At 38.3% G+C, this 69243-nt stretch overlaps 5 protein-coding genes across 8 annotated transcripts in view; 1 reads left to right on the forward strand and 4 right to left on the reverse strand.

Moving 5' to 3' along the window:
- LOC103701364 (protein kinase STUNTED-like) overlaps positions 1-1087 on the forward strand; it is a 4448-nt gene extending 3361 nt beyond the window's left edge. The window contains exons 10-11 of the mRNA XM_039133513.3: positions 152-301; positions 513-1087. Of these exons, the coding sequence (XP_038989441.3) occupies positions 152-301; positions 513-773 (411 nt within the window). The 3' untranslated portion in view covers positions 774-1087. The remainder of the gene's footprint in view (positions 1-151; positions 302-512) is intronic.
- A 2715-nt stretch (positions 1088-3802) lies between these two features.
- EFS (histone-lysine N-methyltransferase) lies at positions 3803-30615 on the reverse strand. Of its 2 annotated transcripts, none has more exons than XM_008783397.5 (18): positions 30350-30615; positions 26637-29951; positions 26094-26307; positions 25460-25626; positions 25239-25318; positions 22869-23000; positions 22670-22786; positions 22310-22402; positions 20445-20522; positions 18504-18560; positions 13877-14639; positions 13739-13794; positions 12797-12876; positions 12620-12702; positions 12434-12513; positions 11500-11579; positions 6949-6994; positions 3803-5188 (listed from the first exon to the last, which is right to left on the reverse strand). In XM_008783397.5, exons 2-18 carry the CDS (start codon positions 29947-29949, stop codon positions 3917-3919), a joined length of 6711 nt encoding a protein of 2236 aa, XP_008781619.4. In that variant the 5' UTR covers positions 29950-29951; positions 30350-30615; the 3' UTR covers positions 3803-3916. The 2 variants fall into 2 exon arrangements, with proteins under 2 accessions (XP_008781619.4, XP_088576548.2); XM_088720422.2 differs by having other exon boundaries at positions 26637-29960.
- Positions 30616-34492: 3877 nt separating this feature from the next.
- LOC103701362 (amino-acid permease BAT1 homolog) lies at positions 34493-41365 on the reverse strand. Of its 3 annotated transcripts, none has more exons than XM_008783401.6 (7): positions 41104-41365; positions 40843-41025; positions 39614-39733; positions 37602-37793; positions 36323-36628; positions 36062-36244; positions 34493-35369 (listed from the first exon to the last, which is right to left on the reverse strand). In XM_008783401.6, the coding sequence occupies exons 1-7, from the start codon at positions 41176-41178 to the stop codon at positions 34878-34880; spliced, it is 1551 nt and encodes a 516-aa protein (XP_008781623.2). In that variant the 5' UTR covers positions 41179-41365; the 3' UTR covers positions 34493-34877. The 3 variants fall into 3 exon arrangements, with proteins under 3 accessions (XP_008781623.2, XP_088576549.2, XP_008781624.3); XM_088720423.2 differs by having other exon boundaries at positions 39614-39693; positions 41104-41244; XM_008783402.6 differs by having other exon boundaries at positions 34739-35369; positions 36159-36244; positions 41104-41318.
- A 2171-nt stretch (positions 41366-43536) lies between these two features.
- On the reverse strand, positions 43537-48705 carry LOC103701363 (Photosystem II reaction center PsbP family protein). The gene is made up of 5 exons (XM_008783403.6): positions 48574-48705; positions 47175-47772; positions 46901-47053; positions 44849-45124; positions 43537-43957 (listed from the first exon to the last, which is right to left on the reverse strand). The coding sequence occupies exons 2-4, from the start codon at positions 47523-47525 to the stop codon at positions 44873-44875; spliced, it is 756 nt and encodes a 251-aa protein (XP_008781625.4). The 5' UTR covers positions 47526-47772; positions 48574-48705; the 3' UTR covers positions 43537-43957; positions 44849-44872.
- Position 48706: 1 nt separating this feature from the next.
- On the reverse strand, positions 48707-66470 carry LOC103701360 (RNA polymerase II transcriptional coactivator KIWI-like). The gene is made up of 4 exons (XM_008783396.5): positions 66207-66470; positions 66005-66110; positions 49229-49251; positions 48707-49020 (listed from the first exon to the last, which is right to left on the reverse strand). Exons 1-4 carry the CDS (start codon positions 66327-66329, stop codon positions 48961-48963), a joined length of 312 nt encoding a protein of 103 aa, XP_008781618.4. The 5' UTR covers positions 66330-66470; the 3' UTR covers positions 48707-48960.
- Between the last annotated feature and the right edge of the window lie 2773 nt (positions 66471-69243).

A 69243-nucleotide genomic window follows, 5' to 3' on the forward strand; every position in this document is an offset into this window, starting at 1 on the left:
CTAGGACTTGAACCCATACCATTGCACATTTGCACTTGTCAGCCCAAGCATTTACTACTGCACCAAGCAATGGCTCCTTTTATCGATAAAATAGCATAAAACCATAATAAACAAGAAGATACGAGAACTTACCATGATATCCTGATGGCAGGCAAAGAAAATTCTACAAGATGGAAAAGTTAAGCAGCTGGTCGATCCATGTCTGGGCACTAATTACAGTGATGATCAGTTGGAGAGGATGATTCTGGCTGCTTCCCTCTGCATCAGAAGAGCTCCTCGGTGTCGTCCCAGAATAGCAACTGTAAGATATTTATTACCATGCAGTTCTCATGATTCAGCTTTATTGATCTATTTTGCAATATTTTACCTCCGGGAAGCTCTTGGGCATGCTGTTGTTTATTATGAAGTGAATTCTGAGGTGCAAACATGATATAATTATACATATACTGCTCCTGACTGCAGGTGCTGAAGCTAACATGATATAATTATACATATACTGCTCCTGACTGCAGGTGCTGAAGCTCCTAGGAGGAGATGATGACATTCTCAAGTGGGCAAAATCACAAGTCAGTGCTTCCAAAGAGTTTGATGGGTTGGATGATGAGGCACCACTTCAAGATTCTAACATCCAGTCTTACATAAACCTTGCACTGCTTGATGATGATTCACTCTCAGTCAGCAGCGTAGATCCGGCTGTCGATTTTATAGCAGCAAACACTTCCTTAGAGGAGTACTTGCGAGGGAGATGGAGCCGTTCATCGAGCTTTAATTGATGAGTACTCATTTGGTCTCCTGATGTTTGTATAGGGGGTGTTCCTATGTTGTCTCACTTATTGCATCTGTTTGTTTAATTACAAGAGGAATTGAGATGAGAGGCGGTATGCTATGCCCTCCTCCTTTCCTCATTTTATGCCATGTCCCTTTATGGGATTGTTTTTGGCCGGAGGGACCATCCATCTCTCCCCAGGTGTTCTCAACCAAAGGGTGAGAAAAATAATGGAGGGAGTGGATGGCTTGTTATATTTGCGAAGAGCTGTAATACCCATAGCTTTCGTTAATAAAGGGTTTCATCACATGTTTCCTTTTAGCGGTGCTGTCTAAATTTTGCCGGTGCTTTTCAATCAACTTGGTGGTTCCGTGGTGCAAGATGATTTTTGTAAATGCAGAGGGGAAGATGATATTCTGAAACTTTTCAGCATTTTGCTGGGCAAGACAAGGTCCGCGAGCCAATCGCAGAGTAGAGAAAAAAGCCTCACGGTAATGGTGATGCTATCAGGCAGCCACCTTGCCTTGGCTGGTTCGGGTTCTTTGAAACTTTCCATGCTTCTTCTGGAAGCATTTTGGTGAACAAAAGCTTTATGACATTTTGATCCTAGCGATAAAGATGTATATAGTTCTAATGGTTTAAGATGGAGGCATGAAGCATTTTGAGTATAAATCATAACAACAGTTGTATTGTAAATAACATATGCTGGACTATCATGTTCATTTGCATCAAGCACAAATAGGTTTCGACATACCATACGAAATGGAATCTAACAAAATAGAGGACGTAAGTTGATAATAGAAAAGCTAAGTAATGCCAATAGATCAGAGAGAGCTAAGAGTGACAGCAAAAGATGACGAACTAATGATACCAGCTGAGCTGAGATAGGAGGATCACGCCTCAAGTAAAAAAAGCTGCGAACAGTTGAAATGTTTTTCTCCAGCAGAATAATGAGATCCATATACGAGGAAAGGACTTGGAACACAGAATCGATTAAATGGAATTTAAGCTTCTATGGTGATTCTCATGTCGTTTGAATCACCACTCATTAGAACATAAATTCCGCAAGCCATCCATGAATGAGGAAAGGACTCAAAACACAAAATCAGCACCACTCAACAAGGGTATCCTTACCCAATGCTCATCCAGTGGTCCATCACTCTTAAAACTGCAGATTTCAGCTCAAACGGATCCAAGCATAAACAACTTCTAGACCACTGCTCATCCAAATTTTAGTTGTGAATGAAACGATAGGGAGCCGTGCACACTGACAGCAACCCATTTGTGACCTTGGAAGAACCTGTGGTCCACTCAAGAGGGCAAATTTGGTTTCAGCTCTCGACCTAAAAAGTAGTAGGATCTGGGCTGATAGGAGATCAGCATTACCAAATTCACATGCACTTGGGAAAGGAGAGAAAAGGAGGGAAAAAACTCAAGAAACCTTCTATTTAATTATTTTTGCTCCTTTTGCAGCTCTGAATCGTCTGATTTTCTCTTCTCCATGCAGAAGTCCACATGCATGAAAGAGTAGAATTCATCAGTGGTCCTTTCAATGCTTAAATGTAATGAATAATCTAATATGGGCAAATTTAAATGAAAGATGATAGCCCTCGGCAGTACCTAGCTTATATCACATCCATTTATTCATTAACAGCAAGCAGAATTAATAAAAATTCTAAACGAAATAAATATTAATATATCAGAGATGGAATACAGGGTTCTGCCGGGGCTAAATCAGATTATCACTGAAAAGAGCAAATTTGAAACTAATAGGTCATTTTGCTTCTTACCTACTGTTTTAATGATAAATTAGAAACTAAACTTCTGAGGAAAAAAATAAAAAGAAAAAAATTAGCTAACTCATAGAAACAAGTCCAAAGAATTAGTGGTTTCACAATTGTCAAATGGTGCTCTCCTCTCATCAGAACTTTGTGTAGCATCCTAGCCTTTTTTTTTCTGGAAGAAAATCCTGCAAGACATTCAGCGACTACAAATACCCTCTCCACAGGAGGAATCTAAGTGAAATCATTATGAGATTACTTCCAACAATGAACCATAATTTAGACAATTATTGTGAGATAGGAGATCACAGCCCACTTTAGGAATTAACTGCATACACAGAAGCAGAGTGGACCTCAATGAAGGATGGACTATAGCTATAAGTATATGATTGATGACTTTTATTGCAACAATGATTTGAACTGGGTCATTTTACATAGGGTTCTCATTTACACATGACAAAAGAGAGAGCGAGAGAGAGAGAATCAGAATATTCCCAATCTTTAAAGACACAAACAGGGTTTCAGTTGATCAAGGCAACTTTCAGTTGATTCCTGAACATTTGTTGGACTTGCCTCTTTACTCAAAGGATGTATTATACACATGATTAATGCACCAAGGAGGTGTAGATAAAGAATAAATCATTTTTCGCAATCTTGGATTAATGTCTTTGATTGTGTTAACCAGCAAACTTAGTGCAAGCACCACTCAGATATTCTGAATGTATTTAGCAGGCAGTTAGTGAAGTAATCAAGCATTATTAGCAAATGGAATATGTTACACGATATATATAAGCCTGAGAAGCTTATGTGGTTTTAAAGAATTCCTGGCAACTCAGAATTAATGCCACTAAGTTCAGCATGGATCTACAACTTTAATGATAGAAAGAGCAACCAAATAAAAGAATCGAGAACATACCCAGACGAAAGGAGCAAAGAAGAAACTATTACATTTAGAATGCTACCACAAGATGATGCTCTGAGACCACATATGACTTACCAGAAGACAAAAAACCGAAGAAACCGTTTTTAGCTCAACACCAGACCAGAACCTGAATTTTGAAAGGCTCAGATAGATTAAGAGGGTTGAAATGGTGAATCTGCTTGCTGTACATATTAAATAACTTAAACCAGGGACAGTCATCCCTATAGCTGAATTCATCAAGACAGCTCACAAAAGGAACAAATGAAATAAGACTTCATTCAACAGATATGGTACCCATAAAACCTACAAACTGAATCAACTGCCCTTAGTGAGTTAAAAAAATAGAAATTGCATCTGATAGATATTAGCATGTAAAAGAATTATAAATACATCGAGAAGCGCCTATTGCTGCCCCTGCTCCTTTTTCAATCAATCAAATGACCACAATCAATTATTTTGTGGTGGCTGATGACAATTAGAGCTAATAACATTGTTGCTTACACTCTCCAAGGAACATAAATCACTACCATCCCTTGGATATCCTACACCTACACCAGAATCCCCATTTTTTTCACTCCAACTGCAACCACGACCGCTGCCTTCCCGGGGCCAAGGAGGCCAACATCTCTGAAACCTCTGGTTGTTCCATTTCTGGGGTCGGAAAAACCTCCTTCCAGAGCTATTGGAAGGCCATCTTGCTCTTCCATTAATGAACGAGCTCCTGGGCCTTGATTCAACTATATCTGCTGGCCCTTCCCCTGATGTGCTTTGAACAGTCAGATCTGTTGTCTGAGTCTCTTCAACTCGTCGTTTGGTTAGATGTGTTTCTTTTGCAGCCTGAGTCATATTGTGGTTAGATGTCTCTGTTGGACTTGTAGGATTTGGTGTTCCCCATGGGTATGGGGGAAGAGGTGGAAAAGGATGGAAAGGCATGCCGGGTGCAATCGACCAGTTTGGATGACTCTGGTTGCCTCCAGCTTCAGTGGATCCCAGCTGCTGCATCAGGGTCAAAGGAATGCCATATGACACACTTAGGTGAGAAAGGAATCTCTCCTGTATACACCCCATTACTACTTCCCCTGTAGTTACCGAAGTTTCAAAAGAAACCTGAGGATAGCGATCCTTCTGAGGAGACCCAAATCCAGGCGGTGCTTCATCATCAAGGTTCTGCGGCATTGGACTCTTCACACTTGCGACTTCATCAAATGAGCTGTTCTCCTCTCTCTGGGTCCCAAAATCCTTCTTTAATTCCTCAAGTTGAGAACCAAGTTCTGATTGTGAATTAGTAGCTTTTATAAACTTCAAACCTGCCTCGACAGTATGATCTTCAGTTGACCACAAGGTTTTCGGATCTAGGACTATGATATCCGATGGCTGATCCCACCTGCTTTTACGTTTGCGTGTTCTTGTCCCACTTGCTGTATTGTTATGAATCACGGGTGCAGAACTGGATACCAGTTGGCCAGGACGTGAAGAAGTTCCTCCAGGGATATCAACCAAGAATGAAGATGTCGGCTTTTGTACAGCTTCACTAACACAGACTATGGCATCAGTATGTCTTGCCACATGATCATGCCGACGTCTATACACTGATGACTCAAACCAACTGCAGTAGGAATGTTGTGAATCTAGTTGGCCATCATCCCTGTCTGATGGCTCAACTCTTCTGATAGTACGAGGAATCCATTTATCTCGAAAGTTACGAGCAATTTGATGAACCTGTTTATCATAATTAAGGCAACTACTGATACATCTTCAATCTATAATAATATATACACAGACGATCGACATGACAACAGTCAGAAGTGCATCAAGACAATGCTAAAAGTGGCACAAACAATAACCGGAAAAAATATTGAAAGCTAAAAACACAAATTGTTCAGTTGCAAGAAAAGAAAGCAAAATGAATGCTACTCAAGCAATAACTGTGATAGGAAGCTGTACACACTAGATTTTGCAATGTCATCAGGTGAAGGTTGAACATGTAGGTTCTGTTCAGCTTAAATGAGGAGTCCTAAAAACAACTTCTATATACTACTATAAAATTTTTGAAACATTTCTATATTTCTAACAAAAACTTAAAAAAAAAAGAATTGCCAATACAAAATCAAGGTCTGTCAAACGTGAGCCCTAAATAGTGTCAGAAGTTCTTTAGCTCAAATCTATAAATGCTGAAGTATTTTTTGAAATATATATAAATCAATTTCTTTTTTGTAAAAATAAAGGAAAAATCATGAAATGAATTAAAATGTCTGTGGCACTGCCTATAGTGTTTCACAGTTACTCTTCTCAATCATATGATATTGATCATGCATCAATGCATTTTTCAACTCATTTACATCTAAATGAAGTACCATTAGTTTATCACTATCACAGGATAATTAAACTAATCCAAAATTTTCTGATACTTCTTCATTTTCTGCATTTTTTACTATTTAAATAATCTTGTAGAATTATTAGAATGAATTGACTCATAACTAAACCTGCCAACACCAGCACAATTAACAACATTACAGCATTGGCTATGTTCGGAAAACCTCGGCCAAGAACAAGCTTAGTTTAATAAAAATCTCCCTTCAAATTCCACATTAATAAACAATACATTATGAATACTGGGTTGTATTAATAACTGAATTTTATTTTAAATTGGTGAATATCCAAAAAAAGGGCATTGGATATAGATCACATATAATTTTCTTAAAGCCAGTAATTGGCTGATGTAAGGTCTCATGCCTTACAGCTTGGTGATAATTGGGCATTAACTGGTTGGTTAATTTTAAATAAAAACTCTTAACTACATAAATTGCTAAGTTTCAATTACAGTGAGATAATCCAATAAAATAAAACAGCTCCTACTATTTCAGAAACCATCATGTTGAGAATGGTTCAAGATCAAGGAAGTTGTTAGCAGTCTTTTATACATTAGGCAGTCAGCTTAAGTTAGTTTTTTTTCCCTCTGGACAAGTTACACCAAAAGCCCTCAACAGTTCCCAGTATGGAGATTCGTCATCAAAACAACAGTGTTCTGGATAAATTAGCTGTATGGAACCATGATGGCTACAATTGCAGTCAGATGTTACTAACAATTGCATGTATTTTTATCAAAAATACAGGCCAACATGCTTCACCAGGACCAAACAAAGTAGTTGTTTATAATGAAATTTCTATTTAACTTTGGGTTGACAACATAAATATCTTATATAAAAACTTACTCACAAAATATTTTTGATATTGGAGCTTAATAAGTCCTTAAAAATTTTATTTCTTCAATTAAAACAAGGAAAAGCATCATTTCAATTCAAGCAGAAATTATAGTCAAAGAAATACAGGGACAACTTATTAGGCAACTTTAAAAGATCATTAAAGATCACATGCACCAATATGAATTTTAACATGTGATAGTTAAACAAATGCACGATTAGAAATGGTAGACAAATATACTTCAGGAAAGTAATTAAGATAGTGACATCATTTATTACCTGCATATCATTATGCTTGGTCAAACTCAATATTGAGTCCCTAAAGCTGCATTGAGAAATCACATGGAATAATTCATAAAATGATGTGATAACACAGTAAGTTCTATAATAGGATTAACAAAGGTAAAAAGGAAATAATAATAACACACAAATTAAATGAGTTGTATCTACAAGAAAAGAAACAATTTTTTGATCCACATATCATATATATCATTGAATTAAATAAGCTACATAAATAGCAAGTATGCTAGGAATTATAGCAAGAGCGATTTATTATTACAAGAGTGGAAATAAGTTGGACTGCTTGGAAAGTACAAATTCAAGATAAAATAATATTTAAGGTTAAAAAAATGGGCACTCTATCAATCACAGAGCTGAAGTGGTGGTCTCAAACCTTGCATGGTTCCCCGTGATAAATAATTTACAAAAGAAAAGGAGACAATATATCCAAGGCTTTGGCATGCAAGCAATAAATGATCTTGGAAGAGAACTCGGGAAAAATCTTTTTCAAAGAGAGAAACTCACACATACACAAGAAGGCTCAAGATATATAACGATGGTAGAAGTTTGACATCAGTAGGCAGTTAATGAAGAAAAGAGCCTAATCTAGGACAAGTTCAAGGGGTCATACAAGACAATCTACAGTTGAGGCATTCAAACAAGAAATTGTCTAGAAATAGCAGTTGGGGAAAAAACTTCAAAGGATCAAAGAGAACTAAAACAGTAGGAAGGGCACCAGAATGGAACGAAAGAGATGAGGAGGTAAAACAAGCACAATGTGGGGTAAACAGTCACTCCCATAAAAAATCGACCCTGAAAGGAAAAAACAGGAAACAAGAACTCTTTCTCAAGATAAACTTATATTCAACCAAAAATAACTACTTTTCATTGCATAGATTGGTTCCATATATATAGGATATGTCCCCTTCAAACATTAATGATGGACAACACCTAAAATAGTTATAATAATAATTACCAAGGAATCATCCCAAATTTCCATGGCATTCACAAGTAGCCAAAAGTCCTACTATCGACCTCATCTTCCACGTTTCCAAGGGCCACTTTCACAAATATCCATAGAACCAACTACCCACTAAAGTACATTAATGTTAAGTCAAATAAGGATGGATCTCTCTTGTGGGCTTCTTCATGGGCCTAGTCCATGGACGCTCCGGTGTCAAGGAACATTAATATCAGTTAAGCAACCAATTTAGAGAAAGATAAATTTATGACGAGTTCTAATTTATTTATTTTTTACTACTGTAAAGACATTTGTCCGTGATCTCCATTATCATTAACATTAAATGAAAAACAAAAATTAAAGATGAATATTGCCAAATATAATTGTGTTCAAATCTTCACCCAATGTATTCAAAACCCCCCTCTTAATGAAGGAAGGAAGCTGTTTGAATCATTAAGCAGCCTAGTCTTAAACCGGTAGACGTTACACCATTAGGTTCTGACTAGAACTAGCACAGGCTGTAGCACAATCAGCTTTTCATGATTCAGGGACAATATATATAAACACAACAGAATGCATGTGTCAGAATGAAGCAGGATGTCAAGTGTTGCATACACTAGAGAGTTCTATTGCACTCATTCATATTAAGCTGAAGTTGACCAAACTCTTGCCTTAATCAGAACTAACCAAGTTGAATTTTTTATATAATCCAATTTAAAGCAGGTTTGAGATTCTCACTAGGTTAATCAAATTTATATCCCGTCCAAAAGTCAATATTGACTTGAATGATAGTTTGATTCATGGAAATCTCAAGGATCTGCTATCATGAATTCTTATTAAAAAGTAATGATCATGTACGCTCACTTGTAAAAAATCAATATCACCCCCAAAAACTTTGATTCAGACCAAACCTATAGTTGTCCTATTAATTTTTAAGTAATAAAATCAATCATACATTAGTTTTAATTATCAAATTTTTTGTACATGTGCAACTCATGGATTTACTTATTGAGATTAATAATAAAATAAAATGTTACCGCCTTATGATATGTTTAGGTACCAGTCAGCATCACTGTTTCAGTTGTTTTTCTCTCTTTCTTTGGAGAAGGGTTGGCAAGAATCCATCTCCTGCTCTGGATTTGTCCAAATTTAATAATATATCCATGGACATAAATACATAGGTTTGCAAGTCATTAAAAAATTTGTGTGACTTTTGTTATGAAATGTAAAATGAAATTGAATATCAAAATATTTTTTATATAAACATTTCAAAACAAATTTGATTCTTGACTCAGTTTATTTTGCTTAGAATCGAGTCGTATTAATCCCTATATGTAACATAAGGATTGCACTTTTTGTAAGGGTAAAATGTGGTCATCCGAAACTATTTCAAACGAAATGAATTCTAGCAACTGCGCTTAGATGTAAAATCCTAGAGCACTACTCATATAAAAAACTACGTACTGTAGATAGATGTTGTTTCCATACAGGTCGATGTAGGCTGAGACAAGGACCTCGAGGGGACTGTGACACAAGATACATAATACGATATGATACAGTATCTGACAGAATTTTGAACCATGTGTCCTCATCAATATGGTCATCCCACATAAGCCAACAATATCAATCTAATTATAGTTTCCATATGCCTGTCTATGATCAATCCAAGTCATTCATCTTTGTAACCCATATCTCACCCTAATAAACCTAGCGGACATGTTGATACAACTAAAACATGAGGGTGGAAGACCTTAACCCCAATTACTTTTAAGCCCATGATTACCACAAAAAGTCTGTTAGAACACTTAACCAAAGAGCCAATCATAGCAAGATGGTGGGATAGGCAAACACAGGGAGTACAAGCTTAAACATTGGCATTCAAATTGCCACTCTCTGTTCCTTCGGTGAAGCTGCCGCTCCATACTAATCAGATGGAACACAGCATCTACACATATTCCACACACAAGGGACTTTCAGCATAATATGGACTAATTATCTTGGGGAAATTGAATCACATCTATGTACATGCTTTTTCCTAGTGACTGGCCATCTCACAAATACCGAAAAGGTGATGACAATGGCACCTGTGCCAAATTCCATCATCCACCACTTTTGAAAAGAATCTAACCAGCCATCCACAAAGCAGAAGCAGCAGCTTCAGTAAGAGCAGGGACAGCAGCAGTTCCACAGTCAACAAGTGAAAGGTCAAAAGATCTCTTTCCAAATCCTTCCTCACAACCATCACTTAGGTCCTCCCTTCCACCCCAAGAAAAAACCTCTTTGGCAAGGATTCATCTCCTCAAGGTACTGGCTTGTCTTGCCAGTACCATTCCAAGAAAATGGTACCCAGGACAGGTGTAGAACACTGGTTCTCTCTTGAACAAGGATGCCACCACTATCTGGTTACCTCCTGACACCTAGGATGCACTGGGATGTCTGGATGAACAAGGACACATTTTTTCAAATCTTTTTTTTTATTTTGTAACTCTTGTTGCTAATGACTGTTTTGGTTTGTCCCATCACAGTTCCTTACTGTCCCAGGAGCAAACCAAGATGGGGCCTATTACCGAGATATAATCCCTTACTCTTGGGTTTTCTTTTATTTATTTATTTTTATTTTGGAGCATAGAAATATTAACAAAAAATGGGTCAAAAAAAGAGAGACACAAGCATCTAATCCACAATAAAATTTTTACCTTTTCATGACAAAAATAACATATCTAACAAGTTCAAATGACACAAGCTTTCAAATTTTATCCACACATACATACATGCAAGCATGCATACATAGATATGTAATATATATACATACATATATATATGTAATATATATACATACATATATATATGTAATATATATACAGACATATATATATATATGTAATATATATACAGACATATATATATATGTAATATATATACAGACATATATATATGTAATATATATACAGACATATATATATGTAATATATACAGACATATATATATGTAATATATATACAGACATATATATATGTAATATATATACATACATATATATTGTAATATATATGCATATATTACATATCTATGTATATATACATACATACACACATGCATATACATATAGGAAATATGTGGACACCAGAAAACAACCCTCACAAGGTCAATTCTGACTGGACGACTGGGGCCTGGACCAATAATCTGAGTCCATTGGATGTGTCCTACTATCTCTAAATTGCTTGCTATCAAAAAATCATGTGATTTGGGGATCCCTAGTCTATGCATCCAATAGTCAAAAAATCATGCACTGTTTTGTGTGATTTAAACTAATTCATTTTTTTATAGGATTAATAAGCTAGGAATCTCCAAATCATATGATTTTTTGACAGTAAGCAGTCTAAAGATAGTAGATCACATCCAAAGGCTTGGACTGTTAGTGCTTGGCCCTTGGTCATCAGGTTAGGAATGACCTTATTAGGGCTATTGCATGGGTGCCCATATATTAGCTGTATTATACCTATATCTATCAATCTATACACACACACACACCCAAGCAAAGAATGATACTAAGAGAGAAGGAAGGATAAATGAACTAAATTAATTCTTACCTTTCCATTCCACTACATGGAGGACCTCGATTCATGTGTTCTGGGGTAAGGATCTCTTTTAGTGCTAGAAATTCTAACACCTGAAAGAAAATATTAGCATCAAACAAATTAATGAAATCTTTTAGACCTAAGTTTATATCAATGAATGATATTACATATTAGAAGTTCTGAAAACTGAAGCAAGCCCACCTATGACTGATCAAATCAATATGCCAGCATAGCTATCTACTGAATCAAAAGACTGGATGAATATGGCATTAGAACTCGTAGTACACCCATGTAATATTCATGTATTGGTGCGGTACAAGACATGTTATGTTCCTATATCTACTCACAATTCATCGAACCGAATGACAAACCCATCATATTGATATTGGTCATTAATTTATGGCACAAGGTACCGGGTCAAGACAGTATGGTAACGTCAAGATTTCAAACCTCAAAATACACTATTCATGTTCCCAAAGTAAATTTATTAAAAAAGAAACCACCAACATAAATTCAAATACCAAACAGGGCATTAGTAAAAGGCAACTGCTATCTTTCTTCAACCAATATGAAAGAAAAAGAAGAGATGCAGGAAACAAAATAAATTGTCATGAGGCTATTTAAGTAATTGTACAAAATCCCAGAGTATGCCGGGAAAAAAGACCATAATGTTCTCATGACATAACCACAAACCCCAGTTCTAACCAACCGCTTGGAAAGCCACAATAGCCACTTCTAATGTGTCCAACTTCCTGCTAGGATGCATCATTATATTACAAAAACCAATAATGTCTAATTTCATTATTAATGTTATAATCCAAAACACTAGTAGCCAGCTTCATTTAGGAGAAGAGACCATATATCCTAGCACTCAAATAAATATCAGAAATAGTTAACATTGCAAAATTACAATATGATTAAATAGTATATATATAAACTTGCTAACCTTGAGAAGCTTTCGGATGATAGGAATTCTGTTGAATTTACTGCGGTTTTGCTTCATTATATTGTGCAGCATCTGCAATCCTACATAACCCAAAAAGAGTCAAGATTGTTGATGCACAACCACAACAACTCGCTTTTCAACAGAATCAAAAATTTGTAAATGATATAATACGATAACTTGAGGTACCATTTTTGTTAATGATATCCACCAAAACTGTCCGTGATTTTGTTTTTAAAAGAGCATCAAGTATCAACGAAAGATCTCGTATACTGAAATAAAAAAGAAGAGATAACATTAGGAAATAAACTTTTCAAAAATCAATAAAAAATGCTGCAGTAATCACACAAGGATGTCTAATACAACCTTTGAGATGCACAGCCGCCGACACTATCCCCTCCTGCTGCAGTGACAAAGAGAAGCTTCAAATAGCCTTTGGTGGCATCCTGCTCAAAGATGAAAGATTTTATAAAATTTCATTGAACCATGCAAGGCAACTAAAAAGGAATGAAATATAACAAAGAATTAAAAAATTGAAAATCAAAATAAAAGAGTACCAAAAACATAATAATCCAAAATTTTCCCAACTATTTGGGGTTGGCTAGAAAGGATATATTCAGAAAAAAGGCAGAACTATTCTAGTATCAGAAGAGGGACCAGTGAAGACCTCTATAAAGCATTTACGATGAAATTTGAATTACAGAGGGAACCAAATAGGAACTAATGGTGAAGTAGATGCCATAAAGCCAACCCCACAATGATGGGCAAAGGCATGATGTTGACACTTATGCAACATCATGAGAGTTTCTACCTATCAGGTCTCCCTTAACATTCTGTAGGCAAAAAGGAGATTGCCATATATAGAATGACACAATCATTTTTGATTAAAAAAATATATGGCCTAACAAACTACAGAAAACTGCAGAAATTCGATAACATGCTTAGGGAACTCTAGTATTTAGTAACAATGGATAAGCATGGCAAAGATTTTATTTCCTAGCTCACATACACAAAAGCAGGACTAATGTATGTGTGGATCTTTAAATAGTAAATAAAACTTGGTCGTTCATCTAACAAGAAAAAACATTCAACAGAGTAGTATGTGTATCAGATGCACATGGGCATGTTTTGTATGTCATAATTACACGCCTATAACAATGAAGAAAATAGTCATTATAGGTTCCCTCTTGTGTCAAAATCAGAATTGCAAGTTTAATTTGCAACAATAATGCTGCTAATAATATATGTTGGAACATTCAAAATCATTTAAGAACAAAGTGAATTATATCATGAATAGGTTATACTTACTTTCCTCTTGCTGATGCCTCCATCCTCATCCAGTAACTCATTAAGTTTTTCTTCAACTGCATTACGGGTGAAAGTATATTAACATAATGATTGTAGCTTATGCAATAAACCAGCCACCACATTAGAGTATGTTATTACCTCCCTCAAAATGCCCACTACTTGCACTTGTTGGCAATTTTTTGGCCTTGGGGGGCACCGAACTTTTTACATTTGACCTGCTCTTTTTTATTGTACTGCTTGAACGAGATGATCTTGCAGGAAAAGTTTTTAATGCGTTTTGCTTATCGTCGACAACATCGGACAGTGAAGTCTTGCGATTCAGGCTGGAATCAGACACCAATTCTTTCATAGTAAAAGAAGTTTGTAAAGAAATCTGTGTTGGTTGAACATCAGATACAGGTCTGGACATGGTCTCTTCAGTTTGTCTATCATCCAAACTCTGTATAGAGTTTTCCAGTGAGTGAGTATCACATAAGGGTCTAGACATCGATTTTTCAGTTTGAATAGGATTCAGAGTTTGAGAAGAAGCATCCAGTGAGTTAACATCAGATAAGGGCCTGCATATAGTTTCACTGGTTTGTTGATAATCATCTGAGTCTGGGATTGTGCGAGCACATTGAATTAGCAAATCTTTATTTTCTATAGAAACATCTTCATGTTTCAAAGTCATAGCATCCATAGCATCAAAAACAGTCTCATCCACATCTAGCTCTCTTTCACCATCTTCTTGGATCATCACGGGTTCAGGATAATCATCATCTGAATCATCTTGAACGATAACCTCAGTATTCAATGGATCGCCGCCAATATAGCCTCGGCATTCAGGAGCACCACATACACATTTCTTTGCAGCAGCACCAAATACCCGCACGTAGTTGTAATCAAATGTTACCTCTTCATCCTGGACGTTAAACAGATGTCATTTATATAACAAATAAGCAGCATCTATGAACAATGGGAATATAAAACATAGGAAAAACGAGAAGTAAGAAATCACCAAATAATGAACTTTTGAAAACTTATGGTAATTTTATTCAAAGATAATTGATAGGAAAATACTCTACTCATCAGAATCCAACAGCAGGATAAGTGTACAACATGAGCAAAAATATAATTAAGCGATTGAAGATACAAACGCAATTCAATGATGTGAGATATATATTATATCTACATACTTCTTAACATATACTAAACTTAGCAACAAAGAAAGGAATAAGTCACTATTTACTTATAACATCAAAGTTTCAGTGGGATGATGACTCATGACTAACTTCAAAATGCATCTACGATATGAAATATGGATTGAAAACATCACAGACAATGAAAATTTTTAACAACTCAACATATTTAATTACGATATTTAAGAGATATAGCAATATCATTTAACACTGTATTTGAGTCTAACTCCAACTTTTGGAGCTCAGTTGAAACGAATGAAAACTTAATCAAAGAGGCTTACAAATCATATCATGTGGGATACGAGATATAGCTGTGAAATTTATACATAAACACCATATGCCAAATGCATTATGTTGGAACTCGAGTTTGAAAGGTGAAGAATAATATATCTAAACATAGTGTTTGCATTCTCATATTCACACCAACACTTGATTCCCATATTTTCTGGTAGCAAAGCATGGGACCACCATCATTAATCTCTCTTCAAAACTTTAAAGCCCAAAACTGCCGTCTGAACATTTATTGGCGATCTTGGCCCATTGAATAATCCTGGACCTCTCGGAGTACAGAGATTTGGCAACTCATTGCTGATCATTCGACAAAATATCATACTGGAGCTCAACCAAGGTCCACCGAACCAATACCGGTAGGCGTACCAGTGGCCTACCGGACCGGTTTGTATCGATGCCGAACTGGTCTGCTGCCTAGCGCGTGGGGGCTCGTGTACCGGTGCGAATTGGTCTAGTTCACACATGTACAAACCGATATCAGTAGGCATACTAGTGCGAACCGGTTATGGTATGCCTCTGTACCGCTCGATTCCTGCCCCAAAGAGGCCGAAACCGTTTTCCACTGCCGGACCGGTCCAGTACGGGCCGGTGCAGCATACAATGAGCTCAATTGAACCATAGGCCCTGTTTCCTTCTAGAGTAATATAGAATCAACATCGGTGATTATGTAAATGTTGCTTTAGTTGACCCAACAGTCTAATCTTTTAGATGCCCAATTTCAACCGTCTATTTTGAAAAAAATCAAGATCTATCACAACTTAAGAAATTCCAGACACTTCTTTTAGGTTATTTCACCCTTATCCATTAGGAAGGGGCTATGGCTTCATACGTTTGATGTCTCTATTTGGAGTAGCAAAAAATGTTTGCCACTTCTTTTCTGTTAGAGTCTAACCAAAACTATTCTCAAATTTTTGGGATCACACTAGTTTTGCCCCCTTTCAAGTCCAAAATCTTCAACAAAATCACTTTCAGGGTTTGTACCCATGGCTCTTCTTTGTTTTCCATTTTTCTCTTATACAATACTTTTACTAGTTTACCAGCAAACTGACTCATATTTGATTTTGACCATTTCCATGAATCTCGATAGGGATTATCAAATATTATATAACCATGTAGCTATCTTTAGTAGCCTTCTTTATGCCCTTTTCTTCAATTTTAGATCTTTCTTCCACCATTATCATTTGGCATGCGAACGTCTCCTTTCAACACAACGCCCTCTTAAGTGTTGTCATGCCCCATGTTATCCTTATGGTAAGCCATGATAAAACTAGATGCAAATCACCAAAAAATTGCATTGTCAATTGTTCCTATCTGAATCGTAAGGGTGATAACATATTGCCACAACTTCATTGCTTATAACCCCCACATCAGTCACCTCCATCACTTCAAACATTATATACACTTCATCCAAACTTCAACCAGCATCAGATTGACTAGAGGATTCGTGCTTTAGACCTGGCCTACATTCGACCCATCATCCGCCATCGAACTTCATACCTCCGCAAAACTCTTATAACTTATATTTCCTCTCAAGGATCAACCCTAGAAGCACCAGTTCATCAATGATTGTCAATCCATTCGGTAGGTCTAATGGATTGTGACCAATGAACACATCTTATGTTGAATCCTGAAATCAACTACACCATATGGAGACGGTGCTTCGCCATTCATTATACCGAATTACAAATGTTTTCAAATCTGTTGAATCTTTGGAACACCAAATTTAAGCCAATTAAAAGCAATTTTTCCTTATAACAACCCTTCTTTTGCCTATGAGGACCTTATTTGAACAACTTGCTGAAATTAGGTATCATACTCTGACCACATAGCATGCCCCCTGTAGAACTTTTAGATCTTATAAAGCTGCAAGCGAACTGGATGAGAGAACGACCATTGAAGTTTCTAACACAAAGTGCTTCAGGAGTGAAGTTCATCCCCTAAAACTCCTTCACAACCTGCTTAATAATCTCTCATCTCTTTCACAAGAACATCATATGTGAATCTTTTCATCATATCTCCCATCATGGTTCCACTAATGCAAGACTCCTGCAAAATTCAGTAGTTGACTAAAACTTTGTTACATGCACCTAGATGTATTTAAAAAATATGATTCCTGCTGGTCAATTAAGCAAATCTAAATTCCCTGACATCATAAGCCTAATCTTATTTCATGCAAGATTCTTGCACAGCTGAAAGAATTGATACAGGTAATAAAAGATCCTACCAGGATCCATTATTTCCATACACCTAAATTTCCTCATATTCAGCCTTTGCATTTGCTTTTCCTTGACATATTCTTAGTCATATACTTGATCTAAATCCTATGAACTATTTTCTTTTGGGAGCTAAAATAATGTATCTTCCGCTCTGTCAAATCAGATGAATTGCACTGTTGATAAACAAGTCTACCAAAAATCCACCATATAAATCTCCCACGGACAATATCTCCTATATGACAAAATCTTAACTCCAAGATTGAAAGGAAGAAAAAAAAAACTTTAGTGAAAATGAATTAAGGAGGAAGGCATATGTTAATGGCTAAAATATAAGTAGAAGAATACATTGAGGAATCATATTCACCAGTAGTTTCATCATGTTTTTGGCTAGGCTTTTTAGAAGGTTAAAAAATATCCACTAGACATAAAATTGATTTAGAGCTAGAAGCTGTGTCTTCATAGGCAACAAGAAAACAACTTCCTTCCTCAAATATCTACTGGTTTCTTCCAAGGTTTTAACTCTTAAGTATCAGTTTCAGTGCCCGCTCCCACTAGTTCAATGTTGGTATGGTACACTTTTTGCTACCGACACTCGGTAAGGGCGCATATTGGGTATAGGATCCCAATTGGTATGGTTTGGTATATCTGGTACAGATTGGTACGATCTGGTATTTGAAACTATGATTTCTTCTAAAGCAATATCCTCAATACTATAGATTACATACTCTAGCTGCTTATTCTTGTCAGAATTCATCATCTATTCTTATATCAGAATCTTCATGCAAAATCCTCCTTTTCCAAATTATTTCTTCAACAAGTTGCTCTTCCAAAATCCAGCCTTCACTACATGTCTTGATGGAGTGCTCAATGATTGTCCATCATATGCAATAATTATAGCCCACTTCTTACATATTGCTTAAAGCTAAATCCCATTATGCATGTTGACTAACTATAAATTTTGAGCAGACAAGAGGGAGCATGATTAACAATGAAACTAGAAATGCTAAATAACCATAATAATTGTCAACTTAATTTCAATCAAAAGAATAACGAATGACACAGGGTATTTTGGATCATTACCTTCTTAATGTCCCTGATCGCAAATAGTCCAATACAAACTTCTCCATTTACCATCCACTGCTTCCACAAAATTAAAAGAAAAAGTTTAAAAGACATTGTGGATTAACAATAAAAGTAAAGCTATTAGTCAAGCTAAGCACCAAAATATAAAAACTAGCACCAGTTATAATTAGCTACATGATGATTTGTGGACATGACAATAGAAGTTTAGCATCTAGTAATAAAAAAAATAGTTGCAAACATAAAAATTCACAATTAGGCATATTACATTCCAAGTATGTGGTTGTTAATAATCAACAATTTCAAAATCATGTTCAGAATATCCCTTCAATGGCTTGAACTTTTTTTAAAAAATAAAAGAGAATTAAGAAAACATAGTTTGTTGATAGATAGAAAAACCTAATACTTGATGGCTTCAATTTGTCTTCTAAAGAAATTTTACATCTTATAGAATAAGAACTCAACCCATTTGTTTCAAGAATTTCTTGAAAGTGGGAGGTGGAGAACTTAAATCAATAGCATTCAAAAGAAGGAAGAAGCAAAGAAAATCAAAGAGCTTTGACCCAAAAAAAGCTTATCTATAACATCTATGAAGTGGCTTTCAGAGTTCTCTTAAAATTGAAAATAAGGTGTTTGCTTGCAAAATTTCCCTTCTTGTGGTACTTTTAACCAAAAAAAATTAAACTAAATTCATTTAAGAACAAATGTGGGTATCATTCAAAGAGTAAAGATTGGAGAAAGTTAAATATTAGATAATTATTCTTCAATGCTTGATTGATAATTTTTTATTAATGAAGGTTTCAAACTAACTTAAGCAATTGATACTGACCTTCTACTTGCTTACCGGTGTTTTGCCTTAAAAATTTATTCCAAAAGCCCTTGAAGCTTGCAATACGAGGTTCCCACATGTGGTACTTTTTTATGATATTGGAAGGACATTTGATTAGATTATATTGAGGACTCCGTTGATTGGCTATTTTCTGATAAGGTGGTTATTAAAGGCCTTACATTCCCAGATTGAGGTACCAAGGTCCAAGGCACTTAAGCCTGGTATCACTGCAGAGTCTACCATGCTGTGTCATTCAATCCCTGGCATGCAACTAGTGCCATGCCACTGGCACATGCCATCAAGGAACTAGCACGAAATGTACTGCTATGTGAAGTGCATGCCAAAATGGTACAGGCAGTCCTAATGCTTGGCAGCCATGCCAGTGCTTGCATGGAATGTGTAATGCCATTGCGAAGACAGCATGCCATTGACACATGACACCTTGATATATGTTTCTTTCAAGCACTTTAATCAGCAATCATATTAATACTATGTAGATGTCAATTTCATCTTATGCAAGGATATGATAAATATATGAAGACCAACAGTCTTGTAGTTCAATATTTTGGAGCACTTTTGGTCTCAAAGTTAAATTAATGACGTTGATAGGAGTTAGGCAAAGGAACTAGCTTTGAAATCATTTTTTTCCTTGTCCTTTCCCTCTCAGGTACTTGGGCCTCAGGCTTGGTACCTCAGAACATTCCTCCCTTTATTTGGGATGCAGTGACTGAGAAATTTGAGTGAAAGTTACGTTTTCAGAGTAGAAGTTAGAGCATATGCAAGATAAGACAATTGTGAACAATTTCATTATCAGTTCCAACAACGAAAAGATGGAAAGAAAACTTGCAAATTGGTCCTCATAGCATTTCCAACACATTTTCTGAAACAATAAAAGCACCTATGCTACTCTGTGGACAAAGTTATCAAACAAGAAAAAGAAGCAGCAAATTTTAAAATGCCCAAATTGGAACATTCAGTTTACTACACATAAAAACCATACAAAATGCAGATATTGATGGACAGAACTTATTCAAACCACAATCAACTAATTCAAAAAAAAAGCATCACCTGCTTGTGCAAATTAAGTGATGCAAGGTAAACAAAATAATCACCTTTTCAGTGCGGCAATTAGGATTACAGCTATGATTGATGAAGCGGCCCAAGTTTCCTTTAGCACACGCATCTATTACCTGAATTAAGTGAGAGTAAAGTTAGTCATCTGAAAGAAAATAGATGGTGGCACATGCAAAGATAAGCTTGATTTCTAAAAGACAAGCATAATTTGCAAACAAAGTAGCACTCAATTTTCTGCAACGATTAAAAAAAAGTTTCAAACAAGCAATATAATGATGAGGAATGTCAAAATATTGCATCATGTATTATGATAAGTCTCAATTATGGAAACTTGATTAGTTCATATCAGATGTCAGTTTCAGTATTTCTGTAATTCCAGCTGCAGTGGTTTTTCATAGGTTAATACATGCAGCCACAAAATGCATGAACCAACACATTTCCAGATCAAAATAAAGACAAATATCAGCATAGAAGTAACTCAACCACAAATTAGAGATACATAAATAGTATTCAACGTGGGAATATGAACACTATCAAATTTCTGACTGGTAGACGGCGTAGCTGGCCAAAGCTTTCTCTCATATTTTTCCAGATTGGAAGTAACCCATGTACATAACTAGTATTTTAAATTGTTAAGACATGCCAGTTATCATACTTCAGTGTTTAGAAGAGACCAAAATAGTGTCAAAATATCTAGTATTGTTGGAGATCTGGAAATGTCTATATTTTCTTCTTTTCAGTGTGTGTAAAGAAAACAGTCTTTGACAAGATGATGGTGGGACAATAAGGTGATATCTTTTAAGGATTAAATAGCAAAAACACTACATGGTTATAGTTAAAAATTCTGAGAAAGGATTGTTTAATGCAAACACTTCTTTGATTGGCTAACAGATTTGACATCCTTAGGTCTTCATTGATTAATATGAAACCGCAAGAAAATGAATTATTGATTTTGACACAATGGCACAAAAAATTTGAAAGGCTAAAAACCAATACTAATTGTACCAAGGTACAATATTCCCTGTACCGAGAAATGTCGAGGACATACCAAGATCATAGCATACCACATACAGAGACACATTAATAAACCATAGTAGATGCCGGGAACTGTTCCGAGAGGTGACTGGTATGCCCCCAAACAACGGTACTTCAATCCTTGATTATCAACCACTTACTTGGAATATGCTACACAGTGTACCAAATATTAGCCTATTTAGTTCTAGCTAATTTGACCTGAAACCTTGATGTCACCTCTATAAGAACTTACAATTTTTAAAGAACAACCAATTATGCACCTGATTTTGCTAAGACATCAAACTAGAGCTAAGGTCACTACAGCCCATGACTTTTGATGGAGCTCATCAAAAAATTACTTGCCTCAAGCAAACTATAGTATATCCTTTTCTTTAGGTAATTAAAGCTGAAGGCAGCAAACTTAATTAACTCCCAAATTTCACTGGAAGTAACATCTACAGGCCTCACCCTATTAATGAATGCACGGTGATGTGCTTCAAGCATTCTAACAAAAGTAAGAATACAAATCTGACTCCAGCGATGTAAACTGACCACATAAGAACAAAAATCTGACTCCAATATTGATAACTGATTGCTTAATCTCAAAATGTTAAGTTGACAGAAATGGATCAACAAAATATAGAAAAAGGTGGAGGGATGACATTAGGTTGACAGCCAGTAATGAAATGAAACCCAATTTCTTGTCATGTGCAAGTATGGGAAAGTAAATCTACTTCGTATAACATAGTATGTGCAACTCCTTTTCTTTTAAAGATGATGAAGTTACTCCTATGCAGAAACAAGTCAAAACATAAGATTCCATAAGAAATGTATAACAATAAGTAGAAAATAGAGTAATGTAAAGCAAAGATAGGATCAGAGGCCAAACCTCACCGCCATTCAACGTCATGAAGTAGAAATGCTTCTGACCTCTGGAAGCATAGTTTCTTTGTCGAGCTTCATATGAACCTAAATCAAGCACCTGAAAAATGGCAAAGTACAATATCCTAATAATAAATTATTAGCTTTTCATTATCAAATCAAGAAAAAAAGGTTAAATAATTTACAGATTTGCAAGCGTCTTGCTTTTAGTTGTGATATCAATGACAATGGAAGAAATAACCCAAAAATTATGTAAAATGGCTTTCCATTAACTCATATAAAGTGCAGGTATATAATTTCCAGATTCACTGGCACTAGAAAACTAAGGGAGTATCAAGTTAAAAATGAAAAGAAATTACAAGTCTACCTCCCCAACATATTCAATAAGAAACTGCCCTTGAGATACATCTTCAAGCAGCTGTAAGCCATAGCCTTTCTTTCCACAACGAAACCAGTTGAATTTGGCATATTTGTGTTGCTGGAACTGTTTACAGAATCCTTTTTTTGTATAAGAGGATAGAGCATAAGAAAGTAAAATGACTGAAAATATAAGAATAGCTTAGAACCTGCTGATTCGAACAAAAATCCCCACATGGGCAGGTTCCCTTGACACACTCTATGTTAAGCAACCGGTTCAAACATGCATCTCCACAACCCAAACTGCCATCTGAAGGAGGTTTGCACTGACAAACCATGATCTGTTTCAGAAAAAATAAAAATAAATGTCAAAGAGCCCAAACCTATCAAGAAAAATTAACAGAAGAAAGAAAAAAAATAATTGAGTAAAAACAGTATGAGGGAATGAACCAAATAGCCAGCAACATGAAGTTACTGGATGGAGCAAATAATGAATTTGATCAATTAATTTGCTTCACCTTCACATGATATTAGGAATAACAATTAACATAAGCAGATGTGGCAGATTGAGCCAATGCAGTCTCCATATGCAGCCAGGCTGCATAATGAGCTACCAGCTGCCTGCATAGGCCCAGGCAACATGTATTGCAGCCTGGTTGCATATGGACTGCAGTAGTGATGGATCATTATCTAACAAGTCACTTCCTAAAGAAGATTGACTTTTACTTACTTTTCAAAATTAGTAATTTAATTGATATTAGTTTTATTTCTTAGTTAGGTAGTTTAATCATGGTTCTGAGCCATGTATTTTTTGGCTTGCATTTTGGTTATTCTTCATCTGATAATTGGTGAATTTATTTGTTGCATTAGCATACTGGAAATTTGAGCATGGTTCGTAAAGGGGTACTGTTATTGTTAACTAACTAAAGTAGTCTCCCATATAAGTTAATGTCCACATTTAATTTTCCTTTTTCCTTATCTATTTGTCATTTTCACTTATTTTTATCTATTTTGATGAATGTTAATTGTTTCTGTTTTTTTTAAATGCCATGTGCACACAAGTTTGCATATATGCCTGTGTGTTACATATGCACTATGCAATGCCCTAGCGGAGTGCAAACCATGGTCTCTTATGAGAACCTTGCCAGTTACCACATGTAAATGATTCCAACATTCATGTCCAAGTTCTCATTCAAGTTGAATGTGCAAAAATGTATATCAAAAGTCAATATCTAAAATATACCTAACAAAAAACAATTGCAATACCAAATATTTGTTCAAGACATTTAGTGATACCAAGTGGCAATAGGGAAATTAATAATCCATCAATCATCACATGTCCACATATGAAGTTGCGAAGACTGATAGACTGACCAATTTATTTTAACATAGACAAATACAACAAATTTAGCTTTTTGCCTTAAAAATCAACAAATGTGTAACACCCACCAAATTTAAGGTCCTCAAACAATTTTGATTGCCAGGGATTTGGAAAGAACAATATGTGAAATTTTCTGAAGTTCTCACTCCCCCCCCCCCCCCCACACACACACCAAATTTTCATCTTCCCTGACCCCCTTCTCCCAAACACCTCGTAATCATCACCACGATGCTAGGATTAATCCTCATCTTCATTACTTTCTCTTCATCGTTTCCTTGATCATCTTCTTATTTCTTTGTTATTCAATGTATCTGGATCCAGACATAGATCAAATCTAGGCAAATCTAATCTTCATAGTCCCCTCTCTCACTCTCTTCCCCCTCCCCCAGCTTCTCTGCTCAACTTACTTTCACCAATCTCGAGTTATTCCCACTTTTAGGGAAGTCCCGTCCAATCACTTACATGGCAAAATCAATTTTTATGTTTACAATCACATTTTCTATATGCAAGAATCATCCCCAACCCATCAGCAAAAGTACTACATTATTTCTCAAAGCATCATAAAAACATATGCTACCTACTTTCATGGTTTTTATTTGTTCCCTTGCAGTGCCAAAGTACAGTTCTAACAACAAGGTATTTATATCAGAATAATTATATTCAACAAGTATATCATAGAAATCTCACCTTTAAGAGCATTATTCTTTTTTAAGCAATTACAAAAAATACAACAATAAGCCTAAATTACAATCTAGATGAAGTGCTAAGTAACATTTAAGCATGACTTCTCCAAAAAATGAAACCGCACCCCACCCCCCAGTTGTACTGACCCAATACTGTGGTACCTTAATCCTTGCTTTGAAGTACCAAGGTGGCACCATCATACTGTATCCACATGGCTCGCTGTTTAAAATAAGCTTTGAGTTGATATAAGGCATTGGTATCATAACAGAAGCACTAGGTGTGCAAGTCAAAAATTTCAAGGTTTGCATTTAGATAGCCAAATCAAAAATCTAAAATGGTAGCACAATCATGTAAATGCCAAGAAGCATTTTTATCGCAAAGCATTCATGAGACAGAATTGTGCTTTCTCTATAGAACCACAGAGAGAAAAATGAAGCAGCAGTAGCAGACAGACAGACAGGCATGTAAGGAATGTCATTGTTCTACATCAAACAAACAATGAGACAAGCCAAACCTCATCAATGGTCTGAGTTTTACGATCACGATGCAGAAACAAGTTGGACTTGATAAGTGTCCAAGAGGATTTCTGTGAGGCTGCAACAACAGCAAAGAGAAGCACAAAGAAAAAGAAATAAAGATCTAAATACAAAAAAAGAACTGCATATTCTTTTGACTTTAAGAAGAGTTTAGACTTGTGTGATCTAAGCATACGGGATGTGATAAAAAATCCTATACCTGTTAACTTTGAAGTTTCAACTCCCTTAGAACTAGGCTGTAAGCAGGAAAAATCTTCATCACAAGAAGCATCTGAAATCTCCAGCTCTGCATTAATCTCTGCATTTGTCTTCTCTTGTGGTATTGAGCAGTCGGCAAATGCCTTGTCTGTGTTGTCCCTACAAGTCCTTTAGAATAGAAGTGGTAGAAATAAGTGAACAAATGAAAAGGTAAAGCTCAAAGTAATCTAAGCCAAGTGCTTTCAATCATAAAACATGTGGGAGAACAATAATCATAATCAAATGCGCCATTCAACAAGATCAAATCAAAACAAAGTCAAGCTTTGATGCAATAATACAAGATACCATATACATACATACATATATATGTGAGTGTGTGTGCCACATGCCAAAAGGCTAACAAATAAAGGACTATTATGCTCCTATCGAGAAAGGAAAGAAAAAAAAAAATATTCAAGGTGATGGTCCATTCCATGCATATTCAACATGCCTAGAAACCTTTTGCATCTCATTTTTTGCATGTACATGCATTAGGATTACAGTTCTTATCAACGAGGATCTGTAACCCAATAAGAGCGAGACGAAAAAGGCGTTAGGAAAATAGTACGAAATTACTGTCACAATAAACTATTTACCATCTGCGATTTGTTTCATCTATGATATCTGCAAGTGCAGCCGATATGCAGCGCCACTTGCGGCAATCATCACAGCACACCCATGCAACCCGTGGTGGTAAAGACTGCCCCTCCAATGCAGAAGCTTTGTTTGATCCCGGTTCCTCAACTACAGGTGCCATACCAGAGTCTGATACATTTTTGGAAACAGCTTTTCTTCCAGCATTAGTTTTAACTATGCAATGGAAAATTTAAATCATAATTACCAAAATGTTCATGATGAAAAAATTGACCCAACAACAAGGCTCCCGCCACTGCAGAGTCTGGGAAGGGTCAGATGTACGCAGCCTTACTCCTGCGTGCGTGCAGAGGGACTGTTTCCGTTTCAAACCCATGACACCCAGATCACAATGGAGCAACCTTACCGTGTTGCGCCAAGACCCACCCTCTACCATGATATTCAGGATGCAAAGTTTAAGAAGGATATGCATATGATCATATATTAGGAATGATAATCATCTTACTGAGAGAAAAGGAAAAGAATTTTTTCCAAGGATGACTCACGGATTAGTTCAGTTGATCCAGTAAGCACCAACTTATTAGCTGCTCCTGAAGAAAAGCTCATGCTCCCACTTGCTTCTAAGCAAGAATCGAGGGTCTGACTTTTCTCTTTGCTTCTGCTCTTATAGCCTGTCTTCCTTACTCTATTTGTCTTCTGCCCATGAGCATCCTTTCTCCTGTGTCTTGCTGAATCAGGTTTACCTGAAGTGCCCTTACTCACCCTGGAACTGGCACTTCTAGGAAGTTTACGCCCTTTCATTTTATCAGGCAGCAGTGAGGCCCCCAACGTTCCACCTTCTGACTGTCTATTTCCCACATCACACCCAGGCAATGCCCACATATCTGAACCAACTTCCTCTTTTGTAGATTCTTCACAGCTCTCAAGTTCAACCATTCCAAACACTGCAGAATCTATATCGGATGTCTTATTTCTTGAAGCTTTTCTAGCAGCCTTTCTGATCGACTTTGAACATACAGGAGTTCCTTCATCCAATCCACCTTGCTTTTTACCTTTATGCCTACTATTAATATTTAAAGGCTCACCAGCCTTCTCCGGGTTTTCTACAACATGCAACTTTTCTTCAATAAAAGGATGTTCTGATATGGTGCATGTTGTAACACCAGCTTCAAGACCTTTCTTTCCTTTCTTCCCCTTCTTTCCTTTCTTAGCATTTTTCTTTGGACATATATCCAAAGATGAAGCAGATACAGGACTTAAACTAGTTTTGAAGGAAGTCAAAGCAGCAGCATGTAGGTCATCTTGAACCACAGGCACAGGAACAAGTGCACCCGTAAACAGTCCGGCATCTGGGATTGTTGAAGTGGCATTCTCACTAGCAATGACACCAACATCCATAACAGGGTTATAAATATCAGAGTCTGGTGATGACCCTGGATCTAACAAGTGTCTGTTGTTCATGGTTTCCACCAAGGCTTCAGACCCTACTCGAGATGAAACCCCAGGGCACTCACCCAGCAAGTTGTCGACAGATGTATCTTGAGTCAAAGTACTTTCCACATCCTTGTCTCCCTGCTGTCCATCTTGTTGAAGCAACTTGACTGCGTCAACATGCCTATCTTCTGCCAGTTTGTGTTCAACCTCAACTTTACTGGAAATGCCAGAATCAGTATGGCAATTTAAATTTGGCAGGCAAACATTATCATTGGTTTGTACAGAAGCCTGTGAATAAACCACAACAGGAAACATAGGCTGCACATCCATCTGATCCTTTATATGCACAGAAGTAGTTGAAACAGCACTTTTAGTTTTTGACAATCTCAAACACCCATCTTTTTGAGTTGTCTGTCGCAGTTTTCTGCCCGCACCATGCCTCCCTTTCTTCGACCTTTTGTTCTGAATCTGAGTTGGATCATAATCAGATATTGCAAGTTCGCCATTTTGCTTGAATATCCTTAAAATGTTTTCAGCTTCCCCCCAGACAGAATGCCGTACCGGTCTGTGGGAGCAGCTTCTTTTCCTTGTTACTTTGTTTGAGATCTTAAATATGCTGCTTGAAACGGATGTCTTTGTGTTCATTGCTTTCCTGCATTTCCTTGCAGTATTTTTAGTTCTACTTAATGGATCCAAGTTCTCTTCACTCAGGTTTTTCCTTGAGGAAGCAGCACGTTTAGGGTTTGTACGCCTGAAGACAATTAAAGGAACAGGTTTTGGATTGACCGTTCCTCCGTCACCCAACTGTCCATAAAAATCTTTTCCATTTTTGCCACAGCAAGCCAACGTTGTGTTACAAGCATCAGAATCGTTCCCCAGGAATTTTTGCCCTAACGAGGAATTAAAAGGGTGATTCTCTGCAGCAGTAAATGGATAAGATGATTGCTGAGAGAATGATCCTTCCACAACAGAGCAAGATCCCACTTCATCAGCTGAACCTTGCATTAAGTTCTGGCAGCTGCCTCCCTCTGGAGTACTAATTCCACCTGAAGGACTGCAAGATCCAGATTCCTGCTGCTCCTTCTGTGCTCCCTTAAACTCCATAGTTGGACAATATACAGTTTGTGAGCTTAATAGCTGATTCTCCTCTCCAGTTCCATCTTTTGAGCAGAGCATAACATTGCAGTTTGTTGAAGCACCCAAGCAACCCCTAGGAAAAGGAGGACAGCAAAACCTGTCTATATGTTTAGTGGTGCCCTCACTTGTTTTTCTCAAGGGGAAATCTGCTGCCAGTTCAGATGAAACAAGAAGGGCATTATCACATCCACTGCAGTCTTTGATGTCATCAAACAATCCAGCAATGTACCCGCCTTCTAATCCAATCTCAATCCCAGAAGAATTTCGTGAACGGTCTCCTTCTAGTGTTCTCAGTGGTGACAGACCTGGAAAGTCATCATGCCCTTCTTCATTAACCATCTTGGGAGACTGTACTGGGGTTCTGTGTTCTGCATCCACCTCCTTAGTCTCCTTAACAAATACTCCAGAGCAATTCCCAACTTCGACAGAAGAACCATGGCCATCACAAGGAGGAGAGTAGGCTGTCTCCACCTGTTCTGTAGTATCTGCATTACTTTGCAGCAGGTAACCATTTTCAAGGAAGGTATGATCAGTGCTCAACTCTTCCGTATTAACAATCTTGAAAGTCTCCTTTGCGGGTCCATGTTCTAAGACAAGATGCCTGCTCTCTTCCTTCGCCTCCACAGAACCCCCACAACCTTCTTCCGCCTTATTTACCTCCTTAACTGATACTCCCAAGCTACCATCACCATTCACCATAACGCTATAGCCATCCCTGACTTCCAAATCACTGCTCATCTGGAGACCATTCTCGAGACCCTCATGACCCATGCTGCACTTTTCTTTATTAACCGTCCCTGGAGTCTCCACTACAGGTTCTACTTTTAAAACAAAGTGCCCAGTCTCTTCCTCAGCCCCCACCAAACCAATACAACCATCTTCCACATCCTTCTCCTCTTCCACCAACACCCTCGAACCATCCTCGATATCCAAAGAAGAAACATTACCATCACAGGAAGGAAAGCAAGCTCTCTCCTCTACATCCAACACCTCCGTCCCACCACTCACAAGAAAAGCATTCCCCAGGCCCCTATAACCAGAATCGTGAAACCCATCCATTGACCGGCCGCCAACACCACCATTGCCGTCCAATGAATCATCATCGTTCGCCGAGGCCGGCCAGGGCTCACATTCCTCTTCTTGCCTCCTATCCAACAATACGCAACCACCACCTTCCTGAGAGCCCTCAAGAACCCCACCAACTCCTTCCACGGCCGGAGGCGATCCGCGCACGGACTCCCCTCCTACCATCGGATCTCCACAATGATTCCTTTCCGCCTCCCACATTCCTGAAAAACCTAAACCATCCTCAAATTAGCCCAAAATATATTTTATTGAAAAAAAAAAACACCAACAACCCGAAGAAGAAAACAAAAGAAAAAAGGATAAAAAATCAATGCATCTCGACGTAAAACCCCATCTTCTTTTCCCTCGACCAGCCAAAATAATCCAAGAAAAAGAAGAAAAAGAAGAAAAATCAATCGAGAATTCCAAGAGATCATTCAACCCCGAGAAAACTTCAGCCAAGCGAACCTACGAAAACCCAGGAAAAAGAAAAAAAGAAACCCTAACATCCCCCGCCTGCCGAAGAACGAAACGATCCGAACGAACTTTGTGCGAAAAACAAATCCATCAAACCAAGAAAAATAGACGAAAAAAGGTGGAGAATAAAAGGGTCGGAGAGGACCTGAGGAGGGCTCTAATCCGCCGCCGCTTCCGCTTCTTCTCCGCCGCCAACGCCGCTCGCTGCGTTCGAAGCGGATAAGCTCTTGGCGTCGCCGTTCATATGACCTCTCCACGGGGGGCCGCGGGGGCAAGAGTACTTGTTGACGGTTTTAGGGAACTTGGAAGGGGTTGGAATCGCGCACGGACCGGGAGGAGAAGTTTTTCGGATGGGGGATTTATCGTATTTTATGTTTATCCTTTTAGTGCTAATTTTCTTGGCAGAGGAATACGATACATGTACTTGAATGCCCTAATTATATTAATTTTTTGACGGGGAGCCAGTGGGAAACGGGTTAACAGCGAGGAGGGAAACTTCTCTGAAGGGCTGAACCCAAATTGACGCGTGTCGGAATCACATCGACATGCACCCGGGGACAAAAAAGTTGGTTGTCCGTCGCCCAATGGTGGTTTTCTTATCTTACAAAAGGGGGAAAAAAAATGTAGTTTTCTTTTCTTTTTTCCTATTTGATTCTGATGTTTATTGTTTCTCAAATCTTGAAAGTTCAAAAAAAAAATCAAAGAGAAATGTTATGCCCAATCTACATGCATACTTATTTCGAGAGTTTAATTGGCATTGTTCGTTAAAGAAAGTTCATGAGAATTTATATATAAATAGAGAGTTTTCCTAATTAACAAATCAAATTGCATTATAAAATTTAATTTATGTAATTTTAATCATTAGCAATGATCATTGGATACATGATCCGAAAATTATGACCATATTATAGAGTGAGTGCATATGAAAAGGCTGGAGGATTCTATGCATGCTGTGTTTTTTGAATGATTTAGAAAGTAATATTCAATCGAGATATATGGTTCAATGCTAGAAGCTTAGGATCTGCGTGTTGAAATATATGGTTGAAATAGTTATTGAATAAAAAATGTACATCGATCTTTTCACCAAGATTTTTAATTAGCAATGATGATAATTGGCATGATTTTATAATCCACAAGTCTACATATAGTACATGTGAATTCTAAAGTATAAATAATTCATACACGGAAAGAAAGGGGACTTACACTTCGAGACGAGCATAGTTTATAGTACTTGAGTTATTTGACATGTGAATAAGGATGACTAGCTCTATATCATTAAGCTCTAAATAGGTAGCAGCAGGGATGATTCAATCTTCATTACCGTTTTAGAAAATTGAATGAGACTTTTGTTTTTCTCAAGTTGTCATAGAGTTTTGACATGGCATGGAGGTCTTTGATTGCTAGAAAAACCATTAGATGCACAATTTTATATTTCATTATTATATTTCAGATTTGATTATTTATGAACAAGATAGAGGGTTTACTATGGAATGGTGCTTTGATGTATCAAGCGTGAGATTTGATAAGGTTTTAACATCAAAATTTTAAGAAAATGCTAGATGTTGAGTACTTAGGATTGGTTTTCTTTCAATACATGTTGAGATGCATAGTTTGAAATTAATGTGTATCAAATTACCAAATTTCAACTTAAATACTTATATTGCCATTGTCATGTTCCAGTAAGCGAATAAAAGTTTTTGTTTTTTATTTGTGCCATTTAGCCTGTATGTACGTAGTAACATGCAGAAATCTTTGATTGTTGTTAGTAATTATTAGACATGTAGTCTTACAATTCATGATTATATTTCAAGTACTGACAAAAAAAATCCAAAAAGATACGATGAAAAAGAGGAGAGTTGGATTTCATTTGGCATTTGGATGATCAAAAAGTAAAATTGGCTTATGAAGTAGATTCTTATTTACTAAAAAAGTTTGACCTGAAAAATTTGGAACGGGCTTTAACTAGGTTTATATTTCCATCAAAATTTCGTATAAATCCATGAATGATTCGTTTTGCTCGATTGGAGGAACAATGTGCTTCAACAAGTATTATTGTATTGCATGGTTGCACCACCTAAAAACCGCCAATTCTATACCATGCAAACCAGAATGTCATTTGAATATTTGATAGAAGCCATGCCTCGTCAACTTTCAACCTTTATTCTAATATCAAGAGTTGATGAGATTAGAAATGCCCATCTTTTTCAAAAGCACATCTATACAAATATTATGTGGTTGAAAAATTAGAACTCGTAGTCACCATCATGTAAAAAAAAAGAGAAATCCGCATGTTAGAGCAAAGAAAGGAGATTGCATCCCCACAGGAGGTATTGTTTGCTTTGGGGTAGGGTACGACACATGTTTGCCTCCCTCATGGCTTTGCCCTTTAAAAGATGCCTTCTCTTTAAGGAGAGAGTGCTGGAGCAGCTTAGCTCGGTAGAGCAGGTATTGTCCGCTTCGAGGGGTCCGCGTAGGTACTGCTCCCTTTATGACTTTGTCTCGATTTTCGAGCGCCTTCCGAGGAAAGGGTAATCGAGCCCTCCATTTAAGGCACTATCCTTTTCACTACTTAACCGATTTGGGAATAAAGTCCTAGGTCCCCCATCCGCCCCCCAACACTGCATATCTAAAAAATTTATAAAACACCTCTACTACTTTAGATAATTTCCCTAGTTGACAAACGTTGAAGTGTCACAATTTTCTCTAAGAGCATATGATTTTGTCTTTTTCATTGACTTCATTAGAAGCAACAAATAAGAATTCACGCTATTGTATAATCATTTAGTGTACCTCACTGTTATTTTAACAATACACAATACCACAAGCTTACCATTTTATAGCACAGTTGCAAATCAACTATACATCAAATTGTTTGCTTGATTATATTAAAATTATAAGCATCCGATATTAAATCTTTATAAAAAGTCAAAAAAACAAAAGGGCAAGGAATTTTTATATTATATTACATTTTAGATTAGTTATAAAATATATCTTTGAAGGAGTAAATGTTGATTGCCCAATAGATCTCATTTGCTCCTCGCATGCACACAAAGATGGAAATTTTGTTTTTTTACAAAAGATTTTTTTCCTTTTTCAAACCTCTGTTATTTTACCTTTCTCTTATACTAGTAATATTATGTAGCAAGTTTTTAACTTTCTTTCGTACTAATCTTTATTATACAGTGAGCAGCACTTGTTCATAGGCACATTAATAGTTTACATTTGTTGAATTATATTGGTCGCTATAGGTATTTAGAGATTTTTTTTTTATGTTAGTAAACCTTTTTTATTTTTTTTTATATCATTCACATTATGAAAAGAAAAAAAGGGGCAAGGGAAAAGGTCATGAACTTATACATACTTCAAGATTATTTTTTTCCTATCTTTTATGAAGCAAAACATCGCCATACTCATATATATATATATATATATATATATATATATATATATATATATATATATATATATATATATATATATATATATATATATATATATATATATGTAAGCGAGATAGACAAATGACAACTTGGATCTTGATCTCAACCATATGAATGTCATATTGAATCATAAACAAGCCATGGTACTAATTCTCCCTGAAAATAACAACATACATCGATCACGGCTAAGAAAGTGCTACTGATGTCCTAATATCAAGTACTTACAATTTCAGAATTGTTGCCCAGCAAGGACTCATTCATTCTTAAGAGTCCTCAAAAGAGCTAAATAGAGTAAGTAATATTTTAAAGAGGGTGATGCTCAGGGCGTTTACTTTTAAGAGGGCCCTAAGAAAAAAGAGAGCAAGTAATTCATTGTTATGCTCAGCTCCTTGGTCTGATTAGGTTATTATTTCAGCAAAAGGGATTTCATTGTACAATACAAAAGCTTCTAGAATTTATTCTTTCATTTCTTGGTATTATCTAAACTACAATTATATAAATTTTAAGGCCGCTTTTGGTGGTATTAGTTTTAGAACCATGATTCCCTCCATAATTGCAAAACCTAACAGCTAGTTACTATAATCATAACTTGTAGTTTTAAAAAGTATGCGAAGTCGCAAAACATAGTCATATTGAAGTGCATCTAAACGCTTCCTAAATATATAAAATTTATTTTTTTGTCCTTTTAAAGAAAAAAATATTTGCTTTTCCTCATGATTCTTTACAATAACTTCACATAGTCAACACACAGCCCTTTATTTTATGTATTCTTCTTATAACCTGAAAGTTTAATGTTATGGTACAATAATCACTCTTCACAACTTTCAGGAGCAAAAGTGAACAAAAGATAGAAAATAAAACCAACAATTGCCATGATAGTGAGCTCCAAAAGCCTCTGCATTGCATGGCCGCATGTGTACATGGTAAGATTCGCTGTCTCAGTGCCGGAATCCATACCGATGCTACACTAGCATAGTGTCGGTATGGTACATTTTGAAATTTTTTGGTATATCGAGTATCGGTACGCCACCTGTACCAAATACCGATACCAAATTGGTACGGTACGGTACGACATACCATGGTACATGGTCATGTGAACAAGAAGATGAGCATGACCTCTATTAAAGACATCAACTACAAAGAATACGTGCAACAAATTTTCTTTATGGCCCCAATTTCCCAGCACCATGGATGCTGATTTGCAGAAAAGGAAAAAAGCACACAAGCAAATAACTAGACCTTCCCATTCTGACTGTCGATGTTCCGAACTGGTCCCTTAAACCATTTCCTTGCATCAAGAAGCCACCACAGCATTACTATAGCCAAACATGCACCTAGAGCAATGGGTGCATAATTGAAAGTATCCCACTTGATTGGATAATATGTTGGCAGCAGGAAGACTGAACAAGTGTAACAAATCCACAAAACTGCCACCAAGCAAATCGGTCTTCTTGCTCTTCCCAAATAGAAAGGGCCTGCTTTGAAGTTCTTATCATCCATGACCATCCTTGCAAATATTGGAACAGCATAGCCACCGACCCATCCAACCGTACAAATAGAAGTGATAGCAGTGAATACCACATTAAGTTTAAGAATAGGAAGTCCAAGAAGAATGCAGATAGCTGCACATAACCACACTGCATTGGCTGGAACCTTGTGTTTAGGGTGCAATTTACGCCAAATAGATGAGAAAGGGATTCCTTGATCCCTGGACAGTGCATACACCTGTAAGATGGAAATATTTCAAACCGTGAATACAGTAGTATATCACAATATTTCCATTCATAGCCAAAAAAAAGGCAGCAATTTAGGTTCCAAATCATAATCTATAAGTCAGAAAATTAGCTGTTGAGGATAACCGAGCTTCAAAGAATTAACATGGTAGATGTGGGAGAATTTTCTTATCAGGAAATTTTATATCTCTTTTCATAATAGAAATTCGAGGTAGAAATGAGCAGTCGTTTGGAAATTATCATTGGTTTGACAATATCCAAGATATTCATGTTAAAAGCTGTTTTATTGGAGGTGCAACCTTAAACGTGAAATTCTTATGAGATATCCCCTGCCGGTCTATACTAGCACAACGTCGAAACAGTACGATATATAGTTTTTTTGGCATACCGAGTATCGGTATGCCATCTGCACTAGATACCGGTACCGAACCGGTACGGTACATCCTGTATTGTCCGGTTAGGGCCGATACGGAATACCATGAACCTGACTATTTTGATTAATCCAATTGACATAAAAACTCCTTTGAGATTGTGCTGGTACATTCCTGCAGTACATCGTAAACCTTCCAATCATCAGATTAATAAGTATACCAAATCAGCATGTTTTGAGATGGTAGTTTAGTGGCTTGAGAGCCTCAGCGGACATCTCCAGTAAATAATCTCCTAAAGCTAACTACTCCTTACCACTCTGGCTGCACTAGTAGTGATCGAAAGGCCACCAAAGAAAAAGGAACCCCAAATAACAAACAGCAAGATGATGGCCCCGATGGAGTTGTGATACCTCCCATGGAATGCATCATATAGGATTTGTGCTGGTACAAATGCTCCAGCAGTCTCATTGCTAGGATCATATAGATAGTCAAAGTTCTGCACGAAGTATAAATTCCAACATCAGATATCAGTCAGTTCAGAGTTCATGCTGAAATAATAGCTGCAGAATTATACCTGAATGCTAAAGGTGAGAGCTAAGATGTATGCCCATCCAAAAATGGAGATGATCCCAATACTAGATAGAATAGCAGTTGGACCATTTTTATCTGCACCTTTTGTTTCCTCAGTTAGATGGGCTGCAGCATCATATCCATATAAAGAATACTGGCTAACTAGAACAGATAAAATGACTGCATAAGGTTTGCTGCTTATCCCAGTTGTTTCTGGTGCTGTCTGAAAATGTCCGAATACGTAGGAAGCAGGCTGGGTAGTCAATGCCACCAATGGGAGCATTATAACTATAACCAGACCTCCAATGACCTGAGCATTATTAACAGGAAATATTGTCGAAAGGTTGAGATGAATTCGAAGCCAAAAAAGAACACTAGAAAGCATGACCCTACTTCATAGTAAATTAAGAATTCAAGCAACTCCCATATTCAGTACAAAACAAGGCAACTTAATATAACATTCTCAAGAAATATCCAAAGGAAGTGGCCATTCAACTAAATAGATCTGGTTTCTTAGAACACAATAATTGAAAAACCTCCCATAACTGACAGAAAACCTCAAAAGCCCATATCTAGTCAGTCACTATCTGTAATTCAATTACAAAAAGAACACAGACTAAAACGTTTTCCCAGCAGTCCTCGGAAACCATCATACAGCTTAATCATTTTTTTTTTGTGTATTAAATTTACGCATACGAACATAAACTAAATCCATATCTCTGCAGTCTTCTATTCCAAAACCTTCTACTGTATACCTAAAACCTTCTGATACTCCTCCATTTCTTCTACAACACCTAAATTTCATCATTGTCATAGTATAGATGATGCTTAATCTAAAAAAGCAGCAGAGTCTATGCAAAAACTGGTCTGATTCTGATGCTATTTTCAAAAAAGAAGATACATTTCTCACAAATAACTTTAGCTTGCAGGCGTTGTTTCAGGCAGAGTTAACTCTGTCGCTCAGTTACTCTTGCTTGCAACTCGTGGCTTTCAAGGGTCAAAGTTTCTCTCATGTAGCCTCTTTCAAATCACCATGATCATCTATCTTACCCCCATTGCCATAGCTCCAGGCATATTGCAATGATTAGTTTCTAATAATGACATTTATGATACTACTTACAATCAAACTCAGCATGTGCCCCAGATCAATGTATTAAACATACTGGTTGATATTCACTAATCTTAATGACCTTTAGCATGAGGCATGCAAATTTGATTTTCAATGAAAACCTGGATGACCCAGAGTGTAGAGACAAAATATTTTCATTTAAATAGAGGATTACCTGCCACCATATTGAGATTATGTCAATGAAGGCAATGACTTCTAGTGCAAATGTGTTGAGTATAGCCCATATCACTGTAAGTCCCACATACATAGAAAGAAATACGCCACGAGGAGCGAAGTAACCTCCACCCTTGTTCGTGCCAGTACACAGTAATATGATGCTCTGCAAGACTTGTGATCCTGCATAAGCCTGCAGCCAAAGAAGAGAAAATACTATAGAGTACATCTTGGCATGTACCTTGATCTAAAAGTAACCATGACATCATGACTGAAAAAAGTTGCAAAAATAACAACTGAAAGATTCAAATAGAGACAACTAAAGTAATAAATATTATTATATTTGTATAATTATCTGCAGCTTATTTTCTACTATTATGTTAGGAAAATAGAACCAATGTCCACCAAATTTCCTCTCACAGGAGTGGCACGAGTTTCAATTCACTTGTTTGCTGTCTCATGATTCTCTATTGCCAGTTCTATAGTATCCTTTCGCAATTTCTATTTTGCTGTGAGAACCAATGAGTGCACAAAACCACAAAACATATTGTTTCATCTACAATTTTTTGATATGAAGGTCCAGTAAGGTTCTGTTGTGTATCTAGAAAGCTATTCTTTCCCTTTCATTGACAGAATGAGTATTTAAACTATCTGAAATATCAAGCATCCAAGTTTCAAGACACTGGATGTTTATAAATTATGCTAGTTAGCACCAAAAAAATTAGCTCAAGTAAATGGTGATATCATATCTTACACATTGGTTCTACTTGAACTATGAGGTTTTATGGTTCAATGTGCGCACACGAACAAAGAAAATATTTAATGAGAATCTAAAGTTTTTGAGGCATCTAGAGTTCATTCTTCTTCTCTTTTTTTCCTCCTTTTTTCGGAGAGAGAGAAATCTAGATTTCATTCTTTGATGGCATTAATAATGACAAATATGAGGGATATATAATAGAAGACACATCTCCTGATAGGCTGGCATTTATTTTGATGCTTAAGAAGCTAAACACTAATAGAGAAAAAAGATGAGTCAGATGATGCCAGCTGGACCATGTACATATATTCTCGTAGAAGATAGATCGACAAAAAGGGTTTTTTCATGCACCGTAAAGAACACACACATAATTTGGACTATGCTTCTCCCAAGTGAAGGTATCTACTTCTCTCTAGTCTAAAATCGATAATTGGGCACTTAAACAGAAGATCCATACCGCCGATACTGATCCACATGACTAAAAATATTTAGAAACCAAAAACGCATATTCTTGTGATCTTTAACCTATACATCAATTAGACAAAAATGGATGGTTTTCATTATGCTGGTATGCTAAAATACATGATAAAGCATTTAAATTAAGAATCCACTTTATAAGTCATGGTTTACACATGTTATAACACATTACTTATATCATTTTGACTATCCATTTTTGTGTCTACTTGATGCATTGGTTAGAGACCACCAAAACACATGACATTTGATTTTTAGATTCTTTAGTGGCACAAATTATGATCAATGGTGAGGATCTTCAATTTGGACACCTAATTATTGATTTTGGATTTGAAAGGATAGATACCCTCTCCTCTCGAAAGTTGAAAAGTCCATCTCTTACACACACACACACATATATATGCATGTATATATGTATGTACGAATGAATGTATGTATATGTGTGTGTGTGTATGTATGTGTGTATGTGTGTATCTATATGTATGTATTCTTAGATCCAATCCTCCAGTCTTGATGTTGTATATATTCTTATCAACCATGTCAAAAATTCATTCAGCTATTATTACTGAAGCAGTATCATGTAACCCATTACAAGCACAACAGGACCATCGAACAACTAGAAACAAATTATTGAAACATTTTCGGAATTGATTCACAAATACTGCTTAAAATGAAGTACTGCACATATGAAAAGTATGATAAAAAAATGATTTTCAATAGAGTTTTCTTCCCCTAAATAAAACAAAGAATTTATTTTGTAGAAAAGATGAAAGAAATGGTACCTGTGTGCCTATTCCAGCAATTAGGCCAATAGTCTCCAGCCAAGCACAGCACCATGATGCCAGTGGACCCCAGACTGGCCCTGCTAAATGAGCAGCCCAAAAGTAAAGAGATCCAGTGGTCTGTTAAATGGCAAGAAGAAAGTACCTTAATGGTTTTTTCTTTCATATTCCAATGAAAAAATTGATTCTGTCTGACAAATTTTGCATTAGTATGTTTGTATGTATGTATGTACGTATATTAACTGGAGCATTTGACTCAGATTAAAAATATGTATTTTGTACACCAGAAAGACCATTAGTATCATCATAAATACTAGAATAGTTTACATGAAAATAGATAGAAAAGAAAACAGAGAAAAACCCTATACTTAAATGTTAAACAAATACTAACTCCTGATAAAGAAAGGTTGCTAGGGAGAGGTATTTGGCTTGGCGAAATCATTAATCAAGTTTCGTTCACATTTTAATGCAAATTGTAAACAAGGAATGAGATGCTAGAAATTGGCAAAGGTGCGGCTGCTGCCTTCGTTTACTACTCAGAAATTAGACAATGCTCATTAGATTCTAAGTTGAATTATGATAAGTAAATAACAGCTATAAGAGAAGAAATATGGAGTCCAGAGTATTCCCCAATAGTGGGGAAGGAACCATATATTATATAAAACAAACTGAGCTGCCAATTGGCTTACCTATTTCAGAAAATTGATGAAAGCTGAAAAATAAAATGGAACAAGAAACACTGAATGCAGAATTTTTTCAGATAGATTAAGTGCATTTAGTTAAGTTAATGAATGTGATTCCCTTTAGCTACTTGTAGATGTACTTTCCACTCATTGCCTCTCAACTGTCATTTTGTAAGTCCTAATAAGGGACATTAAGTTGTTCAGGTCCTCCTTATGATATACCTCCAACAGTCCAATTCACTGGCCAATTTCTTCCTAAAAGCCTTCAAAAATTATCTTGCTTGTTTTTCCTTGAATCCTCAACAGAAGTATGTAAGAATAATAAAGTTCATCAAAATGTCCAAAACAAGAAGAAGACGAGGAGGAGGAGAAAGAAAGTTTGGACATTGATTAGCCTACCCTGAGACTTAATCCTACCTAATTCAATGCATAATATTATAGACTTCAACTGAAGTAACATGAAGAAGGGAAGTACATATTCATGTTCCAGAGAAACAGTAAACAGAGGAGTGGCAAAGAAAATGAAGACAGTCAAAGGTCGCATACAGGGAAGGAGGAGCAGATCTCGGCCATGGCAATTCCCACAAACCAGGTGAAGAAGGAGACTACAACCCATCCCCAGACAAGGCTGGCAGGCCCAGCATACAGCAGGCTGGACCCATAAAGTGGTGTAATCCCTGTGAACAGGGTCATCGTCGAGAACGATATCGCCAGCGTCTTGAACAGAGTCTAATCACAAAGAACGAAATCAGATCCAATCTCATAAATTCAGAGAGAAAAAAGATAAGAAATCAGTAGAACGAATACCATCTCTCTTCTGAGCTCTTGCTTGTAACCGAGCTCATTGAGACGCTTCTCTCCAGAATCCACTTCCACTTCCATAGTCACAGATTTTTTCTGTTAGATTTTTGGATGGAAGTTCACAAATATGCAGCCTTTCAATAAGAGATGGAGGAGGAGAAGAAACAATCCAGGAGGTTGTAGCTTCCGCCTTCCAAGCAAAGCGAGAAGGCAACAAGTGTGGGAACAGAACCTACGAAGGGAGGAGGACTTCTCTCTTTAGTCTGTTAGAGTTTTGTGTGGAGAACTCGAACTTTTCTATTTGGAGTTCGTTTAGCCGCTATTTTTGCCAGCTGCGGAGAGAATCGTCAACCAGCCTAAACGCACGCTAATTATTATTTAATTATCGGATAGTGAATTCTTCCGAATCTCCAACGTTATCCCCGGTAAAGAAATTTAAACAACCTGCGCTGCTTCTTTGACACGTGGCAGGAAAAAGCCGTGCTTGTTGTGCGGGATCCAGACGGAAACATGCATTTGACTTCCGTTCCAATTCCCACGTGGAAGACTTTGGTGATCGCCAAAAGAGAGGAAAAAGACGGCCTCGAGCGGCCGTTTTTGACTTTAGACACGAAAAGGTTCAGACGACGCTTTGGGGCTGAGATATTCCAAAAAATCGTCATTTATTATACTCTTACTTTAGGGTTCAATACATATATTTATATATATATATATATATATATATATATATATATATATATATATATATATATTGAAAAAGATTTGCTGTAGAAAGTTGTTTCTCATGAACAACTTTTAAGTATTGGACCACTAAGACTATCAAATCGATTTTGATGCAGGCACGTAACGAGTTTCAGGCTTTTCAGGCCTTATGTATAACGGCCATATCTACGGTTGTTATCTGCAAAATAGTTTTAAACATCCCATCTATCTTTGTAGAGTAGCTAGGGAGCTATGTGCAAAAAGACCACCATGCTTTTGTTATTTTACAATTCAGGCTTCTGAGAAACATTATATTTTTCATTGGAGTTGTCTGAAAACTTTTGGTATTCAAATTTGTCCTGCACGTACTATTATCTTACATGGGTTTATCTGCAAAATGTCCTAACTTTTATTCTTTTTTACATATTGACCCTATACATAATATTATATTAATTAGGGTAATATATGCCACAATTGCTATCTTTCTGTCCTTTTTCACTGAGAAATTCTCTACGTAATATTATATGTATAAGAGGGTATTTGCTAAAAGTCTAACATTTCTGACTTTTTACATATTAAAGCTATGTATAATATTAATTAAGTTGTCGGATGCAAAAGGGCGTTACATCTCTCATAATCATACTTAATACTCATAAAACATCTCTCATAATCAAAATTTACTGCATACTAGATTTTTGTTACCGTCCAAAATGCCTACCATTCTCCGTCATCATTATTTTCTGGCGAAACCAAACAATGACCTCAGCCGTCCTCCTCCTTCCTCGGGAACACCACCAAACCCTAACCCTAACCCTAATCTAAGAAAGAACAAAACGCTGAATTTGAGCTGCTGGATATACGAAGCCACATACTCGGAAGTGGACATGGCGGTCATGATACAGATGAAGCACACCGTAGCCACAGATTCTCTTTCTTCGAGCTCCCCTGTCGCCGAGACCGTGGACATTAACCTCGAAGTCCCATTCTATCTTAAACCTTAAAAAATATCGCTAATCCGTGTCCAATCATGCTTTTCCTCCTCCTCCGCATATGTTTTCATGAAAATCTCTTTTTTTTCCCCTTGTTCCTGGACATATCTGTGAAATAAAAATCTGATTTTTTTTTTCCGGTTCCTCCCCGTGTTTTCCCCAAGTTAATTCTCGCAGATCCTGTTTCGGTTCTTGGTTCCCTCATACAGGAAGTGAAGAAATCGGTCCGGATGGGCAGGAGATGGCTGCCAATTTCTTAAAGTTTTGATCTTTTTGTGTTACATTATAGGATCCATTGGGCAGTTTTCTTTTTTTTTTTTTTTTGGCAAAGTTTCTTTTCCTTGCCTTTCTTTCGTCTCTTTTGTTTGATTTCTTGGTAGGATATATTTATTGTGCCTCAATTTGGAGTCCCAAGATCGCAGAACAGTGCTGAAAACATTTCAAACTGCTGCAAATGACTCATCCGCTAGCATATTACTGTTTGTTGCTAATATTACTCCCTAACCTTAATTTATCATGATCACACCATAGGTTGTCCTTCCTAGTCATATTCATGTATCCTTCCTTTATCAGCCAAAGTTTTAACCAGTACAAGATGAATCTGCTGCTTTATATATTAATAGAGAATATACAAAGGAACTAATTCTGAAATGTTGCCAAAAAAAAAGAAGCAACCATGGCTTGTTAAAGCAATCACCATTGAGTGGACAGAGTAACAGCCTTTCCATGCAGAAAATGAGACCCACACTCAAGAAGAAATCTGATAACCTTATTAATAACAGAAAAGACTCTATACGATCTTTAAGTCAGATGCATATAGAATCAGGAGTTTTCTTGATCAGCCTTACAAATATTACAACCCACATTGTTCAGAAACAATGAATTTAATACAAATTGTAAACGAAACTTAATCTACCAAAACCATCATTGAACTTATATGTTCGAGAAATTGACAGAATATATAAAAGAATTTCAAACATAAGAATGAACTTAAATCTTTGATTTGCCTGACCTCGTTGTGATAGTTTTTGCAGCTTTAAATGAACAACCAAACACCAGTTGGTTTATGTCGATTGCACCACCATGCATCTTTGTGAAATTTTGCTGGCCTCATACTTGCATTGAAAGCGACTTAAGACACAAAAGTGCTGTCCTCTTCCAGGTTTGAGCTGCATCAGGCACACTCTTACAAGTTACTTCAGTTTAATGCAAACCTGAAGTCAATTTGCTTCAATGATAGGAAAAAGTAACTGGTATAGAACCTCTGTTGTGGGGGGGTGGTCGTGTGTGGAGATTTTTAGAACCCCTTTTACATTCATCATTGGTGAGGGTTATAACACGCACTGCAAACTAGAAGAATGGTGGCATAGTGGCATGATGAACAACACAGAACATGACTAACAATCGATTTATTTTGCTTCCTACTGCATGATGCACGTGATTAGGCTATTTGAGCATGCGTGCATGCACACGCATTTTAGCATGTGTACTCCGATTTGGAAAGCAAAATATGTTTCGAAGAGAGGTGAAAATAACTAGGGAACTTCCAAAATATGGTTCCCATCTCTACAAAGATATGAAATGGTCTCTATTTCTATGTACTTGCATGAAACAACTCAATAGCGCAAAAAGCAATAAAAAGAAAAGGTAAATCTGAGATATTTCAGCAAGGCATGTTGTTGAAAATGTTAATCTCCTGGTTCGCAGTCTCACTTTAGCATGCTTTCTTACTGTATAATCAGATCAATCTTAAGGCCACATGGTTGCAGAAATTGCAAATAATACCAAATTGACGACGTTTAGATGTGATGAAACAATAAGTATTTGAACCTGACATATAATCTGATTCTTTTCTTTTTTTTTTTGAGTAAAGGCATAGAATCTGATTCATTCATGTCTTTTTTCGTTTTTTTATGTTAAATGGTAGGCCCAAATAAACCTTATGACTTTATGGTTGTGAAAATTGCAAACAAGAGGCAAGAAAGCTGTTAGATCAGGTCAGAGTGTCAACAGAACAGAAAGCCAAAACTATTTTTTTCATCACAAGATATGCAACATACCTTTTCTGATTTAAGCATTCATGTTTATGCTGTGTCAAAAGAGTGAAGAACTTGTTCCAACACCATTCTAGTTTTACCATCCAGGGGATTATCTGGACGGTCTGAGTAGGCAATATTGAGAAGATAGAGCTTTCTGGAAGCTACAAATGCAGCTGAAAATATCCTCTTCATCCCTCCCCTGGTACTATCAACTTTATACTCAAACTCATACACTGGTAAACCACTGTGACCTAATCTTTCAGCAACACTTAATACTTGTGCATCCTTGGTGCTTTCCTGCAAAACAAACAAGTTAATTAATATAACCATCGTTACAACTTATAAAGGACAAGCATGGAATAGTTTATTAATAAAAATTGCAATCATCGCTGGGACCTAACAATGGGGGAAAGTTATCAGCAAACAGCTATAGTCAGTGGAACCAGCAACTTCAATCATAGAGACATAAGTTATTCCAGAAATGGAAGCATTTGGAAGAAATTGCGATCCAAAGTAATGTAGACTGTGTAAAGACTCCCAATTATCTTTAGCATACAAACCCGTCAGTGAAGGGGCAGTTGAATAGAGATCCAACTGTTCATTGGCTAAGCAAATAGCAATAACCACACATTTCACCCAGTAAAAATTGTAGTTTGAAATAAAAAATAAACCTCCAATTGAAACAAGACTGAAGATCTCGAGAAATAAGTAATACAATCCATTGATAACAAGATCTAGACAGACCACTTGAGTTGCCTGTCCTGATATCAAGTACCTATATAGATAGCCAGAGATGGCAATATATTTGGCATGACATAAACAATCATCCATGATATATTCATGTGAAATAAAATATTAGATCCAGATAGGTCAGGTAGAGCAAACTTGCAGTTGAAACATAACTCCTTGCAGGCTCAATCTCCAGCACCCATAAAGATGAGGTTTTGTGATGTGCTTCTGAACAAAATCGAAGTTCATTTATCCTTCTACACGCATGCAGGCCGAATTTGCTATTGTTAACATAAATATTGTTCAAAGCAGAGGCATTAAACTATAAATGAAATGAGGTCTAAAGTGTAAGCATTGAAAAAATAAGAAAGCCGTAATAAGATAGAGGGAAAAAAGGCAATATTAAGGATACAAATGCTGCAGTTGGATACCAAACTTCTAAAACAAGAACGTGGCATTGTGAACAAGAAATGTGCATGAGTTTAGAGGCAAAGATGTTGAAAAGCAATATACTTTGTCATACTGTATGGTACACATAAATATAATCATTTTAATCTTTAGTATTCGACAAATAAGAGCATCGTGAAGAATTGATCAAAGATCTGGAGAGTAAAACATATTGAACATTCTATTATCCCCCTTGCTCTCTATGTCTGTATGAGAAACGGGCCAATTAGAAAAGCTCGGCAGAGACATGTTCTACTATTGCCAAATGAAGAAAGGAATGAGAATAAAGTGATATGCATAATTCCTTTCCCTCTTCCGCTTACTATATTGTTTACGAGTAATCTTACGGTATTGTTAAGAATATGGAATAGAAAAATTTAACCAAAGCTGACAGAAAAATGAAGTAAAAAATGCGTCTTGATTCATTTAAATGCAAGAACGTTGTCTCTTCTTTTTTCTCCCCTTTGGAATGGCAGACTTCGCAGTTTACTCTTTAACTAACAGTAGAAAAGAATGCCCACTTCTTTCTTGAGCACAACCAATTGAAAATAGATTTACAGGAGTTAATTTGATTCAACCACATGAATTGAGGTCTTTCTTTCTTTTAAAGTTACAAGGAAGAAAATTTGTGAATTGCCTATTATTCAAAAAGACATTTGACCATAAAGATGCTCCCACAATTATTTTTAAGCACTATATGCCAGCATTAAGCTTCAGGTTTACAACTTTAAGAGATGATTGTCAAGAATTTCATATATGCATTCGACATAGCTTTAACATGTAAAAGAACATTAATTCACAGAATTATTCAACAAGCCTATTTGAAACCTAGCAGTAAAGCTTAAAGGACGAGGAAACAGCACAAAAACCATAGAAAAGCTGAGACGAAGAGAGAACCTTTCTCCTCTCAGCTTGGATGAGCTTGTCGGCCACGAACTCTGGAGTCCCAAAGTCTTTGAGAGAGGACAGGCGAACGGGGTTCACCACAACTCCAATGTTATTGCTCCCCTTCCCTTCTTCAAACAAAGCCGCAGCCCCCGCCTTCTCCACCTATTAACAACAATCCGGGTCCAACATTACGACCAGCCAAATAGAACCCAGTTCCCCCCAAAAAAATGATTTTTCTTTACCAGAGGAAAGGGGTGGAGAGTATAAGAGGAATAAAGGGAACCTTAACCCAAGAGGAAGGCTTCAGGAGGGTAAATCCCTCCCCCTGGTCCGTGTACAGCTCCAGGTGGGCGGAAACCGGCGGAGAAGCGGCTGACGGCGACGAGGCCACCAGGAATGGGAACAGCAAAAGAACCGAGCTCCTTCTACTAATTCTAGCGGCATTCTTCTCGTTATTGGTAGCTGAAGAATGGAAGAGAACGTGTTCGGGTTGGTGGATCGCTTGGCATGGAATAAGAACGCCAGCGGGCGACAGCCGCCGATGGTGTGGTCCGAGCCGGCGGAGTGTGGGAGGCGAGGGGATTGTGGAAGCGCCGCCGCACCAGGCGGCCGTCGACGGCTCTAACCAAGCCATGGCGGTGCGACGCCCTGGCTAAACGAAAACATGACCGAGGCTACGAGTTTTTCGGGCGACGCAAGAGATAAAGTTGCCGGAACCACAAGTGCCCTTTTTCTTTAGCAAAAAAAAAAGAAAAAGAAAAAAGAAAAGAGAGGAAAGATCGACTCGATTATCTCATGCTGCTGATGGAACATGTATCCGATGCTGGTGATCTAAGATAGACAGTAGGTGGAGGCCACGCGATTGAATGAGGATGATTCTCCTGGAAATAATAATAATATTTATTTCACCGAAGTGGATTTTACATAAAAAAGAAAAATCAAATTATTTTTTCTCTGCAAAACAATACATATTTAGGCATTTCTGGACAATCTCACGATCACTGGTACATAAATAAATAAGTACCAAATATTTAAAATATGTATATCTTGCATTCAATGGTATATAGCATTATTATCTAAGAATTTATAAATATGTATCATTTTGCAGCAAAAATTGTTCTGATTTTTTTTTGCAAAAATAATAATTAAGTGGGTTGTTTATACGGTATTCATGTTGCAAATAAATATTTATTTGTGTAGTTATCATTTTTCAGAAAATACATTTACCTTTTCTTTTCTAAACCAAAACAGGAGAGGTAGTAGGACTTGGTTTGCCGATAACTTGAATACATTTAAACTTTTTTTTCCACAATAGAATTAGTAATGCAAGCTGGATAGGATATTTAATCAATGCGCCCATCCACCTGAGATTTTTTTTTTTTTTTTTTGATACAGCGATGCCCCACGCATGAATACACCCATAAGAGTTATAAAAAAAAAACCGATAGGAAGGAACGGAATCGAAACTCTCCTACAGATATTCTTCTGAATAATGTACCACAAAAAATCTTCTAAATAATATGCCGCGAAGAAGGCAACCCAATTCGCCGCATTTGTCGCCTCTCAATATCTGGAATGCTTTTTCGGATACCACAAACGTGCATATTCCAAGCCCCAAAGTATTACAACCCATGAAACATAAATACCTGCTAATTTATGCACAACCCATGAAACATAAATACCTGCTAATTTATGCACTGCATCGCAATAGCACACAGTAGGATTCCACTGTGAGAAAATAATAGCAAATGGCCCCCTCAACATGTTCCAACAGTGCAGACGGCCTCAATCACTAGGATCAATGTCCCACCAAGAGAACACAAAAACATATTCTGCTACCTGCTTCATAGACTTCTAGCTCTAGGTAACTAGAAATAGGTTAATCTAAAGTATTACAAGTCTTATACGCACCAAAAGGAAGCAGTATTTGGTTAGTTAAAATAAACAGGGATAATTAAGTAGAGATGTCATACTTGGCACCTTAATTACAAAGCGAGGTTGATCAAAACGTTATAAGAGAAAAAGTTGCATCACCAGCGGTCCAGCATCTTCTTCAAAGCTGATTCAGACTACGAATTTTCCTTTACTGCCTCATCAATTTCCTCAATATGGTCCCGCAGCACTTTCCACTTCATATGAGAGAAGAAAGGGTTAGCAGTAACTGGAAACAGCATACAATTAGACAGGAACTGAAACTCTCAAATTAAGGATATCCCAAAACAAAAGTATGGATACGTTTTTTGGTGGAAGAAAATGATGGGGCAAAGGAAAAGGGTACAAACGTTAGTAGTTAGCACCATAGCAAGAAAAAGGAAATGATAATAAAGAAACACATACCTGATCCAAGGGAAGCGAGATGCCTGAAAGGAAGGAAGCAGAATGTTACAATATGGAAGCACTTAAATACAAAACTTCGTTACGATTTAAGAATTAGAACATTTATCACCAGGTAAAGATCGTAAACTTGGTTGACACTCATAATCCTACATAAAATAAAATAATTTGAAAAACCTCAGAAAGACTTGAATTTTTCATCAAACCTCCTTGTTTCCAAGTTTATCCCAACTGATTCAACAAACCAAATCACTCTTTGGTTCATAACAACTTCACAATTAATTTAATACTTTTTCCATGAGTTCTCAGATAATTTTTTCCGAGGTTTATTAGATTTAGCTCTCCATCAAAAATTTCATTAGTTTTTAATTAATCTACAAAATTATTTTTTAACCTGTGACAATTTCCCTTCTTTCCCTATCTCAACCAAAATACTATCCACTGTCCCCCCCTGGGAATCAATTCTGAAACCGCACACTGTAGATATGCTCATAACTAGTTGTGATTTGAACCAGAAGATTGATGGCCAGAAACTGACAAGCTACTATTACAAAATCTAATGGGCTAATTAAATATCAAAAAATGCAATATATTTGGTATATTAGGCGAGTGCAATTTCCTGATACAAGGGTAAAGTGTGGACCCAATACTTCACACTTTCAAGCATGAAGGGTGGTAAATATGAATTGTAAGGAATTTCATGAGAAGATGATCCTAGAGTTTTTCCCCAACGAGCTCATTTGTTGTCATGCTTTCTTTGCTTCATATTAATTAAGCAGAAGAGGCTCCAATATGTGGTCAAGTTGAAAGAGGAGTTGTTCATATGTCAAGGACTCCAGCAAGAGGCCAATAGATCTTGCAAGGAAAAATATCCACAAGGGTTGTAAAGGAGCTTTTATGGAAAGCCTCCTACCAACAACCTACTCTTAGTAATTGAGCCTCCAATTCCATAAGTTATATCAGATGGACAAATGTACCACAATATACAAGAGGTTCCTTTTATCTGGTTACATGGTTGAGTACTCTGATACAATAACCATCATGGCATTTATGTATCATGCAGGGTATTACACCAAGCTCATGTGCCAGGATGATTGAGTGACCTAGTCAGTTTTGGAGATGCACTACCAGTTATATCCCTGAAATCCTAGTCAGAAGGTTGTATTATTTTTTTTCTATTTCATTATGGCAAACAGGATTTTTTGTGGATGTAGATGAAACTCCTCTTCAATTGAAGGTTTGTGAGAAGACCATAAATCAGCCTGCATAAGCTGTTCATTTGTCATTTTTATATTTTATTAAAAATAATATCACGTGAAATGATAAGACTTTACCATTCTAGGTCAAGAAACTTTTGGCTTTACCTTTTGCATTTTGTTTTACAAATCCTAAAGGCCTCAGGATGCTATTAGATAGGCCAGTTGTCCAAGTTACACAGGGAATCTGGCTGCGGTTTTGCATGGTTGTCTATATTTATTGCACCCACAGCTTGTCAAGACCTTTGATTGTATCCTTCCACTCTGCATTTTTTTCCATTCCCTTGCTTAAAATTTTGCCACATTTCTCAACTCAACCTCAACAGACCTACCCCTCCCCCAACCCCCCACGCCCCCGCACAACACACACACACACACACACAAAAAAAAAAAAATGCGCGTGCACAAAAAGAAAGAAAGAAAAGAAACCTTTCTTTTTCCTCAAGAAACAGGAGGAAGATAATGGACAATGGGTAGTAAAAAAACCTCTCCCCCAAGAATAAATTCTTCCACATTTCCACACTCCAATAGCCATAACCATGTAATGCACAAGCACGAGAGTTTAAGCTACAATTGTCCAATCTCCTACTTAATCATAACACTACTAACATGGTACTTCCACCATCTAGGCTCTACAATAAAGACACTAATATACCACGAGCCAGTACTCTTGATTAATGTCATTTCTTTTTTCTCTTTTTCTTTAGTTACAAAGTCTTAATTGAAGTTAAGAGCCTGTCAATATAGAAATAGATATTTAGGATGCTAAAAGTATCTTACTGTTAACCCCCTAATGGATTTTGATGAATACAAAACACTAGAGTAAAATTCCATTATATCTTAACAATTCAATTGAGAAATTCATGTGTTTTATTTAGAATATTGTTAAGAAATGTCTAGGCAAGTTCCCATAATTTTTATGAATTTATTGAAGAATATTTTGAGCTAAAGAAAAAGTTCAGGGACAGCCGAGACGTCTCCTGATAGTTTCAGAGACGTCTCTGGCACAAGCAGGAAGAACTGGCACACTTGGAGACGTCCCCGGCTCCTGTCGAGTCGTCCCCGCGTTAGCGGAGTCGACTCTCTCAGTAGCGGAGTCGACTCTCTCAGTGGCGGCAGAAAGACGCTTTTCAAGGGATATGCGCGAGACGTCCCCGCTATACGCGGAGTCGTCCCCGCAAGCAAAAAGGAGACTTCCCGAGTCGTCCCTAAGATGGCGGAGACGGCTCTCTCAGGGTTTTCCAGAGAATGGTTTTTTCGGTGATAAGGAAGCGAAGTCGACCCTGAGAAAGCGGAGTCGTCCCCACGCATAAAGTGCAGACAAGCGGAGACGTCCCCTGAAAGAGCGGAGTCGACTCTCTCAGGAAATTCCAGAGGACATGATTTTCGGAGATAAAGAAGCGGAGTCGTCCCCAAAGCAGCGGAGTCGTCCCCACTCAAAAAGCGCTAACACGCCGAGACGTCCCCGTAAAGTGCCGAGTCGACCCCAGATAAAGTAAAAAGTAAAATCCTATAGGCGAGACGTCTCTCGTTGTAGCGGAGACGTCCCCGGAGCGCCTGGGACGCGACTGACAGCTTTTCAGGTTTGATTTGAATTTCAAATCTTCTCTACTTTATCTCTAACGGCTATATTTGCTTTTTGGGCTATAAAAGGGAGCTCTTAAGTGCTTCTCAACAACTCTTAACCAACCAAAAGCAAAATCATTCAAGAGAGAAGTTAGAAAGAAAAGCTCAAGGGAGTGAGTGCATTCAAGAAAGGAAATCAAGGGCTTACAAGTCTCCCAAGCGATTTCAAGCTCAACCACTCTCGTGTGCTCGGGATTCAAAGCTCACACCCAACCCTACGCGTCCCACATCGGAAGAATCAACATCTCCCACGCTTCCAACGGCAAAAAGATTCTTCCGGGTTTCATTGTTCATAAGTGCTATATTTGCTTTCTAGAGCTTTTATATCCTTTTGTACACTCTTTTATTGTGGTGCTTGTTCCAGTCAAGGGACTTGGAACAAGGGAAAGGGCGTCCCAAGCCTAAGAGAAATTGGGGGTTTTGGGTTTGTTGTGAGCCCGGTGTAAAACAACGAGTTGGGTAGTGAACTCGCAAAACTACCGTACTGTAATCTTGGATTATAGTGGAAATTCCCAAGGCGCTTTGGGGAGTGGATGTAGGAGCGGTGAAGGCTCCGAACCACTATAAAACCGTGTGTTTGTGGTTGTCTCTTCTTATCGCTTTATCTTTGCTTTAGTTCATATATTTGTGTGTTTTATTTTTAAATTAGCCAAAAAGTTTTAAAACACCCAATTCACCCCCCTCTTGGGTGACCATCTCTGGGCAACAAGTGGTATCAGAGCCGGTGCTCTTATATTCCTTGAAAGACCTAACCGTCTTAGCCAAAGATCTAGATGGCAACACCCTTTAACAATGTTCCAGCCGAGGGGCAAGCAACCAATAGACCTCCACTCTTCAATGGGACAAATTATACCTATTGGAAGACTAGAATGAGAATCTTCATTCAAGCACAAGACTATGCCTTGTGGAGGGTTATAGTCAAGGGACCACAAGAACCATCACATGTGGTCAATGGCATTCGAGTTCCCAAACCTGAGGAGGATTGGGATGAGAATGATGATAGGATGGCTCAACTCAATTCTAGAGCCATGAACTCATTATTTTGTTCCTTAGATGTAAATGAGTTTAATAGAGTCTCCACATGTACTTCCGCTAAGGAAATATGGGATAGGCTTGAAGTTACCCACGAGGGTACAAATCAAGTCAAAGAGTCCAAAGTGAACATTCTAGTTCACAAGTATGAATTGTTTAAGATGGAACCTAGTGAAACCATCACATGCATGTTTACACGTTTTACCGAAATTATTAATGGCCTAAAAAGCTTGGGCAAATCTTACACTAACCCCGAACTTGTGAGTAAAATTCTCAGGTTACTGCCAAAAGCATGAGAAGCAAAGGTCACGGTGATTGTAGAAGCCAAAGACCTCAACACCTTGGGGCTAGAACAACTCTTGGGCTCATTGATGACGCATGAGCTCACGATGAAGCAGCATGAAGAAGAGCTGCCAAAGAAAAGGACAATCGCACTCAAGGCCACCTCAAATGTATGTGAAGAAGAGAGCAGTGAGAGTGAAGAAGAAAGTCAAGATGAGGACTTGGGTTTGATAGTAAGGAAATTTAAAAAATTCATGAGAAGAAAGAAGCACTTTGGAAAGAAGAAGAAGAAGGCATTGAAGGCAACATGGGATGATAGTGACACATCATCCTCCGAAGAAGAGAAGGAAGAGACCGCCAATCTATGCTTCATGGCGTTCGAAGATGACGAGGTATGTCAAAACCCAACTATAAATTTTACTTTAGAAGAATTATATGATGCTTTTCAAGAACTTATGGGTGATTGTAGTATGTTGGGAGCAAAGAATAAAGAATTAAAAGCCTCCAATCAAAAACTAAAGGAAAACATTGAAAACCTATTAATTGAGAAGGAGAGCGTCAAAAATATGAACACTACTAACCTAGAAATCGAAAATTCAAGGCTTAGCACTGAAAATGTAAAGGCAAAAACACTAATCAAGGAATTAAATCTAAAAGTAAATTCCCTACTCAAGAATAATACCTCACTTGCGCAAACTGTTGAATCTCTTAAAAAGGATATGGAAGAACTAGTTAAAGAAAATGTGAATCTTAAGAATGAGATACATAAGTACAAGCCAATTGTTGAAAAATTCACACAAAGCTCTGAAAAATTAAATCTTATTCTTTCAAATCAAAGAGCTGTTTTCAATAAAGCCGGATTAGGATATAAAACTAATAAGCAACAAAAGTATCTAAAGAATTTCTTTGTAAAAGCAAAAGATGTAAAAACTGAAAAAACAACATGCTTTCTTTGTGGAAAGATTGGACATAAAGCCTACTCTTGTATTCAAAGAAAAATCCAAACTAACAAGAGTACATTTGTAAAAGCTAAAAACATAACTAAAATATGGGTGCCTAAAGGAACCAACTACACTAACCACGAAGGACCCAAGAAAACTTGGGTACCTAAGAGCTTCACATGATCATTTTGCAGGTATGCCTTGCAGCCGGAAATAAAAGGAGAATGTGGTATCTTGATAGTGGCTGCTCAAGGCATATGACCGGTGACAAGAGTCTCTTCGTCACCTTGGAATCGAAAGAAGGAGGGTTAGTCACATTTGGAGACAATGCTAAAGGCCGAATTATTGGTGTTGGTAAAATCTCCATATCACCCTCCTCATTTATTGATAATGTATTGTTGGTTAATGGACTAAAACATAATTTGTTAAGTATAAGTCAATTTTGTGACAAGGAATTTAAAGTATCATTTGAATCATCACTATGCATAATTAGTAGTCCATTTGACAATGAGGTCATACTCACAGGACATAGGCATGGAAATGTTTACATGGTAGATCTTGATGATCTCACCATGAAGGATGGCCAATGTCTTGTAGCTATGAATCCCAAAGTCAATGAGACTAGTTGGTTATGGCATCGTAGGTTAGGGCATGCTAGCATGGATTTAATTTCTAAATTGATTACAAAGGATCTAGTCAAAGGACTACCGAAAATAGACTTTGAAAAGAATAAAATTTGTGCGGCATGTCAATTAGGGAAACAAACAAGAAGTTCTTTCAAGTCTAAGAACATAGTCTCAACATCAAAACCCTTAGAACTAATTCACATGGATTTGTTTGGACCCACTAGAACTGCTAGTCTAGGGGGTAAGAAATTTGGTCTTGTCATTGTTGATGATTTTTCACGTTTTACATGGGTTTCATTTCTTGCACACAAAGATGAGTCCTTTCCCGCTTTTATCAAGTTTCATAATAAGGTTTCAAATGAACTTAATCTTAAACTAAAAGCAATTAGGAGTGATCATGGTACCGAGTTTGAAAATCAACACTTTGAAAAGTTTTGTGACGAAAATGGTATCAATCACAACTTCTCGGCACCTAGGACACCCCAACAAAATGGGGTGGTAGAAAGGAAGAATCGCACACTAGCAGATATGGCTCGTACCATGTTGTGCGAATCGGATCTACCAAAGTATTTTTGGGCTGAAGCAATAAATACCTCATGTTATATTTTAAATCGTGCTTTAGTTAGATCCATCTTAAAGAAAACACCGTATGAATTGATGAAAGGTAAGAAACCAAATATAAGTTATTTTCATGTTTTCGGTTGTCGATGCTTTATTTTGAACAATGGAAAGGACAATCTCAGTAAATTTAGTGCTAAATCAGATGAGGGGATCTTCTTAGGTTATTCCTCATCTAGTAGAGCATACAGGGTCTTCAACAAGAGAACTCTCGTTGTTGAAGAATCCATTCATGTTGTGTTTGATGAAACTAATGGAGATTCTTCTAGAAAAGAAGAAGATGGTGATGCAGGTATACTTGAAGACGGGATCAAGGAATTCTCCATACAAGACAAACAACATGAGGATGAGATCAAAGAGGATACAAATCAGCAAGATGAAGAAGATCAACCTCCATCAAGAAATCAAGATCTTCCTAAAGAATGGAGGTATGCACATGGTCATCCAAAGGATCTAATCCTTGGTGATCCTTCACAAGGTATAAGAACTAGATCCTCTTTAAGAAACACTAGTAATTATCTTGCTTTCGTTTCACAAATAGAGCCTAAATCACTAGAAGAAGCTGAAAAGGATGATAATTGGATGAATGCTATGCAAGAGGAATTAAACCAATTCGAAAGAAATGAAGTTTGGACTCTAATGAAAAGACCCCCTAATGTTTCAATTATAGGCACCAAATGGGTATATAGAAATAAACTAGATGAAGATGGGATAGTAATAAGAAACAAAGCTAGGCTAGTGGCCAAAGGATATAATCAGGAGGAAGGAATAGATTTTGATGAAACTTTTGCTCCTGTTGCTAGGTTAGAGGCTATTAGACTGCTTTTAGCATATGCATGCTTCATGGATTTTAAACTCTATCAAATGGATGTAAAAAGTGCATTCTTAAATGGCTACATAATGGAGGAAGTTTATGTAGGACAACCTCCAGGTTTCGAAAATCACTTACATCCAGATTATGTGTATAAATTGCATAAAGCATTGTATGGACTTAAGCAAGCTCCTAGGGCATGGTATGAAAGATTAAGTAATTTCCTAATTGAGAACAAATTTAAGAGAGGAAATGTAGACAAAACCCTCTTTATTAAAAGAAAAGAAAATGACTTATTGCTTGTACAAATTTATGTGGATGACATAATTTTTGGTGCTACTAATGATAGTCTCTGTCAAGAGTTTGCCAAGCTTATGCAGGGAGAATTTGAAATGAGCATGATGGGTGAGCTCAACTTCTTCCTTGGGCTACAAATAAAACAATCAGAGGAAGGCATCTTCATCAGTCAGTCCAAATACATCAAGGAAATGCTGGAAAAATTCAAGATGAAGGATGCAAAGGAAATCAGCACACCCATGGGCTCAAGTTGCAAGCTTGACAAAGATGAAAAAGGTAAAAGTATAGACTGCAAATTGTACAGAGGTATGATAGGCTCTCTACTTTACCTTACTGCTAGTAGACCAGATATATTGTTCAGTGTTTGTGTGTGTGCTAGATACCAAGCATGTCCTAAGGAATCACACTTGCAAGCTGTTAAAAGAATTTTTAGATATCTAGTAGGGACATCTTATATAGGCTTATGGTATTCTAAACAATCTGATATAAATTTAACTGCTTATTCTGATGCTGATTTTGCTGGGTGCAAACTCGACAGAAAAAGCACAAGTGGCACTTGTCAATTCTTGGGTGCCAATTTGGTTTCTTGGTTTAGCAAGAAACAAAATTCAGTTGCCTTGTCCACAACTGAGGCTGAGTACATTGCAGCTGGAAGCTGTTGTGCCCAAGTTCTTTGGATTAAGCAACAACTTGAAGACTTCGGTATTAAAATGGACAATGTACCAATTAAGTGTGATAATACAAGTGCAATCAACTTAACAAAAAATTCTGTCCAACACTCTAAGTCAAAGCATATAGAGATTAGGCATCATTTTATTAGGGATCATGTGCTGAAAAATGATGTGATGATTGAATATGTATGTACTGAAAATCAATTAGCTGATATCTTTACAAAGCCCCTTTGTAAAGACAGATTCAATTTCTTAAGAAATGCTTTGAGCTTGTATGATCCTAGCAAATGAATTGAACTTGTATTGCATTGCTTTGCTACTCGAACTAGTAATCCACCTCAAGGCAAACATAAGTGAAAGCATGAATTCATCTAAACTAAATGACGAACTGGTTGACTTTCCGGAGGATGGTTACCCTCCCTTGGACTCTTCATGGAGATATTTTCAGAGCCTATTTCATAGGTATTCGAAATTTGGTCAAACGTTCCTTATTTCAATATTAATAATTCAAAAATCATTATCAAATTATTATAGGATGTATCATTGAGGGGGAGGATCACAAACAAATTCACTCTAAGTTTATCAAAAGAGATCATATTGATTGGGGTGATTAAACAAAAAAAGGGAGAAGATAGAATACAGTCTGAAATTTTTCAGTGCCGGAGACGTCTCTGGCAAATCGCAGAGACGTCCCCCCAAGCGGAGACGTCTCACCTTAGTCGCGGAGACGTCTCGGGGACCGAATGAGGCCTTTTTAAATAGGTCGAAATCGCTCGAGCCGACTCGAGCTTTCTCCCTCATTCCCGACCAAAACGGAAAGCCCTAGCCTCCATTTGCTCTCCACCTCAAATCCTAGCCTCCATTTGCCCTAAATCACAAACCCTAGCCTCCATTTGCCCTAAATCACAAACCCTAGCATCCATGGCACCAAAGAAAGCTAGGACGACCCGTGGGAAGCGACCTAGAGTAGCGGGCGACGGTGAGGAACGGCGGGAAGAACCCTCCGCACCTTCTCCTCCAGTTGCTCCGCCAACCACAACGATTTCCTGTGCAAATCGCACAGTCACAACCGGTAGGTACATAGATTTTGCATTTTTAGATCATGAGGGGTTCTCTATTGGAGAGAGACTCCGAGCCCAAGGGTGGGAGCATCTTTGCACCCTCAATACCTCGACCTACCCCGGCCTTGTTAGAGAAATGTTTAGTGATATGGCTTTAGGGGACTTAGGGTTCACCGCACATGTCCGAGGGACATTAGTAGAAATTAATGAGGACATCTTATCCACTGTTTTGCAAATCCCTAGGGACGGCGAGGCTCCAACCTCACATCCCCAAAGGAAAGTAGCTCTAAACTTAATTTTAGGAAGAGAGGACTGTGGCCCTCTTGATGTTGTCAACTCCCAGGACCTAAATGCAGAGATGAGACTCCTTTTAAGCATTGTCAACCGGGTCCTATTTCCTAAAACCGGTCGCTTCGATTTTGTTTCGGAGCGAGACTTAGTTATAATGCATCACATCCTACTAGGGATTCCTCTAAACCTTCCTAGACTCATGCTAAATTACATTGCCCTATGTCATAGGTATTCTAGATTTAGTATACCCTATGGCATGATCTTTACCTTAATCTTCAAACACTTCAAGGTTTCCATTCCATCAAATGAACCTGCAAAGCCCTTAAGAAACACCGACTATTACAATGAGGGCTCAATGAGAAGAATGGAATTTCACAAGATAGATGGGTCTTGGGTCAAGGTTCCAAAAAGAAAAGCACAAACCATAGAGGCTGAGATCCCACATCATGAGTCTGACCATCACTCTCCTCCACCTAGCAACATGGACATCCCTGATATTCCCTCCAGCTCAGCTGGACCTTCCACATCCATGCCACCACCTCCTCCAGTCAGTGGGCCCTCCTTCCTATCAGAGGAGCAGATGCACACCTTAGCATCTGTTATTTGTCAGCAGATGAGGGAGGAGATGAGATCCATGATGTCTGCAGAGCTGGCCCCCATCAGACAAGAGCTGCAGGAAATTAAGGCTCAAATTGAAGCCCAAGAGCAACAAATAGTTGGGGTGGGTACCACCCAAACCTGCAGATCATTAGAGCTCAAGGACAGCTTGAAGGCCATTTCCAAGAGCCTCAAAGAGTTGACAAAGCCAGATGGCAATGTGGGCACCTTAGTTGCCCAACTTAGAGGCAGAATTGAGATGGCAACCTTAGAGTTTGAAGCACTTGTGGCAGGTTTCCACAAGTCAAAGGGAGATCACTTTAAGACCCTCATGGATTCTATCAATGGTTTCATAGATGCAGCCTGTAAGGCTTATGCACAAAGTACAACTGGTAGGCCCCATGAGCAACGACGCCGATGATGGATATCCTGTAGGATCTTCTTTTTGTAAATCCTAGGCCATTTTGAAACACTTTTGTATTAGAAATCAATACTTGTAATGATTTCTTCTTTTGACTATGTACTGACTTCAAAGATCTACAATGACATATGAATGAATACAATTTCTTTTGAAAACCTTGTGTACATTGCCAATTCTGTGTATGTGTTTCTGTGATTGTGTATGTGATTGTGTGATATGCCATAAAAATCCTACCACAAACCTTGAGTATTCAAATTTGATACAAAGAAACAATGCACATAAAACAGGGGGAGCACACCTTGAATATGCTGAATTTTACTAAAAAGGATAATTTGTCCCCTTCATGTTGATGACAAAAAGGGGGAGTAGATATTTGAATATTGAAAGGGGGAGTAGAAATTAGATATTGTATATTGAAAGGGGGAGTAGACATGGATATTGAATATGGAATGCAAATTTTTTAATCATACTCCAAAGTTGATTTAGAAAAGATAAAATTGAAGAATATTGATTTTAAGATAATTGCCCTTCTGGAAAAGAAAGGGAGAGTCAAAAAGAATCTAGCTTTCAATTATCTTCAGCATCAATATTTCATTCTAACTTGATTCAAATTCAATTCATATGATAAAATCATTTAAGAACTATAAAGATCAATCTTATGCACAAGGAAAGAACTGAAAATTGAATATTTTGAGTGATGCACATTGTATCTAGTTCAAATCAAAACATTATACTTGTATATCTGATCAATACTGTGTATATGTTTAAATTTCAAATTTTGCATATACTCAGTGTTTTGTCATCATCAAAAAGGGGGAGATTGTTAACCCCCTAATGGATTTTGATGAATACAAAACACTAGAGTAAAATTCCATTATATCTTAACAATTCAATTGAGAAATTCATGTGTTTTATTTAGAATATTGTTAAGAAATGTCTAGGCAAGTTCCCATAATTTTTATGAATTTATTGAAGAATATTTTGAGCTAAAGAAAAAGTTCAAGGACAGCCGAGATGTCTCCTGATAGTTTCAGAGACGTCTCTGGCACAAGCAGGAAGAACTGGCACACTTGGAGACGTCCCCGGCTCCTGTCGAGTCGTCCCCGCGTTAGCGGAGTCGACTCTCTCAGTAGCGGAGTCGACTCTCTCAGTGGCGGCAGAAAGACGCTTTTCAAGGGATATGCGCGAGACGTCCCCGCTATACGCGGAGTCGTCCCCGCAAGCAAAAAGGAGACTTCCCGAGTCGTCCCTAAGATGGCGGAGACGGCTCTCTCAGGATTTTCCAGAGAATGGTTTTTTCGGTGATAAGGAAGCGGAGTCGACCCTGAGAAAGCGGAGTCGTCCCCACGCATAAAGTGCAGACAAGCGGAGACGTCCCCTGAAAGAGCGGAGTCGACTCTCTCAGGGAATTCCAGAGGACATGATTTTCGGAGATAAAGAAGCGGAGTCGTCCCCAAAGCAGCGGAGTCGTCCCCACTCAAAAAGCGCTAACACGCCGAGACGTTCCCGTAAAGTGCCGAGTCGACCCCAGATAAAGTAAAAAGTAAAATCCTATAGGCGAGACGTCTCTCGTTGTAGCGGAGACGTCCCCGGAGCGCCTGGGACGCGACTGACAGCTTTTCAGGTTTGATTTGAATTTCAAATCTTCTCTACTTTATCTCTAACGGCTATATTTGCTTTTTGGGCTATAAAAGGGAGCTCTTAAGTGCTTCTCAACAACTCTTAACCAACCAAAAGCAAAATCATTCAAGAGAGAAGTTAGAAAGAAAAGCTCAAGGGAGTGAGTGCATTCAAGAAAGGAAATCAAGGGCTTACAAGTCTCCCAAGCGATTTCAAGCTCAACCACTCTCGTGTGCTCGGGATTCAAAGCTCACACCCAACCCTACGCGTCCCACATCGGAAGAATCAACATCTCCCACGCTTCCAACGGCAAAAAGATTCTTCCAGATTTCATTGTTCATAAGTGCTATATTTGCTTTCTAGAGCTTTTATATCCTTTTGTACACTCTTTTATTGTGGTGCTTGTTCCAGTCAAGGGACTTGGAACAAGGGAAAGGGCGTCCCAAGCCTAAGAGAAATTGGGGGTTTTGGGTTTGTTGTGAGCCCGGTGTAAAACAACGAGTTGGGTAGTGAACTCGCAAAACTACCGTACTGTAATCTTGGATTATAGTGGAAATTCCCAAGGCGCTTTGGGGAGTGGATGTAGGAGCGGTGAAGGCTCCGAACCACTATAAAACCGTGTGTTTGTGGTTGTCTCTTCTTATCGCTTTATCTTTGCTTTAGTTCATATATTTGTGTGTTTTATTTTTAAATTAGCCAAAAAATTTTAAAACACCCAATTCACCCCCCTCTTGGGTGACCATCTCTGGGCAACACTTACCAAAAGACTGAAGGAAATCTCTCTAGATTCTTGCTACATACACCCACTTAATGTTAAATCTTCTATCTTTGCAAGCATCTTCCAAGAAGTGTAAGTCACTGTCACGTTTTTGAGAACTTAACTAAATATCATGTTAAAGGTGGGTTATGCCCTTCTTTTAGTAGCCAAAAAATCTATCTAAATGATTGTTTAAATAAAAAAAGGGAAAAAGTTTAAAAGAAAAAAACTTTAAAACAAACATATTAAGCGGGAACTCACTTCTTTAGTGAAACTGCAGGAATTTGATATATTATATAAGAAAGTATACAAAAGGGGCAGCCTAGCATACAAGACTCCCACCATTGAGAGGTCTAGGGAGGATCAAATGTATGCAGCCTTACTCTCGCATAAGGAGATGCTATTTTCGAGTTCCAAAATCATGAACTTCATGTCACAATGGAGCAACCATACTGTTGTGCCAAGACTCACCCTCATCATATGTAAGAAAGAATGTAAAACCCAAAAAAAAAATTGGAGTTCATAGCAACATGTGGACTACTAATGTTTAGAGTTTTAGCAAAAACTGAAAATGATAATAACCTTCCCTTATCAATCAAATAAGCATCTTAAGGCTAACCAGCAAAGAGGGGGGATTCTCTTTATACTACTAACCCATAGGGTCAGTAATCTTAGCTGAAACATGATAATACAAAAAGAACATCTCAAAGTTAATTAGGTAAGCTTTGAAAGAACATCAGCCCACCTCACAAAAATCTTCATTTTGGATAATCCGTCGTGTTAGCACCATCAATACAAATGAATATGATTAGGGACATTGAGTTTCAACCACATCAGAAGAACAAACATGGAAAAAATGTTTATGTAGCTTTATTTTATTTAAATCTTATGATCATCACATTACCAGAAAGATCAAAGCCCCTTAACAAGTACCTAGCAATGACACAAGAAATAGGTGAAAACAAGACTGGTACACGATAAGTACAAACCTATGATACCAATAACACATAACATAAAGAACAAGGGGAATAAGACATACAACAGTACAATAAGATCATTTATTATCATCTAGGGTAGCCACTAAAATTTACAAACTCCAGAAGTTTTGTAATTTCCTTGTACTTTGTGAAGATATGTTTACTCTCATAGGACAGTTCATCAGATCCTTGCAACTGACACTAACTTGAAGAACATGGAATGGATTTACTTACCCAGCTCAAATTCAAATGAATCCCAAAAGTAAAGATGGTGCAACATGCCTTTCCTCTTCTATTTTTGATGATACAAAGGAAGGCCCCAAAAGGAATTGTGCACAATTAAAAGCTGCCCCTAAGGTGCCTGCATTGCAAATAGGGGAATAGGCTCCCCATCGCTATCAGTCCAAGGATAGGGCAGGGAACAAGCTATATTGGTGACCACATCAGCAAGTTAATTCCCTTCACGAAATATGTGTGTCATATGGAGGGAAGTGATGTTGGAGCAGATACGAGCTGTTGGAAGTGATGTGGGAGCAGATCTGAGCTATGTCCCAGAGGAAAGGACAATTACCTGGGGACCTGTAAGCAATCCAGCATACCACCTTCATGGCACACATGCCCTTCCAGAATCCCATCCTGAACACTAATCAATAAATGCAACAGAAATATAAGGTGCATCTGGAAGTTGCTGCTCAAGACCTGATAGGTTTGTCAGGCAGTTCCATTCCCTAATAACGAGTCATTTTTCAAAGCTTAAATCCATAGCTTGACTATCCAAAAAACAACCGTGAGAGCATTGTTGGCAGATTAAGTATGAATTGCATCACCTTGACCCAAGACCATGTAAAAAATTAGAAAGGCACACCTCAAACCCAAAAAAAGGCACAACAAGAACCCCATTGCATGTTAATACTGTAGGACAGTAATGAAGCTAGGGACAGTACAACATAACTTGGTCATCAGCCAACCTAGAAAGATGAGAATTCATTTAGATTTCTGAAATATTGATCACCCAAGAAGAAGCGTATTTAACCAAGGCTATAGAAGAGCATTGGGATCATAAGGGTGATCCAGAGGCTACAAATTAAATGTGAACAACTAACCAAACAGATTTTAAAAAAAGAAGGGGCATTTTCCTTTTTCAACTCATGCATGTATCACAAAGAAAGAAGGCAAAGAGTGTGATCTTACTTAAAGAATAGCAGCAAGCCTTAGAAAATCTTTATGCCCTTAAGAGTTATGACAAAGTACCTGGCCTCAAATATTTCATCCATGACTATAGGAAGTCAGGAACAATACTGCCCCTTTCATGAATGTAGATAACATAAACTAATCCGCACAGCTCCAATGGGACAAGTCTCAACTCAAAGCAAAGAATGCAAATCTCCTAATAAGCAAAAGAGAAAGGCAATCACCCTATATTCCTACCATTTATCATAGATTTGACTATCTAACTTATCATCTTTATATCATTCAAATAGAAGAGATCAAAAGGTTTAGAATCTAAATTTTCAACCACTATATATGCTCGTTCTTGTAAATACACATAAATCAGTCTTTTTTAGATGTTGAATGTCATTACATGATTGAACTGAACTGCATGGAAGAACACACCAGTCCTAGGGATGTTGGATGTCCGCTGTAGACATTCCTTGTGCCATTTAAAAAACAAATGTAGCAGTGGTAATGACCTCTTGCTTTGCTAGGATGACCATAACTTCATATCCTATCCAATATGCAAGGCCACTCTTGTCACTTGACATGCTGGACATCCTAGCAGATGATTGAACAGCATGTGTATCCACAATTTTAAGAAAGTAGGTCTGGCGATGGTCTCCTACCCCATCAATGGCAGGTTCAAAATAAAATAACTAAAATTCAGTTGTCGTTGTCATTGTTGTTGTTATAAGCAAGCATAATTTGAATGAACATCCATTGTCTATGATAACGAGAATCGGATCCTAAATTTTGCAAAATAGATTATACATTGCCATGCAAAGGTTTGGCATGATTCCTTCCCCCACCAATAGCTCATCAATAAGAGAAGGTTGCAACCTTTACACTTTAGGACCATTATCAGACTAGCCATTTGCCTCATAACTTATGGTTCTGCTTTGATGGACTTGTGGACTGTCTAGAATCAATTCACCAAAGCCTTATGATACAAACCAATGTATACATTAAACGCATTTTCTGGGACATCTATTTTAGTATTTGTCCATCACCTTGACTTGGTTCTCTTCTACTGACATAAAGTCACTTTCCTGGCACTTGGAAAAGTTACAGCTAGTACCTTCAAGTGCTACACAAGGTAACTGTATCGGTACTTTGAAAGGGATATCCTGCAGGATATACAGACCCTATATTTACCTTCCCTATTCTTCAAATCCATTTGTTTGCCATATTATTTAACTAGTCCCTGATGCATTATTCTTGGTCACTCCAACCATCTTGTCTTCTTCCCTAATATTAAGACAAGATCCATTCTTCAGACATCCCTGAGGCAGGAAACTAACATATCCGCAATACCTTATAGATTTAATAAATCAATGCGGTTTTAGTTATTTCTTTCACTTTTTCAGCATTTCTCTCTTTGACTTTTCCAGCATACCCGCAGAGAAGAAATCTCAAACTATAGAAACCTCAGCCTTTTCCGAACAAGAAGGCATGGACACAGTTTACCTGGTTACTTTTCCAAGTGGTGCTTATGATATTGTTAACGTTATGACATAACATTCGAACCAAGATTCTGAAACTGGAGAACCCTAACTCCCCGCTCCCAATTAAAATGTCAAAGAATGCAACAGAAACAAACAAACCTAACAAAAAACCAACAACTTTTGGCTTTGGAACGAAAAAAAAAGAATCAAATAGAGAAAAGGGGAGAGAAAATACCTTTCCTTCCAGGGAGTTGCTTCCCGTCCTTGATGTAGAACTCTCTGATGTCCACCACGACCTTCCCCTGCCAGCTCCGCACCGAAACCCTCCTGTTCTTCGATATCTAAACCTCAAATCCACCCACTTCGTCCCATAAACGCACACGCCAACCGAGAGCTGAAATAAATGGAGCTAGAATTTTAGCAAGCGAAGATCAAACCTCACAGACGACGATGCCATCGTCATCGGATTCCGCCTTGGCGAGCTTCTTTGACGGTGGCGCTCCGTCGGAGTCCCCACCGGCGGACTCCTTGTCGTTCCTCTTCTTCCCCTTCTTCCACATCGCTCCACGTTCCTCCGCCCCTTCTTTTCTAGAACTCCCTCGGGGAATAGCAAGTGAAAGCGAGAGAAATAGAAGGTTTCTCGGAGGGCCGTATAGGCGGGCTTCGCTTTTCGGAGGGCGGAGGACGGAGAGCGTGGGCCGTGGACGAACCGGTTCCACCGGTCAGAGGGGCAGAGGGACCGGGATCGAGTCGTGGACCTATCTGATTTGGGTTGGACTCGTACGTCGAGTTTTTTTTTTTCCTTAAAAAAGAACAAGAGGGGAGGAAGGAACAAGCCCATCCCCGCATAGCAGCCCCCATCCCACCAGAAGAATGTTTGATGCGGGCAAAAATGACCGTGTGTTGGGCACCCCGGTCGGTTTTACTCGTACCCTCCTCACTCGTGGGCCCGGCTTGGTTACCCCTCTGAGCTCCGGCATGAATACCACGTGCGAGTACGTCACACCTGGCACTACCGAGGCTACTAGCAGAGCAATACGCCCTTTCAGATCCCGTGTCCGAGCAGGGAGCATTCGGTCTCTACAATTTAATCGACGCCTGTACGTTTCGAACTCGGAACTACTTGGTTGGAAGTAAGGCCACGCTCCCACTAGGCTACCACCTCAGTAGCCGGACCGTCGAGTTTTCACTTTAGCAGCGTCGCCGGACCAACATTTCCACCTACCCTTAACCGACCTCTGCTTCATGCGGCCTTGGTTATTAGCATCAGTGCATTGTTGTCTCTTAAGATGGTCAAAAAAAAAATGAAGTTCTCATTTAGCTTCATGTATCTAAGACAGTATTCGCCTCTTGGAAGCTCTCATCGCCTAACTTTTTTAAGGTGAACTTCAATGATAGCGTTGGTACGAGAGAAAGTAGCGCAAGTGTAGAGTTTGTCATCCCAGACCAGTCATAGCGGCCGGAAGCCGGCGGATATTTGATCAGTTCGTCGTGGGTGCTGAGCTCAAAACAGCATGGGAGGGCATCACCTATGCAGGACGGGTGTTAGGTGCGGACTGCATTCTTCTTGAGAAAGGCTGTCACGGTGATGCAGCTAGTGGATTCAGGGCCGAGGGCACGCGGCTAGTGGAATACAGCTGCTCCACGACATCTGCAGTGTTCTGAGTGAATGCGCCTCTTATCGGACTACACGCGTCTATAGGGAGGTAAACAATATTGTGGATTGGGTGGCATCTTATGCGGTCCATCACTCCGAAGATTTTATTCAAGAGAACGATGTGACTATCCCTTCTCTTTTACACTATGTATTTTTTTTTTTTATAGATCTCATGACCCACACCCACACTGGAAGTCCCTGTTGTAACCAAAAAAAAAAAAAAAAAAAAAAGCTATAATGTTTATTTTAACCAATTTAATTCAGCCTAAATAACTCTTTGGGCACGGATAAAACAACATGACGGAGGATTACTTTTGATATGTAATCAAAAAAAGCTATCTCAAAAACAAAAAGAAATCAAATATTCTTCTTAAAATTATGTAAGAAGCAAAGAGGGCCAGCCGGTTCGGAGAGGTATGAGCGGGTCGCCGGAGGAAGAGCTGGAGGTGGTGGTGGTGCCGGAGGAAGAGCTGGAGGCGGCTCGCTCGGAGTGGAGGAGCACCACTGTCTTGGTTAGGAGTCTGGGGAGGAATGTTCCCGGTGACTGGGTGGCGAGGGAAATGCAAAGAGTAGGGCGTCTGAAGTACAAACCTGGGTGTTTCCCGTTGACGGAGGGATGCATCGCTGTTAGGTTCGCCGATGAGGCGGATAGGGAGGCAGCGTTGCGGAACGGCCCGTGGGTGGTCGGCGGTCAGATGTTGGCTGTGGATCGGTGGAGGCCAAATTTCATCCCGGGAGCCGGAGGAATAGGACGAGTGGTTGCTTGGCTCCGGTTGCCCGGACTACCATTGGATTACTGGAAGAAGGAGACTCTCTTCCGGATTGCGGCGAGGGCCGGCAACCCGTTGGCTCTAGATGGCTTCACGGAGAAGGGGAGCAGGTATGGCTTTGCCCGGGTGAAGGTCGAGGTGGACAGCTCTGTTCCGCTCACACCGGGGACCTTTGTAATGGGGAGCTCGGCAGGGTTAGAGATGAAGTTTTGGCAAAGCTTCATCTATGAAAACTTGCCGGCTCCTTGCTCCAAATGTGGGAGGATTGGCCATTCGCAGGCGGAGTGCCTGTTCGTGCGGCCGGCGATGGGGACGGAGACGGTGGAGGAGGTCTGTGGCTTGGGGAAATCGGCAGCTGAGAAGAAGGCTACTGAGAACTCGGGGCAGGAGGCCAGGAAGGGAGATGGATCCGGGGGGGAGGAACCGGTTTACGGTCCGTGGTTGGTAACTAATCGGATCGGATTCCGGCAAGCGCCGGTGACGAAGAATCGGAGGAAGGAAGTGAACGAGGACAGGGCAGGGAACTCAGTGCCCACATCTCCGCACCTCGGCCCTAGCGGGAAGGGGGATGGGCTGTCTCCGCCGTCCTCATCGTCCTCGCCGGTGGATCTTGAGGGGTGGCAGAAGCCCACCAAGGTGGCTCGCCGGCGGACGCCGGAGAAGGACGTGTCCCTGGGTGTGTCCACAGGCGGTCCGAGTCAACCCGCGATCGAGTCCGGGTTGGGAGCCGAGTTGGGCGAATGTCCTGTAGGCCGGGCCAATGGTGACTTGGGCCAGGCTGCGGGGGGGTCCAACTCCGGAAGTGGGCAGGAAGTGGGTGGGCCGGGCCCGTCGAAACGAGCGAGAAGCCTACCAAAGATTAAAGGCTGTGCGATGGGAGGCCCGTCCAATCCCGATGGAGGGTCTGTGTCCTCCGTGGAGAAGCTTGGGCGGCCGGGGGCTGACTTCCGCCGGAGATCCAAAAGCTCTCCCCCGCCCCTGGTGGCGGAACGTGGTCGACCTCCTCGGCGGGAAGCGGTGCACAGGGCCGGCAGTTTTGGCCCACTG

The sequence above is a fragment of the Phoenix dactylifera genome, chromosome 4, assembly GCF_051530095.1.
Source record: "Phoenix dactylifera cultivar Ajwa chromosome 4, Ajwa_hap1_PhDact_Kaust_v1.1, whole genome shotgun sequence".
NCBI classification, from domain to species: domain Eukaryota; kingdom Viridiplantae; phylum Streptophyta; class Magnoliopsida; order Arecales; family Arecaceae; genus Phoenix; species Phoenix dactylifera.

Bases quoted from the DNA above. Each gene is read 5' to 3' on its own strand.
- EFS (XM_008783397.5), bottom strand. From the start codon at position 29,949: ATGTGGGAGGCGGAAAGGAATCATTGTGGAGATCCGATGGTAGGAGGG. The intron at 25,627-26,093 runs GTAAATAGTTTA...TCTATTCTAAAG, and splicing joins GATGAAACAAATCGCAGATG to GACTTGTAGGGACAACACAG. The intron at 22,787-22,868 runs GTTCTAAGCTAT...TTCTGTAAACAG, and splicing joins ATTTTTGTTCGAATCAGCAG to TTCCAGCAACACAAATATGC.
- LOC103701362 (XM_008783401.6), bottom strand. From the start codon at position 41,178: ATGGAAGTGGAAGTGGATTCTGGAGAGAAGCGTCTCAATGAGCTCGGT. The intron at 41,026-41,103 runs GTATTCGTTCTA...CTTTGTGATTAG, and splicing joins AAGAGCTCAGAAGAGAGATG to ACTCTGTTCAAGACGCTGGC. The intron at 36,245-36,322 runs GTATAATTCTGC...TACTTCGTGCAG, and splicing joins CTCTCACCTTTAGCATTCAG to AACTTTGACTATCTATATGA.
- LOC103701363 (XM_008783403.6), bottom strand. From the start codon at position 47,525: ATGGCTTGGTTAGAGCCGTCGACGGCCGCCTGGTGCGGCGGCGCTTCC. The intron at 47,054-47,174 runs GTTCCCTTTATT...TGTTGTTAATAG, and splicing joins AGCCTTCCTCTTGGGTTAAG to GTGGAGAAGGCGGGGGCTGC. The intron at 45,125-46,900 runs GTTCTCTCTTCG...TTTGTTTTGCAG, and splicing joins TCCAAGCTGAGAGGAGAAAG to GAAAGCACCAAGGATGCACA.
- LOC103701360 (XM_008783396.5), bottom strand. From the start codon at position 66,329: ATGTGGAAGAAGGGGAAGAAGAGGAACGACAAGGAGTCCGCCGGTGGG. The intron at 49,252-66,004 runs GTATTTTCTCTC...CCTTCCTTTCAG, and splicing joins GCAACTCCCTGGAAGGAAAG to GCATCTCGCTTCCCTTGGAT. The intron at 49,021-49,228 runs GTATGTGTTTCT...TCTCATATGAAG, and splicing joins TCTCGCTTCCCTTGGATCAG to TGGAAAGTGCTGCGGGACCA.